The following is a 72,089-nucleotide window of genomic DNA, read 5'->3' on the forward strand; positions in this document are numbered from 1 at the left end:
CTCAGTTGTCCCGTCCTCGACCTCCATTGCCAACAATGGATCAAACCCAGTTGAGCTAATGGGACTCAAAAAACACCTTGTAGACACCTAATTTCGTCCGGCTACTATAATTATATAATTTGTATATATTATATATATATATATATATATATATATTATCATTACATATTGCATCTCATTCTTTTTTTTTTATTTTATTTTTGCAGACTCAAAGCCACTACAACACTAGCCCACGGTGGACCCAGATCAGACCAAACAGTGGTCCAGCCCGAACCATTACGCGTAACCCTAACCCCAATTTCCTCCAACGCCACATGCTTCATCCCAACTCAGTCAACTGTCGCTTTTCACGGCAACACGCACCATTCCCGGATTTCTCGGCAACTCGAAACCAATTATCAACAAACAACAACGTTAGCCGAGTGTTTCACTTGAAATCAAATACCTAAAAATAGGTTAAATTATAAATAAGGGGGTTCTCGAAAGCATAGGGGGACAGAGAGGAGAGAGGTTACATACGAAATACGGGGGAACCAAACACCGACAAAAAAAACCAGATTCATTCGAAGAAAAATATAAGCATTTCAGGGGGAGCAAACCGAGGCAAAAAAAGACAGAGATATTCGAGGGAAAAAAATACGAAAAAATCGAGAACCAATGAAAAAGAGAGGAGAATAAGCCATACCTTGTTTCTATTTTGGAAGCCCGACGGTCACCATTTTTTGAAGGTACAGTTTGGAAAGTGAAGACGACGGTCACTATTTTTTTCGAAGCTACAGTTTGGAAAGTGAAGAGCCCCGAAGAACTGTGTTTTTTAAGGAGAGTATCGTAGGTGTTTGAGTGAATGAGAAGGTGAAAGGAAATGAGTAATGCACTTGGGGTTGGATTTGAGATATAATGACTGATTGGTCATTGGGGTCTACGTACATAGAATAATGGATCATTACCAAACATCAACGATGTTATTACTGAAGGTGGAAAATTGTTGCACTTTAAATATTTGGTCATGATATTTTTGAGTTTTTTATTTTAGTCATTACATTTGGTTTAATCATTATTTCAATCCTTCAAATATTTTTTCCTCTGTTCTATTACTTTAATTTTCTGTTTTTGATATTTTAGTCCTTTAACCTTTTGTTTTTGTTATTTTGATCCTTTATTTATTTGTTTTATATATGTATATATACATATTTATTTATCTTTTTTATTTTTAATTCTAATATTTTTCCTTATTTTTTAACATTGTTTTTGTACACTCTTTTATTTTTAGAGACTGAATATTTTTCTTCATTTTTATTTTTTCTTAACATTTTTATTGTTATTTTATCAATTTATTTATTTATTTTTTTCTTCTCTTCAATTTATTTAATATTTTATTTTTCAGCATAACCTTTTTTGACCTTCTTAAGGATAATTTCAATCGATCAAAGGTAATTATTTCGAATTGAAATTTTAAGTTTTAATTTAAATTTTAATTTTCGCAATTAAAGACAACCGACAAATTAATTGGTACCGAAAGGGCAGTTCAAGGGTGCTAATCCTTCATTGACTGTAACCGACTCCCGAACCCGACGTATTTCTGGTAACACGCAGATTAGGTAAGACGGTGTCCGATCTACCTAAATATCATTTTAAAATGATCGGTGACGACCCTAACCCATTTAATCCAAGTTGAAGCCCAATTTCGGTCCCAATCCGAAAGACGGTCGCGACAGCTTGGCGACTCTGCTGGGGACAGGTAAGTGAGTCAGGTCGAAATTAATTTTTGGTTGTCTTTTTTTAGATAAAAATTACAAGTTTAAATTTTAATATATTTATTCGATTCTAATTATTTATCTTTGATTATTTTTTTCAAGTAAATAGTTGTATTGACGTTTTTCAATGATTTCAGATTTTTGAAAAAGTTTCCATCTCTGGCTCTATACCCGGGCTCCGAACCCTTTTAAGTGGGGGTCAAAGCGACACATTCGTGTGAATTTATTCACCGTATGGGCCTAGCAAGTAACCTTCAGGATTCATATACCTTATGTCTTCGTGTGAATTTATTCTCCGTATGGGCATAAGGGAATGTTTCCTCTCGAGTTTAACTTAGTCCATATAAGCTTGTAATGGGCTTAGGACTAAGGGTTTGGTAAGCTTAAGGGGGCACCCGGCAAGGAGAACTCGGGTACCGTTTTTAGAACCAAAACTGGGAGGCTATGGAGAATTAGAGCCCACTCCAAAACCTCATTCCAAACTCTAGGCTGTTTTGTTTCATGCTTTACTTTCTGTTCAAAGCATGCGAACTAGACAAATATGCGATTAGGATTTGTGTGGAATTAGCATGCGGGATAGAGATCATGTCCGGGTAGGAATTAAAGCATGTGGGGGTAGATATCATGTGGGGTATGACTTTTATTTTTCATGATTATTTTTTATTATTTTTACCTCACTAACTTTTTTTTCTCTTTCATTTTATTTTCATCACTTGCATCATTTAAAATAAATGTTGATCCACCAAAAACGTGTTTGTTAAACATGAATAATCTGCATTAATAGACAAAGGGGTTGTAATACAAGAGATGAAAATGCAGAGGACAATCTACAAAGAGACTATGTGTCACATTTAATACAAAAGACGTGGTGCCCATAATTGAAGAATATATCACTATACTGCATTATAAAGGACTCAATGAACTGGGTCTACATCAAGCATAATGAAAGTCTATCTTTGAAGAACTGACTGGCAGAAGTTGCAGGGGCAAGATGAAGGCCACTGATCTTAGGAGTCACTTCAAAGACGACAATGGCAAAACGATAACTGAAATTGGAGACCATTGCTGACGAATTCAAGAAACAGACAAATGGACTTCACATAGTTTTCTATCAATTAAGGGCTCCAATGACGTATTCGTTGGGAACAGGCTCAACAAAAGATAAATGCCGGAGGTGCAGTCTTTCGAGATTTTTTTTGGGGCAAACAACTCGTCATTTTCACGGTTCATCCAGAGAAGCCAGAGCGGTTCGACAGGTTATTCAACCGGTTACGGATGAAGGCAGAAGACTATTCAACATGTCAGAAGCTGTCAGAATATTTTTTGCCTCTTAAAAGATAAAACACTTTTGTCCCCAATAAGGATTATTTCTAATAACAAACACATTTTTGGATTAATGCCTCGAACATTGTATGCATTATGCATCTAGACATATTTTGCATTTTGTTATTTTTCTTTACATTCACATTAACTAACATATGCATGTCTCATCAAAAGGGAACACATACTGGATACACCACCTCAAGCATTGGATACACCCCATCCGCATAACACCCGCCTGAAAAAGAAGAAGATGGAAGCAAGAATCGAGAAAATCGAGGAGAATATGGCCAAATTGCATAAAGAGCTAGAAGACAAGATAAACCAGAGCAGTCGAAATACTCTGGAAATAATCACAAAGAACCAAGAGTCCTTGATTCATCAGATCGTTGCCAAGTTAGTTGGCCTACAACAGACCAGTGCGCCTGGGGCAGGTTCACCGGAAGGGGTAACTATACAACCTACCCCACAAGTGGTTATCTCACCTGAAATCTTACCAGAACTTCGAGGGGACTCATCTGCTTCAAAAGCGAATCCCTCGTTCTCTGTGTTTAACCCTAAGGACAATCCGTGTTATTATCATATACCGGATTTGGATGAAGATGACAAAGCGAAAAAGATGGAGGAAAAAATCAAGCAGTTGGAGGAGAAAATGAAGGTAGTTAAAGGAGACTATGACTACCATGGAGTTGATGCCGCAGAACTCAGTCTAGTCCCAGACTTAGTTCTTCCTCCAAAATTCAAGTCCCCTGAATTTGAGAAGTTTGACGAGAACAGTTGCCCATCTGTTTACATCACCATGTTCTGTCAAAAGATGATAGGATATGGAGGAAACGATTAACTCTTGATTCACTGCTTCCAGGAGAGTCTATCGGGCTCAGCCATCCGGTAGTACAACCAGCTAAGCCGGTCAAATATCAAGACCTGGAAGGACATGGCCAAGTCATTTCTGGAACAATACAAGCATGTCAATGACATAAGGCCAGATCGAGTTATGCTACAAAGCATGGAAAAGAAGCATAACGATAGTTTCAGGCAATACGCACAAAAATGGAGGGACTTGGTTGTGCAAGTTCATCCACCGTTGGATGAAAAGGAAACCCGAAAACTTTTCGTACAGACCCTGAATACTCCATACTTCGGGCAACTGGTTGCAATTACATCAGGAAGTTTTTTAGACTTGGTTATGGCCGGAGAAATGGTCGAGTCGGCCATAAAGCAGGGCAAGATTAAGGATAGGGAAGCTAGTAAGAAACCTCTTACGAGAGAGAGTGATGGAGAGATTAACAACATCAAACACGTCAATAAAAGTGTTACAATCTCCGGCCCAAAATCAAATGCAGCTGTACCGTCAGGTACTTCTAAACAAGATTCCAGAGAACCCAGGAAAGAAAGGGAATATTTCGACCCTATTCCGATGACATACAAGGAAATGTATCAACAACTTCTTGACACCCACGTAGTTTCATCATATCCGGTGGAACCCATGAAGCCCCCATACCCCAAGTGGTATGATGAGAGTGCTCATTGTGAATATCACGGCGGTGTCCCAGGGCACACTATTGAGAACTGTTACGCATTCAAGAGTGTCGTACAGAAGACACGTAACCAGAACTGGATCGACTTCAAAAACTTGGGGGCATCCAAGTGAGGAATATCATTACATCATTTGAGGCATTCTGTTTGAACTTTTTTTTTCACTTTTTCTCAAGTTTTTTTAAAAACATTTGAATCAATTTATGTTACTTTAAAGATATTAAGCAATGAATCACATTTGCAAATTTGTAATTCTTTGAATATCATTTGAATTAAGAAACTCTGTAAATGGTTCAAAGTTACAGATCTTTGACGAAGTAACATGATTTAAAACAAGAACTTTGACCTTATCCAGAAAATACCCTCAAACACCGTACTCTGCTCTTGCAATTAACTAATATAACCTTTTCCTTTCATAAGGTGCGGACAACATGGGGCATCATTTGCATTTGACAATTATTATGCTTTTCGTTTAAGACGTTCAATGATGATCATTGTCTTTACAGATGGAATAGTCGAGTAAATGAATCTAGTTTAGGTCAGTTGCTTGAAAATTGAACTCTAAAGATAAAATTTTTGACTTTCAACAACACCCAGACTATAACAGGTTCTTCTTGACAATCTTAAGAAATTAAATCCGTAAAGCTGAGCTATTCCACTAAGGCAATTGGTTATAGAGGAAACTTGAAAGCCCTGGCCTTATGAGTAGATTACGTTCAAACCATGACATTGCTTGAACACTTGGCAATTCGGTGTTTACTCAACTGCTATTGTCCGGCCGAAGACTTTGTGATGCGATGAACCTTCAGTTAACTTGATAAAACTGATTATAATGTTAAGTTGTCCCTCTAAAGCAATTGGTTAAACGCCCCAGCTTTATGGATTCAGCTAGCCAGATAACGACAAATTAAATCAAATTTATCTAAGCAAGAAATTTTTGGTAATGATGGACTACGGGAGTTAAGGAACACCTGTTATAGTCAACTACACATGAGCACTCAAGAATTTCATTTTTAGATCAATATTTTTGCACTACCTTTGTTAGAAGAACTTACAAAACTTGAACAAATGGAAGATTTCAGAGGACCGAAATAGAAGGTCTAGTAATTAATCATGCTAGCTGCGTCATTTTGTCCGCATCCAATTAAAATTCCAAGTCAATCAATGATCGAAAAGTGAAATTTTTTAGAAGGCCAACCCAAAGCCAACTCATCCTTTCGAACATTTGTCAAAGAGCTGTAACTCTGAAAGCATTAAAAGAGCTCTTGATTCCTTTGATGTTCTTTGAACTCATGTTTACAATTTGATTCAACTGCGAACAATATTTTACATCATTTTTATCATTTTCCCTCCTAAAACAAGAAAAATGAGAAAAACATTTTCAAACAGCACAGTCTCAAATATAAAAGGTCGGTAAAGCCAAAGCTCGAGAAGCAAATAGGGCACGATCGATTCCATGGATCAGATTGGCAGACAAAACACGAGACTCCAATCCAAGAGATAAAACACAACTCCTTCATGTTGCATGCATCTTGGACATACTTAAGAGCATCACATTTATCATTTTTAGCACACATAATTTTTTTTTTACAGCTTTTAGAGCCAAATTCAACTTCGCAGTGAATGAGATTGGACTCGAAACTATACAATTTTCTCGAGAGTAGATTTCAACTTCACGACGAAAGATATCTAGCTCGAAGTCAAACTTCAAAATAAAGGGGTCATCCACGGTTTCAACTTCACGACGAAGGGAATCGTGTCCACCCGTAACATACAATACTTGGATTTCAACTTCACGACGAAGGATATTCAAGTCAAGGCTCAACTTCACGATGAAGGGGTCATACGCGATTTCAACTCCACGACGAAGGATATCGTACCCACACATCCATGATTTCAACTCCACGATGGAGGATATCGTGTCATTTGAGGCTCAACTTCACGACGAAGGGGCTTCCCAATTTCAGTTGAATTTAAACTTCACAGCGAAGGATATTGAACCCAAGACAACACAAGCTCAACTTCAAGACGAAGGGGCGGCTGATTGTCAACAAAATTTCATTCAGAGTCAATTTCAACTTCACAACGAAGGATATTAGACTCGAGACAACACAAGCTCAACTTCACAGCGAAAGGGTGGCTAACTATCAACAAATAATTTCCCAGTTCCAGAACCAATTTCAACTTCACGACGGAGGATATTGGACTCGGAACAATACTTGGATTTCAACTTCAAGATGAAGGATATCCAATTCTCAGGCTCAATTTCACGACGAAGGGGCCACCTGGCTGACTGTCAACAAATAATTTCCCAGTTCCAGAACCAATTTCAACTTCACGACGGAGGATATTGGACTCGGAACAATACTTGGATTTCAACTTCACGACGAAGGATATCCAATTCTCAGGCTCAACTTCATGACGAAGGGGCCACCTGCGGTTTCAACTTCACGACGAAGGGGCCACCTGCGGTTTCAACTTCACAACGAAGAGAATCGTGCACACGAGCAACATCCATATTTAGATTGGATTTCAACTTCACGACGATGGATAACCAACTCAAAGAAGGAGCATCTGTCAACAAACTTTCTAGTTTCAGAGTCAATTTCAACTTCACATCGAAGGATATTGGAACAAAGCAACTTACATTGGATTTCAACTTCACGACGAAGGATATCCAATTCAAGGCTCAACTTCACAACGAATGGGCCATCCACGGTTTCAACTTCACGACGAAGGGAATCGTGCTCACCAGCAACTTGGATTTCAACTTCACAGCAAAGGATATTCAAGTCAAGGCTCAACTTCATGACTTAGGGGCCATCCACGGTTTCAATTTCACGACGAAGGGAATCGTGCTCACCAGCAATATTCATCTTCAGGAACATGCAAATTATCGATCGCCTATGAGATTGTTTCTCTCGAAACAAGGGGTCATCTCTCTTGAGACAGTTTTCCTTGAAACAAAATCTTTGAATATTTTTTCCTTGAAACAAATTTCGTCTCCCTTGAGACAGTTTCTTTTGAAACAAATTTTGTCCCTCTTGAGACAGTTTCTCTTGAAACACAAAAAAACCCTCGAAATTGTTTCTCTTGAAACACACACACAAAAAAGCCTTTGAAATTTTTTCTCTTGAAACCCAAATACTGTCGAGTTCGATTTCATTCAGCTCGATGAAACATCAATTACACTACTGTCCGATTGCAGTCGAGGTTTTCAAGTCAAGAAGAAGACCTGGGTTAGTCGTGCCCTAGTGACAAGAAACCATTTTCTGGCAGCATAGTTTAAGTCGAGAAAAGCTATCTGTCAACAAAGTCCTTCGAGTTCGATTACACTCAGCTCGAGGGCCTGTCAACCACATGGTGGAGTCAAAGAACTATTTTCCAGTCAAATTTTCCAACCAAGGTCTTTAAACCGAGAAGAAGACCGAGGTTGACTACAATTTGGCAACGAGAAATCGCATCCCGATTCAAATCCCGAATTACAACTTCAACTCCATATAATTTCAAGATGGACTCGACTTCGCAACGAAGGAACCATCCGCAATTCAAATCGACAGAGAGTTATTCTTAAATATCAGAATCAATTTTCAACTCCACCGAACGAAATTTGTGTCCTTTTGTCTTTGTCATATTTTTCGTTCAACGAAAAAGGACAAAGAGGGGCAGCTGTAGACACCTAATTTCGTCCGGCTGCTATAATTATATAATTTGTATATATATTATATATATATATATATTATATCATTACATATTGCATCTCATTCTTTTTTTTTATTTTATTTTTGCAGACTCAAAGCCACTACAACACTGGCCCACGGTGGACCCAGATCAGACCAAACAATGGTCCAGCCCGAACCATTACGCGTAACCCTAACCCCAGTTTCCTCCAGCTCCGCGTGCTTCATCCCAACTCAGTCAACTGTCGCTTTTCACGGCAACACGCACCATTCCCGGATTTCTCGGCAACTCGAAACCAATTATCAACAAACAACAACGTTAGCCGAGTGTTTCACTCAAAATCAGACACCTAAAACTAGGTTGTTATTAAATTATAAATAAGGGGTTCTCGAAAGCATAGGGGGAACAGAGAGGAGAGAGGTTACATACGAAATACGGGGGAACCAACACCGACAAAAAAACCAGATTCATTCGAAGAAAATATAAGCATTTCAGGATGCGCAAACCGAGGAAAAAAAAGACAGAGATATTCGAGGGAAAAAAATACGAAAAATCGAGAACCAATGAAAAAGAGAGGAGAATAAGCCATACCTTGTTTCTATTTTGGAAGTCCGACGGTCACCATTTTTTGAAGGTACAGTTTAGAAAGTGAAGACGACGGTCACTATTTTTTTCGAAGCTACATTTTGGAAAGTGAAGAGCCCCGAAGAACTGTGTTTTTTTAAGGAGAGTATCGTAGGTGTTTGAGTGAATGAGAATGTGAAAGGAAATGAGTAATGTACTTGGGGTTGGATTTGAGATATAATGACTGACTGGTCATTGGGGTCCACGTACATGGAATAATGGATCATTTCCGAACATCAACGGTGTTATTACTGAAGGTGGAAAATTGTTGCACTTTAAATATTTGGTCATATTATTTTTGAGTTTTTTATTTTAGTCATTACATTTGGTTTAATCATTATTTCAATCCTTCAAATATTTTTTCCTCTGTTCTATTACTTTAATTTTCTGTTTTTGATATTTTAGTCCTTTAACATTTTGTTTTTGTTATTTTGATCCTTTATTTATTTGTTATATATATATATATACATATTTATTTATCTTTTTATTTTTAATTCTAATATTTTTACTTATTTTTAACATTGTTTTTGTACAATCTTTTATTTTTAGAGACTGGATATTTTTCTTCATTTTTATTTTTTCTTAACATTTTTATTGTTATTTTATCAATTTATTTATTTATTTTTTTCTTCTCTTCAATTTATTTAATATTTATTTTTCAGTCTAACCTTTTTTGACATTCTTAAGGGTAATTTCAATCGATCAAAGGTAATTATTTCGAATTGAATTTTTAAGTTTTAATTTAAATTTAAATTTTCGCAATTAAAGACAACCGACAAATTAATTGGTACTGAAAGGGCCGTTCAAGGGTGCTAATCCTTCCTTGACTGTAACCGACTCCCGAACCCGACGTATTTCTGGTAACACGCAGATCAGGTAAGACGGTGTCCGATCTACCTAAATATCATTTTAAAATAATCGGTGGCGACCCTAACCCATTTAATCTAAGTCGAAGCCCAATTCCGATCCCAATCCGAAAGACGACCGCGACACACCTAAGTGAGAAATTGGGTTAGAACTTCAAAGGTTGAGTAAAGTTGCCATCTTTGGGGGATTTGGGATTGAGGGAATCTGGTTTGGGTAATGAAAAATAGAGTGGCTGTTGGGGAATAAGTGAAGGAGTGAGAGTTTAGGGAGTTGGTGATGATGATGTGGGGATTTGAAAGAGATGAAGAGTCTTTGAGTGGGTTTGTTTTTGAAGAGTTTATGTATGAGATTTGCCATGTTTTGAATACAAGAAAGGTGAATGACGAGGGTTTTAAGGAAGAGGGCTTTCCAAGGTTTAACGAAGCTCAAAAACTATGTCGTAAAATATGTAAAAAATTGGCAAAATAATTTATAACACAATCTCGAAAATGCCCTCACGCAGGATCGAACTACGGACCTTCAGTTTACAAGACTGACGCTCTACCACTGAGCTATAAGGGCCAGTTGGCCCAAATTTTTATATAATTTATATGTTCTTTTAGGAAAGCAATAATTTTTTTTTATCTAAATATCACCGTGATAAAAATTATTTTCGAGATTAACATCTATTTTATATTATTTTTTGAACCGAAACCTTTTTGTGATATATAGGATAAAGAAGCGTCACGCTGGGCGCATCTTCTACCTACATAGTGATACAATTGTAAGAACAAATTACAATGAAAGAAATGAAAAAAAGATAAGAATTTTATCCAAAAAAAATACATATGTACAAAGTGCGCTGAAGACACATATTTGCATAAATCAGTTTGAGCAACAACAAGGACACTTATGTATGAACTTTGCCTTTAGTCACTGAGAGAGTGAATATATAAAATGTTATATTTAAATGATGTAAGATTTAAAAATTCCATGAATGATTTTATTATCATACTAATTTTCTTAACTATTACATTAATTTTCCATCTAAAAATTAACGAACAGTGATTATTTTATAATTCTCGATAATTTAAGTGATCATTATATAATATTTTAAAATTAGGTTACCCATTTTAAATCATACTAATACTTGAGTGACTATATGAATAATTTACCCTTGTATTAAATATAGCAAGTGGGGAACTTCCTTGAACGGGCCATTATGGCCCTCTCAGTAGTGTAAAAAACCAGATACATTGATATTTACTATAAGCTTTATGGACAATGAAATTACAAACAACAATATTCAACAAAAAAAAAGAACATAAAACCACAATCTTGATCGTGAATCAGATATTAATATGATATACTTTTGGAGCAAGCAACCTTCCATGAAAGCCATTGATGAACCCTACAATGGATTGTTGCCAGTTTTGAAAGGAGAGTGATACGGTTGCAGAACCAGGAAATTGCCACCAAACAAATCGTTCATGTGAGACTGCCCATTCTTCAGCCTTTTCAAAGCCTTCCTCCATGAAAGCTTAAGCCTCAAGAAAACTCTGCTTCTCCTTCTAAGGAACCTTCTTAGCGCTGGAATTCTGAGCTTCGGTCGCTTTTTAATGGCGCTCCTCGACCATTTCCTTGCGTTCTTGAATCGGATTGATGTTTCTTCTCCTCCTTCGTTGGTCAGCCTCTGATAAGAGAACTTGGGAATTGAAGCCATCTTAGTGGCAATGATTTCACAATATGTAAATATAGGGTAGGTTTAGGATGAACTTGTGAAGGAGAAAGTGGTGGGTTTACTTTTTCTCTTCTTTTTCTTCACGGGATTTAATGCTCCTTTTCATTTATCTCATTTGATATTCAACCTGAATTAAACAGCCTTCCTGTTAATGGATTATTGTTTTTTTTAGGTTATAGGTTCGAGCATCACTTATGCATTGTATGAGGGTTTAATCTCAAAATCATATATTCACTTTAGATTAATAAAAAAATTGATACTTATATCATATACTAACTTAGCCACTCTTACATTTTCGTTTTGGTAAACCAACTGTTTTTAAAAAAATATATATATTTAAGTTACGTTTTGGTCACTCATCGTTAAAAAATGAACAGTGATACTGACGTGTCAACATATCCCTTCTCACTAGAAATTTGGACTTAAAATATTATTAGGCTATAAATTTTAAGAAGATCAATAGTACTTTTCGGTCTCTATTTGTATTTGTCTATGTTTATTATATTGACAAGAAGTCCTCAGTAATTTTAGTCGAGTTTCCCATGATTTACTCAAACAAAACCAAAAATTACTAGAATTTAAATAAAATATTAAATTTGAATAAAATTATTAGATCCATTAAAATAATTTGTCCGAACCCGGTCGAACCGTAAACCAACCCCTCTAGTCTAGGGTTTATAATGAAAAGGACGAGGGTATGAAGGAGTTGAGTGCAATAAAGGCAAAGAGGGAAGCTGGAATATTTTGGTGAAGTGGTGGTTGGATGATGAATGATAATACAACAAAAAGGATACTACTACTTTACTTTGACGTTAATTATAATGTTGGTAGCCGCTGCCAGCATGTTAGTTTCCATCTACCTATTTATTTATTTAATTTTACGATTTTTTAACGGTCAATTAGTGGTATAATCACTTTCGTTTCACTTTTATTTACTCTTAATTATTCATTTTAGAAAAGTTATGTTATCGACTTTGTTAAATTTTGACCATGTACCTTTTTTATTGATACATTTTTTATCATTGAGTTGTTAATTCATGTTGGTCTGATAACGTGACACACTATTAAAAATAAATTAATTTTTAATTTGATCCCTAAACTTTATATGAAATATCATCCTAATCTTTAAACTCTAGATAAAATTTCAACTTGAACTCTGAATTTGACCAAGATCTTATGTCATTGGCCGCCACACATCATTGTCATCTTCGGCTGCCATTAATCGTCATCATCGACGATCGTTGTAACCCAAAATTTTAATTCATTCCCTTTTGGCATCATGAATATGAATATGATGTTCGTTTCCCCCAAAAAATATTATAGACTCAACAAATCTAACCTAAAATCCTTCTTTAAAAAAAATTAAACTATAATAATATTTTTTTGTTTAGCATTAATAATATGATGCAGCTTCATCATGATTTCACAACGGACGTCCCAATATGTAGGATGAATAGAATGGACAATTGTGATTTGAATATGACGAGATTGACTGAAAAAGGATATCACATTAAGGAGGTGATGTATATTAATCTGACATGAAGTTTAATAATATTGACACTATCTATTTTATTAAACATATCTTTTGACAAGATGATAAAGATTGTGCTAATAAATATAAGAACCTATTTAATAATTAAAAATTTTAATTTATTATATCAAATCAACATTTAATGATGAAATTGAAAAATAAAAATAAAGGAAAAGATCAATTTACGAAATATTAATTCTATAAAAAAAATTCCTTACTTGTTCAACACATGAACTAACATACAATCTGTCAACTCATATAGCTAGCTACTCCTATCACATACTCCAAATTGCAAATTATCCACTGGGTTTGACCAACTGATTCAATGGTTTATTTTCACTATTTAGGCATGGAACACCACCTCTCCAGTCCCATAAATGCAATCTTTGTCCACAAGAATTGACAAGCGGCAATTATTGTTGAAATTGGACCTAAGTAACATGTTCAATATTTATGGAACGTGTTCATGCAAATATATATATATATATATATATTGGAGGTGTCACTTCAAAAAAAATCTATATAGGTGTATAAATCAAACGATTTGTTGGCCAAAAGATTGTTGTTATTTCTTAAAATGTGAGGTTCAAACACGACATCTACATAAACGTATAAACATTCATTATTAAATAGTTAAAATTATTTTAAATATACATTATCTTATATTCATCCCTAATTACTAAAAAAATCCTTCATGTAAAGTATTTGTCCACTAGAGTTAAATTGTTTGCAAAATGTTGAACGGTTGGGACAAACCCCATCAATCATGTAAAGGAGAATTGAATTGTTTACAATTATTCAAAATCTGATTCTTTATAAGTAAGATATATATAACCATACATATTTTTAATATTTTATAAATATATTTAATTTTCAATAATTTATTATATATATATATATATATATATTATATTCTGAATATTTTAAATTTTTTTATTAAATATTGAATAAATTCTTAAACTTTCTATAAGAATTAATTAATCCCCTTAGTCATATCATTATTCACGCGTGAACTGTTACATCAATATCCTGATGGTCAACGATGATTTTCATTAATCAAATGATTAAATTGATCAATTTTTTGAATTTAAAAACTTAAGTGAGTTTTAGGCTTAGTTTGTTTTCACTGTGCAACCTCTTCAAACCTCTTATGTCTGCACCGCGCAGACCACGCGCAGACATTAGGCTTTACAGACCGTTTATTTTTTAGAAGACAAAAGTTTTTCTAATGTCTGCACGAGCTCTTCTTGGTCCAGACATGGTTTTATGTCTTCAAACCTCTTCAAGAACAATTATAAAATATGGTTATTTATTAAAATAATTTTGAATAATTTAATAAGGTTATTTATTTTAAATAATTTATTATAAAATATGATTGATTATTTAAATAATTTATTAGTATGGATTGATTATTTTAAATATGGATGAATTATTTAAATAATTTATTAGTATGAATTGATTTATTTTAAAATATTGATTGATTTATTATTGTAGTTGTATGAATTGATTTATTTTAAATAATTTATTAGTATGGATTGATTTATTTTAAAATATGGATTGATTTATTATTGTATTTGTATGGATTGATTTATTTTAAATAATTTATTAGTATGGATTGATTTATTTTAAAATACGGATTGATTATTTTAAATAATTTATTATGAATTGATTTATTTTAAAATATAGATTGATTATTTTAATAATTTATTAGTATGAATTGATTTTTTAAATAACTTATTAGTATGGATTGATTTATTTTAAAATATGGATTGATTTATTATTGTATTTGTATGGATTGATTTATTTTAAATAATTTATTAGTATGAATTGATTTATTTTAAATAATTTATTAGTATGAATTGATTTATTTTAAAATATGGATTGATTTATTATTGTAGTTGTATGGATTGATTTATTTTAAATAATTTATTAGTATGTATTGATTTATTTTAAATAATTTATTATTGTAGTTATATTGATTATTTAAATTTCAGTATTGTAAAACTAAAATTATTTAAATCTCATATTGCAAAACTCTTTTAAGTTTAAAAAATCAGTTTATTTATATTTCAGTTCATTTTAGCAGTCTGCAGACGTTAAAAAACAAATAGTCTTATTCTTGCAGACTGCAGACTTTTGGTCCACCTCTTATGCTGCAGATGCCTGCAGATGTGGTCCGCAGACTGCAGACCTTTTACCTCTGCAAAAACAAACACCACCTTAAAGTAGTTTAAGGACTGAATTTATTAATTTCAAAAGCTCGAGGATCTCAAAATTCATTAAGCCTTTTTCGTTTTATCTTTTTTTAATTGATTATATTTTTTATACTGATCACATGTTAGCTAAAGTTTACAAATAAAATACCAACAATCACTTGATTTAATAGGAGGAGTCATTAGATTCTTTAAATAAGGTCACAAGTTCGAATTTTAATGATTGCAAATTGAATTAATTGAGTTAGGAGGGTCACCTTCCATAATGAACCTATACCAAACTTGATTTGAATTAATCAATTATTTATATATTTAAAATAGATGGTTTGAGATAATTTCTCATTTAATTTTATATTTTGTAAATTAAATATAATCTATTTTGTTTTTTGGTTTCTCTCTTGGTTCCTCTAGGTTTTGTTATGACTAATATGGACCAATTTGTGGCACACACTTGACTTTGATAGGTGAATCTCCTCCGCTTAAGTGATAATACAGACCAATCCAAACCACACACCTGAATTTGGTAGGTAAGTCTCTTAGCGATGATTTTTTGCATACAAAGGGACTTCAATTCAAGACATGCTTAAACGATAGAGAAAATAACCTCAGTGACCAAAAATTCCTTATAATATACGAATATAACCAACTTTTTTGGATTTGCCAAAATGACCAACAAATTCGCAACGCGATCTCAAATTCGCAATGCGAATTCCAATTTCGCAACCCAGTTTCCAATTTCGCAACGCGAATATGTAAATCGCATTGCGATTTTCCAAATTCGCAACTCGAAAGTCAAATTCGCAACGTGAATTTAATTTTGCAACATGTTTTAGTTTCGCAACACATGTTTTGGGTATATAACAACGCAACAACATCAACTCATAACCTAAATCCCTAAATCGCAAATCATTCCATCTCCATCTATCACTCTCTCTGGCGACATCCGTTCCTATATCCAACGACATCCTTCCCCATATTTATTTTTTTTACATAAGGGTCAGTAGCGGGTAGTAATCGACTAAGTTCTTCAACCCAAAATTTATGGTTCCACCAATTTCATCACCAAGCAAATTTGTTTCACCACATTTCCAATACCAACTTTCAGCACCAAATTTCGGTTTTCGTATTAACCAGTTAGACGATTATGAGCCAACAGAAAAATTTGTGAGTACTAGTCAGTATTCAAAATTTGATCTTGGTCAATACCCGAACTTTGATCTTGGTCAATACTCGGATTTTGATGATGCGACGGAAGAAGAAACAGACCCTGCATGTAATGATTTTGATATTGGTCAATACCCAAATTTTGATGATGAAAAGCCGCTGCGAGGAAGATGTTGTTTGAAATGAGGAGAAAATTATGACTGTGAATGAACATGTTGAACATAAATTATGTAATTCATATAACCCTGAAGAAGAAAAAGAAGAAGAAAAAGAAGAAGAATGAGTCCCCGAAGAAAGGAAAAAGAATAAAATGCCACGGGAGATAACTGGAATATGCCAGAATTACTTTAGATACCGGAAGAAGAGTTGGTAAAGATATCAGTTGATTGTTACACAAAAGTTATTCGTATCAAGAAAGATGATTGTTTTGATACAAATGAAGACTTGAAGATAGCTTTGTATACGAAATGTGGAAGATGACTATCAACTAAGAGTTAACAAATCAAGCAAAGATCGTTTTCGAAACAAGGTGTATGATTGACAAAAACGTATGTGGCGTATGATTGCAAAGAGGATAAAGATGCGAAATGTTTCAGTTAGGACTTTTATTGATAAACATACATGTTCAAGAACCCAAGTTTTTCCTCACTATAGACAGGCAAACAAAAAGGTTTTGGGTGGTTTTCTGGCTGAGTTAATGTTTTTGAATGGAAGGGTATATCGGGGACATGAAATTATGACTGACATGAATGCTCGGTTCAAGATTAGTATCTCATATTCTCAAGCTTGGAGAGCCAAATGTTATGCCTTGGAATTGTTGAGGGGGTCGCCAGAAGCATCGTTTGCCTAACTGCCGGGTTATTGTCACAATTTAAAGCTGAAAAATCCTGGGTCGGTAACTCATATCAAAACAGATAGAGATGGACGCTTTGAGTTGCTGTTTATCTCCATTGGTACTACGGTTAGTAAATAATTATAATTTTTTTGACTCATTTTTGTTAGTTGCATGCATTTCACATTTAAATGATTATATTTCTTGTGTATATGATTTTGTAGATTCGTTCGTTTATTACTTGTATGTGCCCAATTATTATAGTTGATGGAACACATTTGAAAGGTTGATACCTTAGAGTAAACTTATTAGCAGTAGCCATGGATGCTAACAATGGGATACTGCCAATAGCTTACGGGGTTGGCAAATCTGAAACCTCTGATTCATGGACATAGTTTATGGGGCATCTTAGGGATTGTATAGGTCCTATTAGCAATCTGTCAATCATATCCGATAGGGTAAACTCAAATGACAACGCTGTTAGAAGGTGTTTCCCAGATGTTTTTCATAGACTTTGTGGTGTTCATTTGTACAGAAATCTAAAATCAAGGTCTGCTGGTATAAAAATCACAAATGGACATACTGGAAGGCTGTAAAAGCTTATCAGGAATTGGATTTTAATAAGCATATAAATTGTTTAAGACGTGTTTTGCCTTAATGTGCTCAAACACTAGAAGATGTCGGGTTTGAAAGATGTTCAAGAGTACATCAACTTGGAGCAAGATATAGTTTCATAACGTCTAATAGTGCAGAATCAATCAACGCTCTAAGTTTTCATTCTCAAAAATTACCCATTACTATGTTAATGGAGTTTTTTCGAGCCTCTATTCAACAATGATACTACAAGAAAAGAAACCATGCAAGTATTAATTTCTTTAAATTCGTAACTTATCATATATTTTACTAAGTATTATTTATTTAAATTTACAAGAACATTGGAATGTCGTGTTACACCATGGACTGAAAAAAAGATAACGAAACGTGTTGTGAAGTCAACGTCCTGGAGAGTTAAACCATGTTCAAACACTTTGTTTGAAGTATTGATAATAACTTAAATGGGCTTGTCGATCTAAATGCAAAGACGTGTAGTTGTAAGAAATGGCAAACATCTGGTTATCCATGTGGCCATGTTATAAAAGTTGCTCTTCATCTAAACCAAGATGATTCAAGCGTATACGCTATGGATTGCTACACTACAGAAGTATATCGACAGACTTATGCCGAGATTGTCTACCCATGTCCACATCCTTCTGAGTGGGACATACCAGATGACTTACAAACAGTTTTGCCACCAGTCATGGACAACAAGCAGGCTACCTGGATGACAAAAAAATCACGATCGTATACCGTCTAAGGGTGAAGAGAAGATGATATCGACATGTAGTCGGTGCAAGGAAAGTGGTCATATAAGGTTGACCTGTGAATCACCAGTGCCATTGCAATCATCTTTTCCTCTACCAAAAAATGGATCCTCATCAAAATCCAAAGCTCATATGGTGCCAAGCAAAAGGAAATCAAAATCGCAATCAAAATCAAAATCAAAATCCCAATCACAACCGGCTTCACCTTTTGGGACTTATTAACTTAGGTGATTTTTAAATGCAAACGTTGTATTATGTGTATTTTATGTGTGAATGCATACATTTTCAGTTAGACATTCATTAGTAACTTGAGTTTGAACATTGCTATGATCTGTTCAGTTGTTATCATGTTGGGATTTTCTCTTGTGTTTGATTGCTTGGATAGTTGTTCTCTTGCTTCTTCAAGTGTCCTTAGCTTGTATTTATAGCTTGGAATGTGTTTGATGTTGTATATACCTTGATGTTGTATGTTGCGATCAACGCGAAAGTCAAATTCGCAACACGAAAGTCAAATTCGCAACGTCAAAGTCAAATTTGCAACGCGAAATAAGCCTTGCGAATTTGACTATCGCGTAGAGAATTTGACTTTCGCGTTGTGAATTTGACTTTCGCATTGCGAATTTGACTTTCGCGTTGCGAATTTACCTTCAACAGGTCTTTTTTACCTTCAACATAATACATATTGAAAATTAAACAACAAATCAATTAAACATTGTTGTGGGTACATTATTTGAACATTGTTATGGGTACATTATTTGAAAAAATAATGTTCCGGACTTCGTTAGAAATAACCCGTTTTCATCGGATTAATTCGTTTTTGTGGGTACATTATTTGAACATTGTTATGTATAAATTTGTTATGTATATTTTGGTTTGATTATATTGTATATATTTTCATTCAGATGAGATGGGTTGTGTATAACAAAACAATCTATCTCTTCCATGTGAGTACTTTATTCCAACCATGTGACAAGTGTAACAACCCCATAAACTCACAACTCAGCTTTGAACTCAATCAATATTTTCTTTTAGCTTGATGGTTCATAAAGCATATTACTTGAACAGTATGAATCAATTATGCAATTTCCATGTTCAATTTAACACTGCATTTAAATTCATTTAATATGAAATTGGAGTTTGAATTTAAATTTCAATTTGAGTTTGAATTTCAATATAAATTTCGGCTCCACTATAAATATTAGCCCAAGCCAATATGCATGTTATCATTGATTATTCCTAATTTCCATTGTTTTTTTTCAACTTTAAACGCGAGGGAAATCCCGACCATCGTATTTTTCGGTAAACTTTAAAGCGTCAGAAACATTTCGGGCATATGATCTGGGTGGTATACGAGAAATACAACAAATGAAAACTAAAAATCCTGATAATTGAGGGCTACAACTTGTAATAATAACAAAAATAATAAGTCCGAAATGCTTCTGAGTACCACCCAAATCATAAGTCTAAAATGCTTCCGATGCTCATCAAAATCCAAAGCTCATATGGTGCCAAGCAAAAGGAAATCAAAATCCAAATCTCATATAGTGCCAAGCAAAAGGAAATCAAAATCTACAACTTGAGTTTGAACATTGATATGATCTGTTCAGTTGTTATCATGTTGGGATTTTCTCTTGTGTTTGATTTTTTGGATAGTTGTTCTCTTGCTTCTTCAAGTGTTCTTAGCTTGTATTTATAGCTTGGAATGTGTTTGATGTTGTATATACATTGATGTTGTATGTTGCGATCAACGCGAAAGTCAAATTCGCAACGCGAAATAAGCGTTGCGATAGTCAAATTCGCAACACGAAAGTCAAATTCGCAAACCAAAAATCGCGTTGCGAATTCGACTATCTCAACGCTTATTTCGCGTTGCAAATTTGACTTTTGCGTTGCGAATTTGTACCTTCAACAAGTATTTTTTGCCTTTAAACATAATGCAGATTGAATTTTTTAGAAACAACAAATCAACTTTTACAAATCAATTAAACAAGCAAAAAAATAATTCTTATTTACAAATCAAATTAAACAAATCAACTTTTACAAGTCAATTAATCAAAAAATAAATCTTATTTCCTCATCAATTAAACAAAATCAACTTTCAATGTAAAATTCAATTAAACAAAGAAAAAAAGTGTACCCCAGACTGTTGTTTATGAACAAATACATTTCACGCAGCTCACTTCAGGATTAACCTGCAGAAACCAAACATTTGCTCAAACAACACTTTCTACACATCTAAAACCAACAAACAACAAATTACTGAATTCTAGGTACTTAACCAAATATTTTCAAACCAATTAAAGAGTATATATGTTAACAACACTTGATCAAACTTACCAATTGTTTATGTACAACTTTCGGCACGCGAATGCAGGTAGGCAGCGTCTCGTATATATCGATCTGGCCATATAATGCCAAAACCACAAGCCTACTGCAGCTCTATATCTATCTGTGGGAGGTAGATATTGTATACTTCCTGTCGTCAAACGTTCCAAGCACAAGCATACGAGAGGACCACAATCCCCTCTGGCTCCCTGCGTTTGTTGTGGCGCAGTCTCGTCTCTGATCATTGTAATTTTGAACTTCTTTGGCTTATTGTTTCCAGATTTTGTCCAATAATCAATCACATTCAAGTATTTAGCCAAATGATCGCTCCATCTCTTTGTAATAATATTTCTCAAATCAGACAATGGTATGTAATTCAACATGTTGTCATATACCATTGTCTTTAGTGATGGGAGCTGAAGCTCGACGAGAAGCCAATGACGATGTTCCAAAACAGGATAAACATCTGCAATCATAAATAATTGCGCACATCAAATAAAATTTATGAAAACCTTTAAAATATTCAAAAAATAAATACTAACCTTATCGACCTCCCACCACGCAGGATAAAGTTTAGCTTTTCCATTAGCCAATTTATATGAAGCATCTCTCTGATCCTTCAAGTGAGCTGCGTGAAAAGACGTCGACATAATAGTCCATCGAGTACCTTTTTTCTTCAATTTCCTTATTATTAGAAGACGTGACACCCATGCATCAATATGTTGTTTTATAAAAAAATAAATATATTAGTGAATTTATTAATAATTTTAAAAAAAATAATCAAAATGCAATATAAGAAGAATATAATACTTACCCCCTTCGAGGTAGTCATTATCTTCAACCCTAATAAAATACCCCACCAAGATGATCAAGAAACAAATGAATAGCATCATCGATTTGGCATAGGTCAGAATAACACCCCTTGCTCCGCTCATGTACATAAAAATCAACTGCGGTCTTAGCCCAAAGGGTATTATCCGTAATTGTCCGGTAGTGTTTCCATCTCCTACTGAGGAATGGTACTGGTCGGTAACTCATACGAAAGCCAACACGCATCCATCATATCGGGCACGGGAGGGGGTTTATCAATATGTCAACATATGACGCCAAATGAATCGGCTTTTGAACGGCGGACGAGACCACTTGAATGATGACAGGGGCCTCTTCAACGGTGGGAGGGGCTTCTTCGATGATGAGAGGGGCCTCTTGAATGATAGGAGGCACCTCTTGAATGATGATAGGTGCATCAAGCTTATTCTTACGGAGTCTTGGCACTAGTGAGGTGAACGGAGACGCAATGGCACGTGCACGACGTCTCATGCGTGAACCCCGTCGTGCAAGAAAATCTCGACGTAAAGCATCTACCTTATCGGGCCGCTGAAAATAAATTAATATATAAATAAATAAATAAATAAATAAATAATGCTGAAAAAAAGTTATTTGCATTTTTAGTATACTATTAAACAAATTTACCTCTTTGCGTAGAGTATTAACCTCATTCTGCAACAATGAAACAATCTCGCGTAGAGCGGCAACCTTATTACGTAAGGTAGATACCTCACCGCGTAGCGCACCATTGTCATCGCGTAAAAAATCCACCTCACCACGTAAAGATCGAACCTCATCACGCCATGCACCATTATCTTCACGTAAAGTACCGACCTCATGACGCAAAGCACCGACCTCATCATGTAATTCCCCTAACTCATCCCGTGGAGGTGGAGAACAAGGAGATAAATGTCGTGGCCTCTTTGCCGGTCGCCTATCATGAGGTGATGGTGGAGAAGAGGCTCGATGATGTGATGGAATAAGTGATGATGGAGGTGGAGAAGAGGCTCGATCAGGTGATGGCTCCAGGTGTCGAGCTGTAGAATCAGCTCGATCAGGTGATGGCTCTCGAGGTGGGGGGTGCTCATCATCCGTCCCATCAAAAAACCGCTTACTAGCTTGCTACCAATCAGTGGCAAGCTCAGCCTCTGTGGGTGTCAACCTCTGTAATGGATAGTTGGCCACCTAACAATATAAAAGCTCAAACAAAATTAAACTTGTACTAGTAATAACTTATTTATATGGTATTATTTGTGTGTTAACTTACATCATTCATCGTCGTATATGGGAGTAACTCTTCCCAATCCAACATGCGGATCCTCTTCTAGGTAATAGCCCTAGGAATATCATTTGATCTTTTTATCGCATATGTCTGCATGCTGGGGAAAGCCTTAAATATCCAAATCAACAAACAATATAATACACAAAGATTAGTAATTGTTAAATAATTAATTATAATTTTGGAAACATTATAATATAGAAATTCTTACCTTAAAGGCCCAAGTAAAGCCTGTCAAAGTGTATTTAGAACCATCGACCCACAAACTTTTTTGGTCCTCAAAGGCAGACGACAACTTCATCCAGGTAGCTTTCATAGATATGAACCCCACGGAAACAGGTTTCATGCATTTAGGTCCTCTACCAATAATATTAGGTCCTCGGAGATTGGTTGTCTGCCCTCTTTGCCTAAAAAGCCGACATGCAAAAGTAATAAATGGCATACTCGGACAACATCAAGGTCATCCAATGAGTAAAACCATTTTTATCAAATAATCTCTTCAAGTCATCGACGTGTATACTCGGCTTCGACTTTGCCAGCTCAGGAAAAACTCGATATAACCATGATGGGCGGGCGATATGACTAGTGTACCGACCTACATCATCGTGTCCGAAGCGTAGACCGGTGATTAAGCAAAACTCCCCCCTCCCAAAACAAGTATACGCTGGTGCCGGAGGAAAATGAAACCATATCTCCTCATCACCACGTTGTACCCCCTTGGGTAGATCGTTAGTCATGGTCTGAAGAAACAAATGTGTCAACATAGCATCTCCACCTGTATGTTGCACTTTCAGCCATGGCCCGAAGCAAGTATCCTCAAACAATTTTCTTTGTAGAGGTGTAAGCGTCGACGCAATTTTAGTGGCTAGGCTTAATTTATTCCTTAAGGTCAATGCATCCGAAAAAATTTATACAAAAACAATAAACATACCAAGTTAGATATACCAAAAACTACAAATTATACACTATAAACAGACATGATATATTAAACAGTGAAAACAAAGACAAATATGTTTCAAACTAGCACGATATTCACCTAAGTCATTATTCCATCATAGTTCACAAAATGCATCAGATAACATTCCAGAAGTAAGCACTTATATAAACATTTAACAGGATAACATATAGGTTTAGTGCAGGTTTAAGGACAACATAAAGAGTATTAGTTTATTCTTGAAACTTAAATTAGCAACACTGTGAAGTTAGTATTTGTCTTTGTTTTTTGGTTGAAGTAATACAATTCATTCAAGTTTCAATTTGGCGAATAAAAGAAGTTTTTGAAACTTAAATTCGCAACGCGAAACTAAAATCGCGCGTTGCGAATTTGGTGTTGCAATTTAGGGTTTCTTCAACAAAAAGACAAAAAAAAAGATAAAACAAAGACAAATACTAACTTCACAGGGTTAAAGACTAAACAATTTAGCAGTATTGGCAGCAACCGAATGAATTTAGCAATCTCAGTGAAATGGTTAATCTAATAATAATACAAAAATTTCAAAATAAAAATAAGAGATTAAAAAAACTAACCCTCGGTGGTTGATTTTCCATTTCTGATCGTGAATGGTTGTGAGGGTTGATCTGAGAGATGGAGATAGATGGATTTCGTCGAAAATGGGGACGGATTTCGTCGGAGATGGGGACGGATGTCGCCGTAGAGAGTGAGAGATAGAGATGTGACTGAGTTGTGCTTTAGGGTTTTAGGTTAGAGATGATTTGCGATAATACTGTTTACATTTGTGTTGTGAAATTAATATTGTGTTTCGCATAAAAACATTTGACTTTCGCGTTGCGAATTTGACTATCGCGTTGCGAATTTGACTTCTGTGTTGCGATTTACAAATCCGCGTTGCGAATTTGACTTTCGCGTTGCGAATTTGACTTTCATGTTGCGAATTTGACTTTCCCGTTGCGAATTTGGAAAATCGCAATGCGATTTACATATTCGCGTTGCGAAATTGGAAACTGGGGTTGCGAAATTTGAATTCGCGTTGCGAATTTATTGGTCATTTTGGCAAATCCAAAAAAAGTTGGTTACATTCGTATATTATAAGGCATTTTTGGTCACTGGGGTTATTTTCTCTAAACGATATCAAATTACTTACCACTTGAACTAACCTCGTTGGTATTATACAATTCTCTTTCTATATACAAATTAGTTTTATATCATGGCTGCCAGCGTCTTTAGAGATAGATATGAATTTTTTTGTTGAAAAAGTGAATTATAAAGTTTTAGAAAATAAAATTAGATTATTGATAGAATTATATATACAAATTTAGTATATTTATATATTAAATGACCTAAACTAGGTAATATAGTTTCGCCTAACATATATATATCTGAAATGACCTAAACTAATATAAGATAGACAATGCTGAATTGGCGCTAAAGCCATTGTTCGAAATTTCTAGTTCTAACAGTACATTTTCATATGAGTTGGTCAAATTAGTTATAATACAGTGATAAAAAATTAAATAATAATTTAATTTTAGGTTAATAATTTTATATATTTAAGGCACATTTAGGTGTATTTGGTTTTTATTATATATACAAATTTAAAATTTTTAATGACGATAAATCTACATCTAAATGTCGCCTTTGAATTACGAGTATATACTTTATCGTAAAAATGATGGGAATCTATTATTGAATTTGTGTATTTAGAATGTTAGAATAATGATAGAATGAAATTTGAAAATGATAAAGAGCAACTTGGAGGTGGCTGGAACCTATCATTAATTGAGCTTTCCATCGACTAGCAATGGTGGGGGACAAATCAACAAGCCACTTGTGTGTTTACACAACCCTAGTAGCTACCAAACAAAGAGGAGTTTTCTTGAACATTGTCAACCCTGTATCTTCTTCCATATTCACATCTTCCACCCTCATCCCATCAGGTAGTTTCCAGTCGAATCGATTCAAAAAATTTGCAATAACAAGTTGAACAAGTACGATAGCAAAATTCAATCCCGGACAACCCCTTCTTCCGACTCCAAAAGGAAGAAACTCAAAATGTTTCCCTTTGAAATCAACTATGTTGTTTATGAATCTTTCAGGTCTAAACTCATTAGGATTTTTCCAATATTTTGGATCAAGTCCTATCGACCTCACGTCCATAATGATCCTTGTTTTTGCAGAGATTTCGTAATCTCCTATGATACAATCCTCCGTTGTTTCTCGGGGGACCGATAACGGAACAGGTGGGTGGAGCCTAAGTGCTTCTTTTATAATTAATTGTAAGTAATTTAATATGGGAAGGTCACTTTCTTCGATCATGTTTCTTCCATTGGCAACCTCTCGTACCTCATCTTGCACCTTTTGCATACATGGTGGATTTCTTATGATCTCGGTGAAGGTCCAAACGAGAGTTGATGCTGTTGTATCGGTCTCCGCTATGAACATGTCCTAAAGTCATTTCAATTTGGTTCAATTGATTAAATCAAAATGACTTAACAAACATACAAATGTATATATATATACACACACAAAAGATATTGATGACTACATTCTTTGTTGACAGAGAGAAAGAAGAAAAAGATAAACCATCTCTCTCTATCTTGAACGAGTTCTATACTAATTCTTAGTGTTGGACGGTTGGTACGTATTAAATCTAATGTCATGATATAAGTCACATATTGAATGAATATGACTACTAACAATAAATTTATCATATTTATTTAACCTACCAACATACAAATAATTATCATGACATTAAATCTCACTCTAATATAAAAAGTTAATATAAAATCTATCAGGTAAGACAAATAATTTCGCTTCTTCTTCCTCTCTTCTTTTATGAGGAAGGAACACATTTTATTATTTAAAAATCAATCTTTTATCATATATTATTAATTATGATTCTCTACTCAAATAAGATATCATATATTATTAATTATGGTTTTCTAAGAAAGGATAAATTATTTTTTATCGTTCTAACTCAAATATTATCTCATCAACAAAAGATAAGATTGTTTATAGCATACCGTGAGGATACCCTTGATTTGTTGATTGTTAAGGGAAACTTGAGATGGATCCTTCTGGAATCGAAGAAGAACATCAACAATGTCTTCGTGTACAACGGTAGATCTTGTCGGAACAAGATGGTCCTCAATTACTTCATCGTACAGCTTGTCTAGTTCATTGAAGCATTTTTCAACTCTAGCTTCAACGCCATTAAACTTATTGAGCCACCCCATCCATGGAAAGTAATCCGACAAAAGAAATGCCCCAAGGAGGACCTGAGTTTCATGCATCACGGAGTTAAATCTGCACTTACCGCCGCCGCCGCCGTCTCTGCCACCGTATTTCTTACCAAAAGCGACCCGACACACGACGTTGTTTGCTAACAACATCGACAGTTTGCTGAGATTCACGGTGCTCGACGTGGAACCTATATGATCCACCATTGCTGCAACTTCTTCTTCTCTGACAGTACGGAACGAGTTGACCCTCTTTGAACTCAGAAGTTCCACCATCGCTATCTTCCTCATCTCCCTCCATAAATCACCATACGGAGCGAAAGATATGCTGTTTAAGTTATAACTAAACTTCTTGGCAACATATAAATCAATAGGTCTACCGGAAAACACAACATCATGGCCGGTGCCGCCGCCTTTGAAGATCGCCATCGCAGCATCGGCAGAAGAGATAACCAGCGTCGGAACGGCGCCGAGTTGCAAGAACATCATCGACCCGTGTTTTCGGGACAGTAGTTGAATCGATTTATGGGGTGAGTCACCGAGTTGGTGTTGGTTCCCTATAATAGGGAGCTTCCATGGACCAGGAGGAAGCCTTTTTGTTCGAGCTTTGTTCTTTAACACCACCAAAAGTGTCAACACAATCAACGAAAGCGTTAGGATGAAATGAAAATCCATGGAATAGTGATGAAGAGAAGAAAATTTTTCTAGGGAAAGTGATGGAAATGTATGGGTGAACGTGTGTATTTAAAATGATAGAACGATGATTGAATTTGCAGTAGAAAAGTATAAATTGGATACGCCTAGCTGAGCATTTAATCTGTAAGCAACGTGACGCAAACCGACCTCATTTTCATCATGCAAATTTAAACTTTTTCCCGAAGCTATCTATTTTAAACATGTGCTCGTCTATGGCTGGGGCACATAAATCTTCCAATGGATAGCTAGTGACGTATTCTGTGGACTGGATGGACCGAGGATAAAAAAGATGGTGGTTTATAATTTAAATATTTTTATTTTTTAAAATATTTTCGTTTTTATCAGAAGCCTACTCCATCATATACATTAAAAATTGCTAAAATTCCTTCAGTAAATTACAGTGCGTAGACATAGTCTCCAACATACTCACAAGAACAAAATTCAAAGTATGATTACAAAATTTGTTTAGCTCGTCAACCTACTAATAATTATGATGATCATATGATTTTTAACACGACTGAAATAGAGCAAGCATTCCTTATAACCGCTTTTCTTCTTCCTCATGATCAACCCTTTGTAAGACAAAAATACCGATTAACAATATTTTTTCACTAGTAATAAAATTTCACCTGAATTAAGAAAAAAGAACTGCTTACGATTAACAAAATTATTTTATTCTCATCAACCATTGATATAATTAGCGTGGACTAACAACCTGATTAACATGAACAATCAAAACAACCATCCTCACATTTTCCAAAAACTAAAATAACCACCGACATAACATGATGATGCGAATTGATGTGTGAACAGTCTCAACTTTAGCCGTTTGTCCGAATCCATATATTTTAAGCGTTTAATAGTCTATGGGTGGGGCATCGAAATCTTCTATATGGATAGTTAGACAGTGATGGATAGTGTGAATTATTTGGAGTTACAAGCTATAAAAAGTAAATTATACTAATTTAGTATCTTTTTATGTACAAAAGTAAAAGGTACTTTTTTTACCTAAGGTGTCTTCTGACAATATGATAAAATACATTATAACTCTAAAAATTGGACTAAAATGAAAAAAAAATTGTCCAAATTTCCCGAGTCGAGCAGCAACAACATCACACGCGATTAGTATTATATTCAATCATACAATAAATGCATATTTAAACAATCATATTCAAACACTTGAAAATTTACATGTATAAATAATATAAGATTTGATAAGCTCATAGAGATTTTCAAAACCCACATTGTTTATATTTTTGAATCTTCAAATATTTAAATATAACATTTTAAACATATATTTAATTGATGATTGTACATGAAGTTAGTACACATGTGCTATTGTTGTCGCTTGTGCTTGTATAATTATGTGTGTTTGGCACATATTGTTTGCATTTTTTGAAAAAAATATGATTTTCTTTCATGTTTTAATTTTTTTTTCTTTCATTTCAGTCTAACATGTGTCCGTGTTGCTGTCACGTACTCTAAAATGCACTTTCAAAGACACTTTCCATATAACATATTTTTATCGTACATGACAAAAAAAAAGAGAGATTAAAAAATAATCTACGATGGATGTTAGAATAAAAAATATTTTTAAAAGAGATATACTTGAATAAAAAATCCCCATCATTAGAAAATATTAACGATAGAAGTCATCAAAAAAAAAGAAAAAAAATAATGATAGAAGAAATATGAGAGTGTGTGTATATATTTATATACATCGACTTCATTAAAATATGCAAAGTATTATTAATATAATATTATTATTTAATGATGTTATTTTAAATGAACTATTATTTCATCAATAATGGAAAATTTTATTCTACGGATATATTTATTTGAATGTTATTTAAATATTTTAAAATGAATTAAGTGGTTGAAGGGAAAATTATTTTTCTTTGAGATCTTTGGTTCAAATTATTGAGTCTGCATGTTGTTTGTGTCTTATCAATAACTAAAAAAAATTATGAATAAATACTATCTTATAATCATTTTAAACTATTAAAAACCATTCTTAAATCCTCGACCCTCATCTATAAAATGTGAATCATAAATCATAAATTCTAAAGTCTAACATATTTTATCGACGATGATATTCTAAAGCTTAAACGCCGCCTGTTCTCTTATTCCCCATGCATTACAGTTGTATTCAAACACCAGGGGTCGAAGAAAAATCTCATTGGTCAGGCTAAGTTAAGGAGTGATCAAAGCAGGGTTCGCGTAGTTCCACTGCCCGTGTATGAAAGAGTTCGATAACGCCCGGTGAACGTTTTCTTTCCTTGTAGCCAAAGGTCAACTAGGAGTTTTCCAAAGCCAATGAGTATAGCTGGGGATGTTCACTACCAAGTGACAATAATCCAAAATCAAGTGCATGAACGACCAATTGTCCGACCACGAGAAAATGCAATTTTTTTTATTTGTGAGAACTTGAGTGACATCAAAGTTAGATCTATGGAGTTTGAAGTATTTTTCAGTTAAACGAAAATCAGATGAAACACATTTGATGATTTTTTTTGAGAATCATTGACTTCTGACGACGATGATCGACGTAATGGCCGAAATATGAAGTTTTTCAAGTTGAGGAGAGAAATGAGGAGGAAGAAATAGAAAAACAAGAAAAGGGAAAAATAAAGAAAAAGAAGAAAAATATTTTTTTATTCATATCAAAATTACGTCATTTTAGTCTAAATTTAATTTTTTATAAGGATCCAAAACTACTTCGTTTTGGTTTTGGTTGACATGTCATGACGTATTTAATTATTTAACAGAGAAGTGAGAGAAAAAAATTCAATCTTCAAAGTTTTGTGAGTAAATTGAAAAGTTTAAAAATGAAGTGACCCAAATAAGATAAAATAAAGTTAAATGATGAATTATGTAATTTACCCATAATAATTTTAAAAGGACCACACATTCACACTAGCTATATTCGGTTACACCAACGGTGGAGGAGTTGACACGTGTACGTCCAGATATCATTACAACCGTCGCCGGTCCATTAGTTGTTAGGTTAAAAGCTTGGGTGAGGTAACCAAACCTTATCAGGAAAACAAGGAATTTTTCTTTTTCGATTTTCTGTAATTTTCTCGGGAGAAAATAATTTTCTTTCCAGATATAGGATTTACGCTCATGGAGATGGAGCGCGTGACGGAGTTTCCTCGTACGCATATGGATCGGCGACCTAGAAAACGTCCGCGATTGGGCTGGGACGTAACTCAGTTGCCGCCGCAGGTATCGCTTTTGTTCTTTGATTTTCCTTTTCCCGATCTAGTTAATATTATCCTCTATGCTTAGGGTTTTTTAAGTTATGATTCCGTTCTACAAAGATCAGCATTTATTTTTACGCCTTTTGGCTCAGATCTGCTATTATTTCATGTCGTCTTTTTCGTTGTTAATTTAGATTTTTTAATAATTCACTCCAACCATAAATTTATCTTATTTATAAGAAGAAATCCGTGTTATATGGATTTATTGGTCGATTTGCAAGGTTTCATGATATTTATGAAGATAGAAAAATTCCTCAAGATCTTATATTTGATTTTGTGCGGCCTTTACTATTGATGGATGGTTTTGTTCGTCTCTTTTGTTTTTTTTCTTGCTTGTGATGTATATATTTTACTTATGGTAATTTATGGTGGGTAAGGAGGAGTTATAAGGTAATTGTTGATGGTAAATGAGAATTGATTTTTAATCTTTTAGTGGTACAATGAATGGATGGCTATGTGTAGGCTCAGGTAGGAATGTTTTGTGCACAAGAGATTGGAAATATGACAACCGTTGCTTCTTCTACCGCAAAAGCACTCTCAGATTGTTCTAGTACTGTTACTACTAGTTCTTCTGTAGTTCTAAAGGGTGGGGTGGCTCGAAATGGTTCTCCCCCGTGGCGAGAAGATGACAAGGATGGACATTACATGTTTGAGCTTGGAGATAATTTAACCTCTCGCTGTAATTTCACTTTTACCATCACAAATTTATGTTATGACTAGTTGCCTTGAAAATCTTAAAGTGAATTGCTAGAATAGATTTTAGATTAACTTTGGTATTGTGGTTAGCTAGATCTTTTTTAAAATTCAAAGGGCTCTAATGTTTTCTTTCAAATTCAGAATTTGTTTATTAGCTTTATTTTCTCGTTGAAGCTTTTTTCGAAACATGTCTCAGTTGACCAGTACTATCATTTCTTATTCTTTTTTCTTCATGGCTGCAGATAAGATACAGAGTAAAATGGGTGAAGGTAATACCTTATTGAATTTATTGAGCCTTTGGTTCACCTCTAGCTTGCTTCAATTATCTAGGTGCTAATGCTATTCCATCTTTAGCAGGCATCTCATTCCTGGCCTACTTTTTTCTACAGGTACTTTTGGTCAGGTTTTAGAATGCTGGGATAGAGAGAGGAAGGAAATGGTTGCCATCAAAATTGTTCGTGGTATTAAGAAGTATCATGAAGCAGCCATGATAGAAATTGAGATGCTGCAACAGCTTGGGAAACATGATAAAGGTGGCAATCGGTAAGTAATCTTTAATATTGTTATTATATTTTACTGGAGTTATTCACTTTCTAACCAACTTTTTCAAGTTTCTTGCAATGGTTAAATGGGTTCATTCCTTTGCAGTTGTGTGCAAATACGGAACTGGTTCGACTATCGTAACCATATCTGTATTGTAAGTATATAAGTATATGATTGATTTGTAATGGATTGCTTTCCCCACTCACCAATAATTTGGGGGTTAAAACTTGTGGATGAATTTAAATGGTTTTATCAGGTTTTTGAGAAGCTTGGGCCAAGCTTATATGATTTTCTACGGAATAACAATTATCTCTCATTTCCCATGGATCTTGTCCGTGAGATTGGCAGACAACTATTGGAATGTGTAGCATGTGTGTAATAACTACTAAACTAGTATCTCTGCTTATTTTTCTCTTGTTGCCATTTTTAAGTATTAGGGTGTCTAAAGTCTTTCCCTTAGAATGTGGTTGCATTGAAGTTTATTAGAATAATACCTAGAATAATTCCAGTCGATCTCATTCTGGCACTGGTTTTTTATACTTTCCTCTTTGATATTTGTAGTCATGCACAATTTGCATCTGATACATACAGACTTAAAGCCAGAAAACATTCTTCTCGTCTCTCCGGAGTGTGTCAAAGTTCCTGATTACAAGGTACTTTTTCTTTATTTGATGCCCTAATCTTTCCTTGGAGCACAAATACCGTGTAAATTTCATTATAGCCTGTTTATGTTTTTATTTTGTTGGTGATTTATCATCATCATTGCTTGGCTTAATTGTTTTTTCATTTTTATGCTATCAGAGTACATCAAGATCTTCCAAAGGTAGTTCTTACTTTAAAAGATTGCCAACATCAAGTGCTATTAAGGTAATAGATTTTGGTAGCACAACTTATGAGCGTCAAGATCAGACTTACATTGTGTCTACGCGTCATTATCGTGCTCCAGAGGTGGTTCTTGGTATGTATTTTTCAGTTTGTTATGGTCAAGTATTAATGCTTTTAGAAACTGGTCACATGATTCATAAGTTTCTGATATCTTGTTTTGAAGGGCTGGGATGGAGTTATCCTTGTGACATATGGAGTGTTGGTTGCATCTTGGTTGAATTATGCACGGTAAATTCAGAATAATGTTTTCTTTGTATTTTCCCTTCTGTAAGATCTGCAAATGATTTCGACGATTAATAATTTGACAGGGTGAGGCATTGTTTCAAACTCATGAGAATCTAGAGCACCTTGCCATGATGGAACGAGTGTTAGGTCCACTACCTCAGCACATGTTGAAGAGAGTAGAGTGCGTATTTTGATGATGTATTCTTTAGGTTTGTTTTTCAGAGTCTTTGGATGGGGTAATTAACATAAAATTTGTCTGTTTCAGTCGACATGCGGAGAAGTATGTTAGAAGGGGTAGATTGGATTGGCCAGATGGTGCTAACTCGAGGGAGAGTATCAAAGCTGTTGTTAAGCTACCTCGTCTTCAGGTACTTAATTCTGATGCAACATGGCAAATATGACACGGTAGTGGATTGCTGCTTGGTCTTGTCCTTATGATTTGTTTCCAATGAATGCAGAACCTGATAATGCAGCATGTGGACCACTCAGCTGGAGATCTGATTCATTTGTTGCAAGGGTTGCTTAAGTATGACCCTACCGACAGACTCACAGCTTGGGAAGCGCTAAGGCATCCATTTTTTAGAGGGGATAAGTTTAGGCGATGAATGGTTGAAAAGGCATCGCTTTTGTTTTGTTTGCCCTGTAAATTTCATAACATGAGATGCTTCTCATCTAGCACCATCTGTGTTATCAACTTTCTGTGGTGCTATGCTTAGCTACAACAGATTAGGCATTGATGTCATGTTTTTATTTAAATTTGTGGTTAAATGGTACATATGTTCTACTTGGATTTGATAAGGTTATGTTTTAACGTTAATAGAGTGCATGATGTTGTTTGGTATTTCAATAAAAGAGTATATTCAATTAAGTATAGATAAAAATCATTAGTTGGACAAACTATGACATGCAGTAAACTTTCCAACACATATTTATATCTCAACCCGGTCTATATACACGCTTCTAAATTAGATTATAAGAAACATACAATGACAATAGAATGAATCGACTCTATCGGAGTGAAAAATGAAAATTCCACCAACTATATGCATCAAGATCCTAGCTTGAAAAGAACACTAGCAAGGTTTGTACCCAAAGCAAAGCCTATGACAGTACATGAGTACAGCACAGTCAGTCTTGTCGTCATTGATTATATCATCGATCGGGCAAACAAACTGTAACAGTGCATCGCAACATTCTTTTTTCGGGAGTCTGGTCCTTTGCACTTGCTTGTTATGATCGTGTAGTTCATGTTTCGGAAATCATGTTTGTAAGCTACAGTTAAAATAATGACGGATTCAGAAATATTTTTGAAAATAGATTTTTAGTGCGAGATGAATACCATAAATAAAAAGAATAACTAACCGAAAAAATTTCGATACATAGCAAAAAAGGTAACGTACGAACTGAAAACTGGGGGACGCCACGCATATCAGTTTTCTGAGCTTGAAGGACACGATCTGCATGCAAATTAAACTAAATGTAAGTTAAATACTTGATGTATAGATAATATAATTATAGTTATGATAATGTATCATTATTTGATTCGATAACGATTCATATTATTATCAGTTTTCGATGCATTAAAATAACGAGAAACAAAGATAGAAAGGAAAGGAAGGATTACGTGAAATATGGGTGAAGGAAGAGGCAAACCCAGTTACAAGGAACAAGAAAACAAGAAAGGAAAAGCTTAGATTAATTAAATTTGAACCCATAATTCCTTTCTCTGGGTTTATTGGAGACCTATAATGTTTATGATCTCCTCACAACTAAAGGCAAGTCTCTCTCTCTCTCTCTCTCTCTATTATTTGCCTTTCGGCTCTCTTATCTTCTCTTTCTTTGTTGTTTTGTTTTCATGGTTAGGGTTTTTGCTAAATAAAGCAAACGTAGAGAAGCAGAAGGGAGGATAATGTTGCAAAAATTGTTGGAACAATATTTAACCTTTGGATAAAAAAATTGGTCTAATTCTATGATTAATACGTGTATTTTGTATAAATTGTGGATTCAATTTGTATACTCCAATTTGATTAAATTCTATCACTATACTTTAATTTGATCGAATTCAATCCTTGCATATATAACTTAAATTATCAATTTCTCATGCTGTCTTATTTTAGAGAGCATAATATATACCACGGATGGATCTATGAGAAGGTGGGCAGTCATCTCATACAATTTTCAAATTATCTTATATTTTATATTTTTTTTATTTGTATTTTTTTATAATAAAGGGGTTAATAGATTTGATAGTAAGGGGATTTTTGGAGTTGTTTTTTTGATTCAATTAAGGTGTGGATCTTGTATGGATTTTTTTGGAGATAATTTTATATTTAATGTATGCAAATTTTTAAATAAAATAAAATATTTTCTATGAGAAAAAAAGATAATCCATTTTCGTCCTACGAAAACTAATCAGTTAGAAATATCTCGAAGCAATAGTGTCGTCTTTCAATTGCTTTGTTTTATCATTCTACAAGTCGAACATCAATGATAGCCCAGCTGCTCGACACCTTCATCAACAGCCTTAATTGCCTCCATTGCCAACTTTGCCAAACACAAACTTTGCCATCATTGTGGATTCACCTTAACTGAGAACCAGAATGAACATATGTCCGTCTTAAAATCTGAATTTTCTTTGGAGAATACAACCAAACTGGTTCAAAACCCCCACCTGCGTACCAAACAATTTTAATATGACAATTTCCATCAACTGATTCACTAAGTTAGCCTCAGAGGAGGACTTCCCCTGGAACTGCCTTGTATTCCGTTCACGCCAAATTAACGCAACGTAACAATTCCAGGTATAGTAGACTTACCTCTCAACCTACAGCATGCCCAGCACAGGTCTCGATAGGTGACAAGCAGCCAGGACACCTGTCCACGCCTGCTTAGAGAATGTATAACTAAAGAAAAATGATCACGTGATTCTAATTCTCCTACACACAAATTACACATGCCATCAATATTCAGACCATTGGAGATTAGCTTATCCTTGGTGGGAAGCCTATCTAAAATCACCATTCAAGCAATAATCGAGTTTATCGGTATATGACCTAAGTGCCAAATCAGTCTATTGTTGGATATATGAACTGCAAAACTACACCGTTAGCACTGACTGGAAATATAAACAGTAATTAAAAGGAATAAATTCGTAAACCGTGTCGTGGCAAAAACTACTGTCTTAGAAACGAATTCGCTCCGATGTGTGTAATCGCTGCAGTAGGCGGACCGTCCCTCGAGGTTAACACGGTCGCTCCAAATTCCGTACACCCGAAACCGGAGTGGACTGATGGTGGTATTGTTCTTCTGATTGGAAAGCACTCAGAGAGAACTGTAGAAAACACTTTTGTAAGTGTCGAAGACACGCATTACCACGACCACGACCACGAGCCGAGCCGAGTCGAGACGGACGGCGGCGGCGGTGCGCGAGAGTCCCCTTGTTCTCTATCACTCAACAATGAAGTGGGAAAGGCTTACCATTCCCAATAGTATTTTTAATACTATGTGGGATTGAACATTACCAACATTCAAAAAAAAAAAATCTTGTCATTCTTCACTCTAATCGCATTCCAAGTAGAAACCACAGACCACTCCGAATCAGCAATCATCCCATGGAGCGAAGGATCAAAAGGTTTCTCCAAACCTAACCACAGGAGCTCGAAATGCCCACCTGCCAGAAGGAACGACCCCTCAGGACATATAAGCTTCAATCCAAATAGAGCCTTCCTTAAACAACAACCTTCGAATCAAATGAATGAGACTCGCATGATTCCAGCTTCCAACATCCTTAAGACCCAGCCCTCCTTCAGACTTAGGACGGCAAACAACGGCCCAACAAACCCGAGCACCCCACACTTCGGAGAACCAACTGCCTACTCTAATAGTGTTGAATGCTATAAATCACCGACTAGATGAGCAGAAGTCTATCCACATAAGAGAGCTGCCTACCCTTCCAACTCTGTAACCTTTGAGCAATCTTCTCAATAAGCAGGGCACAATCTAATTATGAAACAACTGAAAGTCTGAATAAGCATTTGGGTCACCTCGATAATTAAGTAATTGTCATAATTTGACCTTAATGTCTGGGCTAAATTTAAACTGTTACATCAAATATAACATCTAAAATTATAATTTATAATCAAGTATCTAAATATTTGAAAATCTGATGTCATAGAATTATCTTGAGGTTGGTGCAAACGTCCTAGGAAGTCTTTAGATTGTTTTAGGCATATTATGTATTGATGTTTCGCTTGATAAAACAAATCTCAGATTAGAATATATGTAGAGTTACCATTTAGATAAAATATTTTGGGAAATCATGTATATTATTACAATGAAGGTAGAATGATTCTTATTAAATGGCATAAGTTTGTCTTTGACTGTAAATTCTTTCTCTGGAGGACACACCGATGGTCGTTTAGAATGGGTTCCAGGCGCATGTATTCAGATTTCAGGACAATTAAGAGCATGTGTCCCGTTTCTACACATGTTGAAGAACATACTTGGTGGGTAATCCCCATGCTGTCTTATGCTACAGAACATGAGTACAGCACAGTCAGTCTTGTCGTCATTGATTATATCAGCGATCGGGCAAACAAAATCTAACAGTGCATTGCAGCAGTCCCTTTTTGGGGAATCCGGTCCTTTGCACTTGCTTGTTATGATCGTGTAGTTCATGGTTTGGAAATCATGTTGGCATGCTGCAGTTTCGATAATAATTGTCATTACTTAAGTTCAATACTTAACACTTATAATCATTACAGTTAGAATGTCGACCACCATTTTTGTCTGAAGCACTTCTAACACACACATCACCATGTAAAGCAAGATTAATAGGAAGAGCGTTTTTTTAAAATTAATCACCAATGTCCGACCTATTGATCTCAAATCGAATTTTGCATAAACATATTATATAACAAAATCAGTGCGAATATTATAAAGTAAAAATATCTAATATACATGCATCGTAAACTCTAATTTATGCAAAATTATTTATTTTAATGCTGCATGTCTTATTTAGAATTATTCAGTATTTATATATAAATTATAAAATTTAAAATTAAAATAACCAAATTATCTAAAATAAATTATATACAATTTTTATATTAAATAATAAAGTAAAATATACAAATGATCCACCGATTATAAGGTATTGTTTTGTTGAGTAATTAAACTATTAAAAGTTATAAAATAGTTCCCTAACTAAAGGGTGATGTTTTGTTGAGTCCCCCGATTATTAAAAGTTACAGACTGGTCATTCGACTATTCATATGCTTCAAACACATCCTTTTTTCGTTAAAACATTTACGGACGTCTAAGCTAGACGTTAATTTGCTGACTAGGATATAATAAAATCTAATCTCAGAATCTCAAGCGACTATACAATTGAAACGGTTCTATGACAAAATTTTATTATATCTCAGTCAGTAGTTTAACATTAAGCTTAGACGACCGTCAATTTTTAAACGAAAAAGGACGAGTTTGGAACATATGAATAGTCGAGTGATCATTTTATAACTTTTAAGAATCGATGGACTCAACAGAGTAGTACCCTATAGTTAGAATACCATTTTATAATTTTTAATAATCGGAGAACTCAAAAAAAGAAGTAACATACGAATATAAAATAAAATAACTAAATTCTTGGGGGAGGGGGGAAAGGTAACGTACGAATTGAATGCTTGGGGACGCGATGACCTTTGCTCTCTCGAAGGACACGATCTGCATGCAAATTATACTAAATGTCAAAGTTGAATTCAAATATATAATTTATAATTTAGTAATTTTTAATAATCGGATGACTCAATAAAGTAACGTTCTATAGTCAGATAACTCAACAAAACGACACCCTATAATTAGGGATCATTTGTGTACTTTATCCTAAAGAAAATAATGAAAATTTAATAAAGAAAATAGAAAGGAAAGGAAGAATTACGTAAAATATGGGTGGAGGAAGTGGCAAACCCGGTTATAAGGAAAAAGAAAACAAGAAAGAAAAAGCTTAGATTAATAGAATTAAAACTCATAATTATTTTCTCTGGGTTTATTGGAGATCTATAATGTTTATGATCTCCTCACAACTAAAGGCAAGTCTCTCCTTTATTCTTCGCCTTTTGGCTTTCTTTAACTTGACTTGGTTTGTTTTTTTTTTTTTATAGTTAGGGTTTTTGCCAAATAAAGCATACGTAGAGAAGAGGAGGGGAGTAAAAAGATGCAAAATTGTTGCAACAATATTTATCTTTTTGGTGAAAAAAATTTGGACACTAAAAATTTGAAAAGTATAGACACTAAAAATGACAAAATTAAAGGTACTCGGACTATATGCACAATACTATATATATATTAATTGATATGCTTAGGAAAGAGAATATAGTTCTCATCTTGTGCAACTTCTAGAGAGCCATTGATAAACACTGAAGTTTAGATTTTATTTAAGTTTATTGAGTGAAATAGAAATCTAGTATCATTTTTGGAGAGATTGAAACTTAAGCTATACTTTTGGTGGAGATATATATATTTTATTCCAATATAGGTAATCAAAACCCTAATGTTCAAATGAATTCATTGATTCATGCACATAACCATGTATAATATTCATTTGGAGAACTATCAGCAAGCTCCCCACTCTCCTAAAGGTGAAGATATTCGGATGGAGATGTTAATGTTAAACCAAGAAAACAAGCTTGAAACCAAAAAGGAGAGGAGGGGCAGAAAAATAAAAGAGAAAAGAATGCAAATGGTCTAAAACAAGGATGGAGAGGTTTGGACTACATTCTCATCATTCTAACAATTTCATTTAATAAGATTACAAAACATAATAATCTAAAATGTGTAGCTGTCAAACATTAATGTAAAAGAAACACTTAACTTAAAACAAACTCAAAAACAACTAATAGACATCATTACAACTGACATATAAGACAAAACTGGTTGCAACCTAAATTCTCAATTCCGGTTGCAACCTAATATATGATTTCCAGTTGCAACCTAATATTTAATTTCCAATATCAAACTCAATTCATCAACACTCCACCTTGAGGTTGATAATGGTCGTACCAAGCTCATGTTTGAGAAAGGAAATTCTATTCCTTAAAAGATTCTTTGTCATCAAATCAACAACCTGCATTTCAGAAGAACAAAATGTTACAGTTGGAGGAGATGAGCGGGATGAGAACGATGATTGTGAAGAAAGCGAAGGAATTGGGGAAAGAAGAAGCCTAGGGTTAGGGATTGAGGATGGAGAATTGGGAATCGAGGCGAGAGAAGGAATGGAAAGAAGGGAATTAGGGATTGAAACTGAAGAAGAGGAAATGATGCATTTACCCTCTAAAGTAGAGTGTGCTGTTGAACCGACTCAGAAGAAATTAGATATAGTGGAGTTTCAGACCCAAGTCGAGTTGAAGCAGCCCAAGATTGGTGGCCCAGTTACCTGAAAGAGGCAGATAAGATCATTTTGTTATAACTGTTATAGATGTAATGCCAGCTGGCATGTTTTACAATTTACTTTTCTAGCCCTGTAACTAAATAAGATTGGCTGAGAGGTATTTGATTCCTCAGATTATGAATGAAGTGTTTTCTTATTCTCTAAAATCCTTTCTTTTCTATTTCCTCATTCTCGCATTCTTCTCTAATTCTCTTGAACTATAACAATTTGGTATCGAGAGCGTCGGTTTTTGGCAAGCCCAAGAAAAATCAGAACATGGCAGAAGATTTAGCTGGGTTGCAGAAATAGATGGAAGAATTGACAGCACTGGTGAAACAAGGACAATATGAGTCTAATCCACCTAAATGGTGGGAGACTCAAGAAGAGAGGATTTCTACACTGGAGTCTAGATTAGCTACGAATCACAGATATGTGGAGGAAATCTTGAAGATTCTGACTGGTAGAAAGGAGGACCAAAACCAGTCTGCTGGGGATCAGGTACAGACTCCTAACTTATCCAATATGAGTAGTAAAAAGCCTATTAAGGTGACAATGATTAATGATAAGACTAGGTTTACTTATAAACCTGAGGAGCATGGAATTCTTAAGTCTAAATCAGGGGATTTGCCTGTTCATGTGGATAGCTGTAAAAATGACAATCTAATGGGGGGAACTGTGCTGTTAGAAATCAGTTATTGGTAGTAGAGGTGGATAGAAGAGGTACTGGGGGGTCTTCTAACATGTCAGGGGTAATGTGGCATAGACAAAAAATTGAGCTGCCAATTTTTGAAGGATTTAATCCAAGGGGATGGTTACAAAAATGTCTGAAATATTTTTCTCTTTGTAATATTGTTGATGAGCAAAGAGTTGGGGTGGCTACAATGTATTTAGCAGGTAAGGCTGAAATCTGGTTTGATGGTTACATTATACAAAAACATCATGTTACTTGGCATGAGTTTGAGGCAGACCTATGTCATAGATTCAGTGATAGATTTTTTGCTGATATAGTAGAGGAGTTTACAAAGTTAGTTTAAAACGGGACTGTGGAAGAATATCAGGATAGATTTGAGGAATTACAACCACATATGTTACTTCAAAACCCTACATTAGGGGAATAATTTTTGTTTCTCTGTTTATTAGTGGGTTAACGGAGGATATTAAAAACAGAGTCAAGGTCTTGGAACCTAAGTCACTTTCTGAGGCATGTAGGCAAGCTAAGTTATATGAGTTGTCTATGGAGTTTGAAAGCAAAAGATTGAGATCATCCTTCAGAAGTTTACCATATCCAAATCCTATATCTACTCCAAAGATAAATCATCTACCAGTTCAGTAGAAAAATTCAGCTAATCCATCACCAAAGCAGAATTTAATAGATTACAGTAGACAAAACAATTTATGCTTTAAATGTGGGGATAAATTTGTTCCAGGTCATCAATGCAAAATGAAGCAATTGGACATTATGATGGAGGATGACACTGTTTTACCCTCAGAAAATTCACCAGCAGATTCTGAGCAAACAATTATACAAGAAGAAGAGAGCCTATAAATATCAATGAATGTTATTAATGTATATATTGGTCATAATACATTGAGGATACAAGGAACAATTCAAGGGAGACCACTTAGTATATTGATTGACAGTGGTAGTACCCACAGTTTTTTAACACCTCAGTGGGCTGATGCTGGTAAACAAGTTAATACTCCCTATCCTTTGGCCATTACAGTAGCTAATAAACATCAACTTTACAGTTCAGCAAGGTGTAATGAGGTGGAATGGAAGATGCAAGGGCACTCTTTTATACATGATTTTAGACTACTTCAGTTGGGGGGCAATGATATGGTATTGGGTGTGGATTGGATGAAACTGTTCAGTCCAATTTTGATGGACTTCAATAACATGACATTGAGTTTTGTGCATAAAGGGGAGCAGATTATTATACAAGGTCAGCAACAATCTAATTTTCTGCAGCATATTTCAGGAGCTACCCTATTGAAGATGACAGTTTCTGACTCATCTATTTTGGGACATGTAATCCTATTTACTATGTCTAATGGTTCCAAGACTGTTCCTACAACTATTCAATCTCTATTGTACCAATATCATTTTGTTTTTACTGAGCCTACAGGTCTGCCACCTACAAGGAATCATGATCATGCTATTACTCTTAAACCTGAAGCTGCTCCTATTAATTTAAGACCTTATAGATTTCCACATAATCAGAAAGTTGAAGTGGAAAGGCAGATTGCTAATATGCTATCATCCTCTATTATTGAGCCAAACAAAAGTCCATTTTCTTCTCCATGTCTTTTATAAAAAAGAAGGATGGTACTTGGAGGTTTTGTGTAGACTACAGGAAGTTAAACAACATGACAATGAAAGATAAATTCCCAATTCCTGTGGTGGAGGATTTATTGGATGAATTACATGGAGCAGTATATTTTTTCAAAATTGATTTGAGGTCTGGTTATTGGCAAATCAGAATTAAAACTGAGGATATCTATAAGACATCATTCATAACTCATCAAGGCCACTATAAATTTAAGGTAATGCCCCTGCTACATTCCAAGCTCTAATGAATAAATAATTTAGTTCATTTCTTAGAAAATTTGTCTTGGTTTTTTTTATTATATCCTAGTTTACAGTACCTCTATGGCAGATCATGTTGTTCATCTTGAATTAGTTTTGAAAATCTTGAAAACTAATCAACTATTTGCCAAGAGATCAAAATACTTCTTTGGACAGACTCAAGTGGAATACTTGGGCCATATTATCTCAACTTCTAAAGTATCTACTGATCCTTCTAAAGTTGCAGCTATGAAGGATTGGCCTGTGCCAAAATCTCTAAAATCTTGGCGTGGATTTTTGGGATTAACATGCTATTACAGACGATTTATAAAGGGTTATGGTACAATTAGTAAACCCTTGACATAATTGCTCAAGAAGGACAGTTTTAAGTGGACTGAGGAGGCTTTACTGGCTTTTGAGAAATTAAAGTATGCTATGTGTGAGGCCTCCGTTTTAGTATTACCAGACTTTGGTAAATGTTTTTATTTGGAGATAGATACAAGTTCAGGGGGAATTGGGGCTGTATTATCTCAGGATGGAAGACCTATTGCTTACCTTAGCAAGGCCCTTAGTCTTAGACATGCTGCTCTCTCTATATATGAAAGGGAGTACCTTACTATTTTTATTGGCAACTTCTAAATGGAGACATTACTTAGAAGGCAGTCCTTTTGTTATCAAAACAGACCATGAACCTCTCAAGTATTTATTGGAGCAGAAATTAACTACTGCTATTCAAAAGAAGGGCCTGACTAAACTGTTGGGATTGGATTACACTATTCAGTACAGAAAGGGAAAATCTAATGTAGTTACTGATGCCCTTTCTAGACAGTGGGAAGATCAAGGTCAATGCTTAGATATCAGTACTACTTTGATTATTCCTAGTTAGGTGCAAGAGGTAGAATAATCTTATAAAGAGGATAAAATGGCTGCTGACTGGATCTCTATTTTAACAGTTAATCCTAGTGTTGATCATAGGTAGAAATATTCTAAGGGTATCCTTAGATTTCAACATAGAGTTTATATTAGGGCTAATGGAACTCTAAGGTTACAGTTTATTCAAATCTTACATGATTCACCCCATGGTGGTCATTCTGGTATACATGCCACTTATCAGAGGATTAAGGCTTATTTTTACTGGCCTAGGTTGAAAGCTATGGTAGCAGCTCATAACAGGGCTTGTACAGTGTGTCAACAAATAAAGGTGGAGCATATTGCTAAGCCAGGACTCCTACAACCAATCCCTATTCCTCATCAAGCTTGGGAGGTAATTACTATGGATTTTATAGAGGGTTTACCTACATCTTTAAGGAAAAACTACATTTTGGTGGTAGTTGTCAAGTTTATAAAATATAGTCATTTCCTAGTATTGTCACATCCCTATTCTGCTGTTGATGTAGCCAAATTATATTTGGATACTGTCCATAAACTTCATGGCCAGCCTAAAATGGCCATTTCTGACAAGGATAAAACATTCACTAGTCTCTTCTGGAGAGAACTAATGAAACAGTTAGGGACTAAAACATTATCTAGCATTGCTTACCATCCAGAGACTGATGGTCAAACAGAAAGGGTGAATCAGTGTTTAGAACAATATTTAAGGGGCCTATGTTTTTTTTCCAACCAAAGCAGTGGGCAAAATGGTTGCCACATGCAAAATGGTGGTATAACACTACCTATCACACTGCCCTAAAGCTTACACCATTTCAGGCTTTGTATGGTTATAAACCTCCTACTATGGTTTGGCAGACAGAAACTACAGTGCAGTCTGTTAGTGATTTAATGAATAGCAGAGAGAATATTAGACAGTTGGTAAAGTTGCAGTTAGAGCAAGCAAGCAACAAAATGAAACAACAATCAGACAAAAAGAGTACAGAGAGGGTATTTGCAGTAGGAGATAGTGTTTACCTGAAGCTGTAACCATATCACCAAACTTCACTAGCTCTGCGAAAGAATTTAAAATTAGCAGCAAAGTATTACTATCCTTATAAAATTATTGAGAAAATTGGTGAAGTTGCGTATAAATTGGACTTACCAGATTCTTCTAGAATGCATCCAGTTTTTCATGCCAGTCTCCTGAAGAAACATGTGGGTGACTCAGTCATTTCTTCAACGGAACCTCCTGCAATGAATAATGATGGTCAGATTCACGTTGAACCGTATAAGGTTATGGGTAGAAGAATAATAAATAGACAAAACAAACATGTAACTCAGTTGCTGGTGCGATGGAGAAACCTTGATGAAACCAATGATTCGTGGGAAAACTATATTATTCTCAGAAGACAGTTTCCAGAGTTTGATCCTTGGGGACAAGGATCGATTCTAGCGGCGGGTATTGTTACAGTTGAAAGAGATGAGCAGTGTGAGAATGATGATTATGAAGAAAGCGAAGGAATTGGGGAAAGAAGAAGCCTAGGGTTAGGGATTGAGGATGGAGAATTAAGAATCGAGCGAGAGAAGGAATGAAAAGAAGGGAATTAGGGATTAAAACTGAAGAAGAGGAAATGATGCATTTACCCTCTGAAGTGGAGCGTGTTGTTGAACCGACTCATAAGAAATTGGATCTAGTGGAGTTTCAGACCCAAGTTGAGTTGAAGCAGCCCAAGATTGGTGGCCCAGTAACCTGAAAGAGGCAGATAAGATCAGTTTGTTATAACTGTTATAGATGGAATGCCAGCTGGCATGTTTCTATAATTTACTTTTCTATCCCTGTAACTAAATAAGATTGGCTGAGAGGCATTTGATTCCTCAGATTATGAATGAAGTGTTTTCTTATTCTCTAAAATCCTTTCTTTTCTATTTCCTCATTCTCGCATTCTTCTCTAATTCTCTTGAACTATAACACAAAATCTTTTCAGTTTCACAAATAGCATGAAACTTCACATTGATATGTTTTGTTCTACCATGTTGAACTGGATTTTCAACAATAGCAATAGTAGATTTGTTGTCACAAAGTAGAATAATAGCACCTTCTTGCTCAAATCCAAGATTAGAAAGTAAATTTCGCAACCAAATTGCTTGATTTGTTGCAGCTGCAGTAGCAATATATTTAGCTTCAGCAGTTGATTGAGCCACAACTTGTTGATTCTTTGAACTCCAGCAGATTGAACTCAAGCCAAGGTCAAAAACATATCTAGATGTACTTTTCATATCATCCAAACTTCCAGCCCAGTCACTGTCAGAGTATCCATTCAACAATACACTACCAATCTTCAAATAATTTAACCCCTCACACATTGTGCTTGTCACATACCTAAGAACTTTTTTAGCAACACCCAAATGAACATCAGTTGGTGAACTCAGGAATCTAGATAACAATGTTGAAGGGAACATTAAATATGGTCTTGTTGCAATCAAATAAAGTATGCTTCCAACTATGCTTCTGAAAATAAAAGAATCACAAAGTTTCTCATCGTCGTTTGTTGATAGCATTAAGTTTAAAGGTGACAGTGAATCAACACCCTTCCAAGATTCCAGTTTAAATTTCCTTAGAATATCTAAGGTATATTTTTGATGTGAAATGAAAATACATGCCTTGCTTTCATTAATTTCCATCCCAAGAAAGTAGCTCATCAAACCAAGATTAGACATCTCGAATTCCTTTTGTATACTCAATTTGAATTCTGAAACAACTTTGTCATTGCTTCCCATCACCAACAAATCATCAACATAAAGAGAAAAAACAAGTAAATCAACATTCTCATCTTTCTTAAGATACAAAGTAGCTTTATTAGCGCTCCATTGAAAACCCAACTTCCACAAATAAGAATAAATTCGATAATACCAAGCCCTTGGTGCTTGTTTTAGGCCATAACGAGCTTTCTTGAGCTTGTACACTTGATGCTCATTTCTAGTAACTACAAAACCTTCAGGTTGACTCACATATATGTCTTCTTCAAGCTCTCCATTCAAGAAGGCAGACTTTACATCCGAATGAAACACATTTCAGCCCAATTGACCTGCAATGGCAATGAGTAATCTTATGGTATCGATTCTAGCAACAAGTGCAAATGTGTCACCGTAGTCAACTCCATCTATCTGTGCATACCCCTTTACAACCAACCTTGCCTTATGCTTGAACACAGTGCCATCCAGATTGTACTTAGTCTTATACACCCACTTTACACCTATAACATTATTGTCGTTAGCTCGATCAGTCAAGAACCATGTACCATTCTTCTCAATTATAGAAAATTTTGCCTTCATTGCATTAATTCATTCAGGTACCTTTGAAGCTTCAATAAAACTTGTTGGTTCAACAAAGATAAAATTGCACCTTTTATACACATCAACTAAGGATTTAGTTTTGATAGCCTCAGCGTCAGTCATATATGTTGTATCGAAATCATCATTAGTTTCATCATTCTCAATATATCAGTTGTAACAACTTCTTCAGTCATAGGTGTATCATGTTTCTGCACATCATTCTTCTCCCAATTCCAATAAGAACCTTCATCAAAAGTGACATCTCTAGTTACTATAACTTTCTTGCTTTCCAAATTGAAGACTCTATACTCCTTGGATTGAGAAGAATAACCAATAAAAATTCCTTTCCAAGCCCTCTCATCTAACTTGGACCTCATATTGGTAGGTATATGGCTAAAGCATATTGAACCAAACACTTTAAGGTGTTCTACAGATGGTTTAGACCCAAACCATGCTTCAAAAGGAGTTTTCTCATTCACAGCCTTGGTTGCTAACCTGTTCAACAAATACATAGAAGTACCAAACAACCTCTGTCCAAAAAGATTTGGGAAGATGTTTTTCAAACAACATGCATCTTAACATATTCAAAACAATTCTATTCATCCTTTCACAAACTCCATTATATTGAGGAGTGTGAGGAACAGTGAGATGATAATGAATCCCAGTTTTTGCAAAAAATTTTGAACTCCTTAGACACATATTCTCCACCATTATCTGTTCTTAAGACCTTCAACCTGCAATCATTTTGATTTTCAACAAATTTCTTGAATTCTTTGAACGTTTACAATACATTAAACTTAGACTTCAAGAAATAAACCCAGCATATTCTTGTCAAATCATTTATAAACAACACAAAATACTTGCTGCCATTTAAATAAGAAGTCTTCATTGGACCACACAAATCAAAGTGAATTCTCTAATTTCATACTTGCTCTCTGCACACCATCATGAGAAAATGACAGCCTATGTGACTTTCCAAATTGACAAGTTTCACATTTATCATCATCAATATTCATCTTAAGCAAGTTAGTTATAAAGCCATTCGACTGCATGTACTTCAAGGTTCTTAGATTAAAATGGCCCATCCTTTTATACCAAAGAGGACTAACTTCATCCTTTGCTAAGTAAACATGTTCACAAACAACATCAAGCTTCAAATAGAAACTATTATTCTTCATTTTCAACTCAGCAAACTTCGAACTAAAACCATCAAATATGTTGCAGACATCACCCTTAAACTGAACACTACATCCATTTTTAATCATTTGAGGAATACTCGACAAGCTTTGATCTAAATTAGGAATAAAAAGAACATTGTGAATAGTTTGTTTACCTTGAGGAGTATTGACACAAATTGAACCCTTGCCTTGAACTTGAACCGTAACACCATTTCCCAACTTCACACTTGTCTTGAAAGACTGATAAAGTGAATTGAAGTATGCTGCCATAGGTGCCGTATGACTAGTGCATCCACTATCCACAAGCCAAATGGAATTGTGAGCTGGTTCATCAACATGAGAAACCATGAATAAGTGCTCGCCTTGCTCTTGGTTCTCTTCAGTGACATATGCTTTCTGTTAAGGCTGCTTCTTTATAGTCCATCAAAATTTTTCAGTGTGGTCAAGCCTATCATAAAAGGTACACTGAAATTTGGTCTTGCCCTTATCCTTGAATCGGCAATCCTTTTCAGCATGATTTGTCTTCTTACAAATAGGACATGGCGGAAATTTTCCATTCTGACCGGCAGAGGAAACAAAGGCCTTACCCTTGTTCGAACTTTAAGATTTCTTCCCAGAATTGTTAAACTTTACTCCTTTATGAGCGGCAAGAAAAGCACCTTCACTTGACTCATGAGCTCGCATAAACTCTTTGTTCTTGTGCTTCTAACTTACTAACAAGATCAACAATGGTCAATTTTGACATGTCAAAAGATTCCTCAATAGCTGAAATTTTTGCTTCGAACCTTTGAGGAACACTGATCATGACTTTCTCCACCACCTTTTCATTCGGTAAATCTTCACCATAAAGACGGATTTAATTTATAATGTCCATCAACTTCATTGAAAAATCTTTGATTAACTCATCCTCCTTCATTTGCAGCATAGAAAATTCTCTCTTTAGAGTCAAGAACTTTGTTTTCATTACTCTATCACCTCCTTCATAAGTTTTCTTAAGTTTATCCCAAACACTCTTGGGTGTTTCAAGATCCATAATGCTAGTGAAAATGTGGTCTGCTAGCCCGAAGTGAATACACATTAAAGCTTTATCCTTTTTCAACATTTCTTCATCATAAGCTTTGAGTTGAGCAAGAGTGGGATTTGGTCTCAATGCTGGTGGATCTTCATTAGTTTCTACAACCTTCCACAAGCCAAGAGATCTTAAATAGACTTTTATCTTAACTTCCCAAACATGGTAATGAGTTCCTGTAAAAATAGGAACATGGTAATGAGTGTTTTAAAACACTAAAAAAACACAAACTCTCGAAGTGTTTTAATGACCCACAAATAGCAATAGAACCTCACAACCCTTAAGAAATAACTCTGATTACCACTGTTAATGTTAAACCAAGAAAACAAGCTTGAAAGCAAAAAGGAGAGGAGCAGAAAAACAAAATAGAAGAAAATGCAAATAGTCTAAAACAAGGATGGAGAGGTTTGGACTATACTCTTATCATTCTAACAATTTCATTTAATAAGATTACAAAACATAATAATCTGAAATGTGCAGCTGTCAAACATTAGTGTAAAAGAAACACTTAAAACAGACTCAAAAACAGCTAATAGACATCATTACAACTGACATACAAGACAAAACCGGTTGCAACCTAAATTCTCAATTGCAACCTAATTTCTCATTTCCGGTTGCAACCTAAATTCTCAATTGCAACCTAATTTCTCATTTCCGGTTGCAACCTAATATCTTATTTCCAGTTGCAACCTACTATTTTATTTCCAATATCAAACTCAATTCATTAACAGGAGAACTTGTTACAGTGCTTTGCCAACGGGGACAAAGCTTGCTGCAGCTTCTCTGGGAGCTGATACTTGTCCCATGTGTAACCTTGAAGTAGAAACCAACATCCACGCTCTTAAGAATTGTCCCAAGGCTCGCTCCATTCTCTCTCTTTCTGGCCTGAACGCTTCTTCAATTGACTACCAAACTATTTAAATCCTTGATGTCTAGCATTTTAACACTACCAAGCAGAATCAACCACCCCTTCAGCGTGGTGTTCCGCGACGGCAAAAGAACGAGGACTAAAGAGTTTCCAAAATAAGGAAATTCCATGGCTGATGTGTTGAAGTGTTTGTATTTCAAACTGAGAATTTTTTTAAGTCAGGAAGGAAGGGATGAGTGTACCATTCTAGGAAAAATTGAGATTTCTTATAAGAAAGATGATTGTGTATAGCAGTGTAGTATGTAATCCAAGAAAAACGTAGCAAATGAACCAAGTAGTAAGTAGTGAAGCACCTATAATGGCCTATGTCGTAATCTGATGTGAGAAGATAAGACAATGATTCATCCATGATAGTTTAAGACACGCCCGAAGCTAATGCAAAGAACTGAATATGCAATTGCAATGGTTGTTTGACCGAGATTTTATATGCTCTAATATATCACCTTGGGGAATGTCGGCCTTGATAAAGAAATATGAATTGACGAGGTGGTGTATTGACTACTCGTAGATCAACAAAATACAACGAAAAATAAGTACCCACTTTCAAAGATTGATGACTCGTTTGATCAGTTAAAGAGTGTTCGAGTGTTCTCAAAGATTAACTTGAGATCGAAGTACTACTAGCTTAAGATTAAGGAAGTAAATATCCCTAAAACGGCTTTCAGGATGAGGTACAACCATTTTGAATTCTTGGTTATGTTGTTTGAGCTAACGAATGTGTCAACAGCGTTTATGGATTTCATGAACTGAATCTTCTAATTATATTTAGATTAATTTGTTGTAGTTTCCATCGATGACATATTGGTGTAATATAAATCAGAAAATAAGTTCTGGCTAGAAAATGAAACAAAAGAAAAAGGTAATCATGAAAATCTTGAGAGAGCCTTTATAACATTATCCATGGTGGGTCTATGATGAGGATCCGATTCAACACAAGCCTTTGCCAAGAACGCCAAACACAAAGCATCAGCCAATGGATTATTCGGATCCATAAACTTCTCCAACTTTTCCGAACAACCTTCAATCCCATGATCCGCAAATATATTCACAAATTCCTTCAAAACTTCCCCACCACCTTCACCCTGTTTACCTGATAACAACTCGATCAAAACAACCCCGAATCCGAATACATCGACGTCGAAGCTCGTTTCTCCGTCTTCTTTACTGCAAATTGATGGCTTTGCCGATGTAAAACCTGTGATTTTAGCCCTCCAATCCTTCGTTATTAGCACGTTCTTACAATTTATGTTTCCATGGATAAAACATGGCTTCGTGCAATAATGTATGTAATGGAGTGCCACTGCTACGTCGAAAGCAATTGTTGTTCTTTTCCCCCATGTAAGCTGCCTTGCGACACTAGCATCCGATAAGCAGTCCCTTAAACTGCCGTATTCCGCGAACTCGTACACCAGATACGGATCGGTACCGTAGCAGCAACCTTCGATCTTTACTATGTTTAGGTGGTTAATTTTGGTCAATATGTAAACAACACGGCGAGTGGCTTCATCCGTGTTCATCCGCTCGATCGCCACCTTGTAACTACCGATTTTGCCTCTATATACAGCTTTCCCTGCCTTATATCCCTCGTTGAAATCCTCAGTTGCATCCCTGAGTTCCTCCAAGGTGAAATTCGTTAAGGACTGCTTTAACTCGGACATTCTTTCTAGAAAATCTGGTGAGACATTTGACGACACCGAACTTCTACCGGATAAAAGCTGAAAACTGGTTTGGTTACGCCTTTTCCGAACGTGATGGAATGCGACGATGGATGCAATCAGCAGGATAACCACTGCAAAAAGGCCGAGTCCAAGAATTGCATATGAACTCAAGTGCTTTGATTTCTTGCTCGGTTCAATTTTCTCAATCGGACTTGCCACTCTAGGACCAGAGGGTAAATCTTCATGGACATCCAAATTCAGTACCGGGACATCTTTTTTCGGAACAAGTAGTGTTGTGAGAGGGAAAATAGTCGGAAAAGATTGCATCTTATTGGCATTCCATATGATTTCTTCTGGTACTCCGAATTTCCGAGCAATTATTTCGGTATGATCGTTCTCTAACACTGGATATGTTACAAGATGTTGAACCCCATTTCTGCTTTGATTTGCATCAGGACAAGCACATCGAATCGGTACCTTGATCATCAAGTCACCGGCAAGATTTAGTTCGAAGTCTGGATTCTCTTCTTGGAGACTTTGCACTTTCGTCAGCCCTTCAAAAACTCCACAAGCAAATGAAGCTAACGAACTGGTACTGCTAGAAATACGGTACTCGAAGATAGACCGAGAGATCGTTCGAAAACACGAGCATTCAACCGGTACGATGATTTCTTTTCTTAGCTTTAGACCGGTTGAATCAGCTTCAGTCATATGATTGGTTTCAAGGAGATCAGACATGGACAAATTGAAAAGAGATGCAATAGATGACATTGATTGAAAATCCTTTTGAACCCTATAAACTACGTAAGTATGGCATGGGGAATCTTTTGGGGTGCAAAGGTAGTTTGGTTCATGAACTTGTGAAGTTGCACTGCAATTCGACTCGTCATAAGATTGCAGCGAAGATATCGGATTGATTAGGAACACGAGTATGCATAAACCGATGAATTCGTGAAGAAAAACCATGGTGAGAGATCGAAATTCGAAGCTGAGTAAAGGAATGTAGCAGGTTATAAGGGAGTTCTGCAGAGATTGTTGACAATGGAACTCAGTATATGAAATAAACCAACAAGTCGGCCGGCCGGCCTTTGGAGCACTGTTGCAAGTGCAATGGTCATTGGACTGCAGCATTTGGAGCACTAAAATTTAATAATTCAGTAACTCACAATTGACAGACAAATGTTCGGATGTCTCTGAAGTTAGTTAAACAAATCTCAAAATTATGATGATAACAATGAAAATTTAGTAATTATCATATAATAGAATTAATAATTCATATATTTTATTTTTTAAGAAATTAAGACTAGTTACTAGAATCCTTTAACATAATTACCTTTAATATATTTTCACATTTATATTTATTGATATACAACGGATAATCGGTGGTTTTGGATGCTGGTGACGGTTCATCTCTTTGACGTAGACGGAAAACTATTAATAATGTTGGGAGAAGAGTCTCTCTATGCTATTAGTGGTAGAATATCTCAACATTTTGACGAAAGATTTTGCGTTGAAGAACCTCAACATCAAGACCGGTAGAATGTTTCAATCATTTTAGAGAAATATTCAGACTTGGGGAGCATCTCATACTTTATAGAACTATAAAAACGAAAGAGTATACAACCCTGGAAAGATATTAGGGAGTCATCTCACACGTCAAAGGCATAATATTGAGCAGAGTAGGTTACAATGTTGTATTTAACAAAGTCATCTCACGCTTTATGAGAAATAGATAAGTGAAGGAAGATATGACCCTAGAAAGACGTCAATGGAGCATTTCACGCTTTGAAGACATGATGCAGGTAGGAATCTACAAACCTAAGAGGACTTCAGAAAAGCCATCTTATGCTCTGAAGATATGATAGGAATAGAGGAACTTATGACCATTAAAAAAGACATTGAGGGAGTTATCTCATGCTTTGAAGACGACATGATGTAAGTGGAGAATACATTGGAAAGATATCGATAGAGTCGCCTCACGCTTTTAAGACATAATGTAAGCAAATGAATCTATGACCCTAAAAAGATATCATGAAAGTCATCTCACATTTTGAAAACATGATACAAGTGGAGGAATCTGACCCTAAGAAGATATCAAGGAAGTCATCTCATGCTTTGAAAGAATATATGAGTAGAAAAATCTATAATCCTAAAAAGATGTGGGAAGAGTTATCTCAGGTTTTGAACGAATATGTGAGTGGAGGAATCTATAACCCCGGGATGACATTTGGGGATTCATATCATGCTCTGAAGACATAATATAACTTTTGATTGTTCATCTTTTCTGATTTGGGTAGAGAATCACAGATTTTTTATTGACCTCATGTTATACAAGAAGAGATTTCCAGATTGTACAGACAGAGATGTCTCAATAAGTTTACAACAACACTACATTTAATGAGAGAAAAAAAGCTACAGAAAAATCTCACATTGTTCGGGTAGACATCTTACTAAGTGGCATTATAACAGGGGTATCTCAACAAAATCATCTCACGTTATAATAAGTGGAGAGATATTGTAAGATGTCTCTGTGATCAGCGATTCATATTCAAAGAGATCTACTATGCTACCATTAGTAGTCATCTCATGTTATAAAAGTTGCTATCAATAGAGGATATCATAAATGTATCTCATGTTACAAAAGTGGATGCATTTTACAAAGAGGCATCTCTCGATGGATTGGCGAGGGCACCTCACTTGAGACATTTTGATAAATTTACTCCAACATTGTGTTTAAAGTGGAGGTATTCTACGGAGACATCCACCATTGTATATGTGGGGTCTTTTAGCAGAGGGATTTATTACATTGTTATCAAAGTTTCATCTTTGGAAGAGTTTATCACGTAGTTGTCATCTTCGAAGCGATATGTGACATTATGTCCATTAATATATGAGAAAATAACTTCAATGATCGAAAATGCCTTATAATATACGATTGTAACCAATTTTTTTTGGATTTCCGAAAATGACCAACAAATTCGTAACGCGAACTCCAATTTCGCAACTCAGTTTTGAAATTCGCAACTCGAATTTCTTTTCCGCAACGCGATTTTCCAAATTCGCAACACAGAAGTCAAATTCGCAAAACGCGTTTATTTATGCAACACGAATTTTATTTTCGAATTCGAAACACAATATTAATTTCGCAACACAAATGTAAACAATATAATCGCAACTCATAACCTAAAACCCTAAATCACAACTCAGTCTCATCTCCATCTCTCACTCTCTACGGCGATATCCGTCCCCATCTCCGGCAAAATCTGTTCCCATATCCGGCAACCCCCCTCTATCTCCATCTCTCAGAGCCACCCTCACAACCATTCACGGCCACAAATGGAAAATCAACCACCGAGTGTTAGTTTTTTAATTATTTTTATTTTGAAATTTTTGTATTATTATTAGATTTTTCATATTTAAATTGATGGTAAATTTACTGGTAATTTCAATATATAGATTAACCATTTCACTTAGATTGCTTAGTAAATTCATTCGGTTGCTGCCAATACTGCTAAACCGTTTAGTCTTTAACCCTGTGAAGTTAGTATTTGTCTTTGTTTTGTCTTTTGGTTGAAGTAATGCAATTCATTCAAGTTTCAATTTGCAGAAGAATAGTTTTTGAAACTTAAATTCGCAACACGAAAATCGCAACGCGAAATTTTCATTTTCGCGTTGCGAATTTAAGTTTCAGAAACGACTATTCTTCTGCAAATTGAAACTTGAATGAATTGCATTACTTCAACCAAAAAACAAAGACAAATACTAACTTTACAGAGTTGTGAATTTAAATTTCAAGAATAAACTACTACTCTTTATGTTGTCCTTGAACTTGCACTAAACCTATATGTTGTCCTTTTAAATGTTTATATAAGTTCTTACTTCTGGAATGTTATCTAATGCATTTTATGAACTATGATAGAATAATGACTTGGGTGAATACCATGCTAATTTGAAACATATTTGGCTTTGTTTTCACTGTTTAATATCATGTCTATTTATAGTGTATGTTTTTGGTATATCTAACTTGGTATGTTATTATTGTTTTTTGTTAGGAATTTTTTTCGGCTTCATTAACTTTAAGGAATAAATTAAGCCTAGCCACTACAATTGCGTCGACACTTACACCTGTACAAAGAAAATTGTTTGAGGATACTTGCTTCGGGCCATGGCTGAAAGTACAACATCCAGGTGGAGATGCTATGTTAACCCATTTATTTCTTCAGACCATGACTAACGATCTACCCGAGAGGATACAACGTGGTGATGAAGAGATATGGTTTCATTTTCCACAGGCGTATACTTGTTTTGGGCGGGAGGAGTTTTGCTTAATAACTGGTCTATGTTTCGGACACGATGAAGTAGGTCGGTACACTAGTCATATCGCCAGCCCATCATGGTTATTTCGGGTTTTTCCTGAGCTGGCAAAGGCGAAGCCTAGTTTAACGTCGACAACTTGAAAAGATTACTTCTTAAAGATGGTTTTACTCGGATGGATGACCTTGATGTTGTCCGAGTATGCCTTTTATTACTTTTGAATGCCGACGTTTTAGGCAAAGAGGCCAGATAACCTATTTCTGAGGACTTAATATTATTGGTAGAGGACCTAAATGCATGGAATGTGTTTCCGTGGGGTTTATATCTATGGAAAGCTACCTGGAAAAAGTTGTCATCTGCCTTTGAGGATCGTCGTAGTTTACATGGCCATGGTTCCAAATACACTTTGGTAGGCTTTATTTGGGCCTTTAAGGTAAGAATTTCTATATAATATTTCCAAAATTATAATTAAATTTAACAATTACTAAAAAAATTAATGTTTGTGTATTATATTGTTTGTAGATTTGGATATTTGAGGCTTTTCCCAGTATACGAACATATGCGATCAAAAAATCAAATGATATTCCTAGGGCTATTACCTGGAGGAGGATCCGGCTGCTGGATTGGGAAGATTTACTACCATATACGACGATGAATGATGTAAGTTAACACAAATACTACCATATATAAATTTGGTTATTACTAGTAGACGTTTGACTTTTTTTGAGCTTTTATATTGTTAGGAGGCAAACTATCCATTACAGAGGCTGAGCTTGCCACTGATTGGTGGCAAGCTAGTAAGCGTTCTTTTGATGGGACGGATGATGAGCACCCCCCACTTCGAGAGCCATCACCTGATTGAGCCGATTATGCACCTCCACACCGAGAGCCATCACCTATTCCATCGCATCATCGAGCCTCTTCTCCACCATCATCTCATGATAGGCGGTCGCAAAGATGCCACGACATTTATCTCCCCGTTCTCTACCTCCACGGGATGAGTTAGGGGAGTTACGTGATGAGGTCAGTGCTTTGTGTGATGAGTTCAGTACTTTACGTGACGACAATGGTGCATGGTGTAATGAGGTACAGTCTTTACATGGTGAGATAGATGTTTTACGCGATGACAATGATGCTTTACGTGGTGAGGTATCTACTTTACGTGATGAGGTAGTCGCTCTACATGAGGTTTCATCGTTGCAGAATGAGATTCATACTCTACGCAATGAGGTAAGTTTGTTTAATACTATACTAAAAATGCAAATAACCTTTTTCGGCATTATTTATATATTTATTTATTGATTTATGTGTTAATTTATTTTTAGCGGCCCGATTAGGTAAATGCTTTACGTCGGGTTTTTCTTGCATGACGGGGTTCACACATCAGACGTCGTGCACATGCCATTACGTCTCCTTTCACCCCGATAGTTCCAAGACTCCGTAAGAAGAAGCCCGATTCACCTGTCATCGTTCAAGATGCCTCTCCTATCATTCAAGAGGCCCCTTTCATCGTTCAAGAGGCCCATCCCACAGTTCAAAAGGCCCCTCTCATCGTTCAAGAGGTCCCTCCCACCGTTCAAGAGCCCGATTCACATGGCATACTATGTCGTCATATTGATAAACCCCCTTACGTGCCCAATATGATGGATGAGATTTGGCTTTCGCATGAGTTACCGGCTAGTACCATTTCTCAGCAGGAGAGGAGAACACTACCGGACACAATTATGGATAATACCCTTTGGGCTAAGACCGCAGTTGATTTTTATCTACATGAGCGGAGCCAGGGGTGTTACGCTGACATATGCAAAATCGACGATAGTATGCATTTGTTTCTTGATCGGTCTTGGTGGGGTGTTTTATTAGGGGTTGAAGAGAATGACTATTTCGAATGAGGGGTAAGTTTTATATTCTTCTTATATTGCATTTTGATTATTTTTTTTCTTTAAAATTTATTAAATTCACTAATATATGTATTTTTGTATAAAACAACATATTGATGCATGGGTGTCACGTCTTCTGATTATAAGGAAATTGAAGAAAATAAAAAAGACACGATGGACTATTATGCCTTCGTCTTTTCACGTAGCTCACTTGAAGGATCAAAGAGACGCTTCATATGCGTTGGGTAATGGAAACGTTATCCTTTATCCTACGTGGTGGGAGGTCGATAAGGTTAGTATTTATTTTTGAATATTTTAAAGGTGTTCATAATTTTATTTGATGGGCGTAATTGAATTATTATTTATGATTGCAGGTGTTTATCCCTGTTATGGAACGTCGACATTGGCTTATCATCGAGCTTCAACTCCCATTCTTTGAAGACGATAGTATATGACAACATGTTGAATTACATACCATTGTCTGATTTGAAATATATTATTTGTAAGGGATGGAGCGCTCATTTGGCTAAATACTTGGATTCGATTGATTATTGGACTAATTCTGGAAACAAGAAGCCAAAAAAGTTCAAAGTTACAATGATGTGAGACAAGACAACGCCACAACAAACGGCGAGAGCCAGAGGGGATTGTGATCCTCTTGTATGCATATGCTTGGAACGTTTGACGACAGGAGGTAAACAGTTTCTACCTCTCACAGATAGAGATAGAGGTGCAGTAGGGTTGTGGTTTCGGCATTTTATGGCTAGAGCGATATATTCGAGACGTTGCCTACCTGCATCCGCGTGCTAAAAGTGTGCATAAACAACCATTTGTTATTGGTAAGTTTGAGCAAGTTTTGTTAACATATATACTCTTTGTTGGTTTGAAAAAGTTTGGTTAAGTACCTAGAATTCAATAATTTGTTGTTTGTTGGTTTTATATGTGTAGAAAATCTCATGGCCATAACGTTTCTGCATGTTACTGAAGTGAGCTGCGTGAACAAATTGATGTATTTGGATGTAAGCTCCCTATTGTTAGAAGCATTTGGATATACTGTGAACATTGTTTGTAAGTCATCTGGTATGTCCCACTCAGAAGGATGTGGAATATGGTAGACAATCTCAACATATGTCTGCCGATATACTTCTGTAGTGTAGCAATCCATAGCGTATGCGCTTGAATCATCTTGGTTTAGATGGAGAGCAACTTTTATAACATGGCCACACAGATAATCAGATGTTTGTCATTTCATACAACTACACGTCTTTGCATTTAGATCGACAAGCCCATTTAAGTTATTATCCAATACTTCAAACAAAGTTTTTTGAACATGGTTCAACTCTCCATGACGTTGACTTCACAACACGTTTCGTTATCTTTTTTTCAGTCCATGGTGTAACACGACGATCCAATGTTCCTGTAAATTTAAATAAATAATACTTAGTAAAATATATTAAATATGATAAGTTACGAATTTAAAGAAATAATATCTGCATGGTTTCTTTTCTTGTAGTACCACTGTTGAATAGAGGCTCGAAAAAACTCCATTAACATAGTAATGAGTAATTTTCGGGAATGACGACTTAGAGCGTTTGATTGATTCTGCACTATTAGACGTCATGAAACCATATCTTGCTCTAATTTGATGTACTCTTGATCATCTTTCAAACCCGACATCTTCTAGTATTTGAGCACATTGAGGCAAAACACGTCTTAAACAATTTATATGCTTATTAAAATCCACTTCCCGATAAGCTTTTACAGCCTTCCAGTATGTCCATTTGTGATTTTTTATACCAACAAACCTTGATTTTAGATTTCTGTACAAATGAACACCACAAAGTCCATGAAAAGCATCTAGTAAACACCTTCTAACACCGTTATCAATTAAGTCTGCCTTAACGGATATGATTGTCAGATTGCTAATAGGACTTATGCAATCCCTAAGATGCCCCATAAACCATGTCCATGAATCAGATGTTTCAGATTTGCCAACCCCGTAAGCTATTGGCAGTATCCCATTGTTAGCATCCATGGCTACTGCTAATAAGTTTACTCCAAGGTATCGACCTTTCAAATGTGCTCCGTCAACTATAATAAATGGGCGCATGCAAGTAATAAACGAACGAATCTACAAAATAATATACACAAGAAATATAATCATTTAAATGTGAAATGCATGTAACTAACAAAAATGAGTCAACAAAATTATATTAATTTACTAACCGCAGCACCAATGGCGATAAACAGCAACTCAAAGCGTCTATCTCTATCTGTTTTGACATGAGTTACCGACCCAGGATTATTCAACTTTAAATTATGACAATAAGCCAGCAGTTGGGCAAACAATGCTTCTGGCGACCCCCTCAACAATTCCAAGGCATAACGTTTTGCTCTCCAAGCTTGAGAATATGAGATACTAATCTTGAACCGAGCATTCATGTCAGTCATAATTTCATGTCCTCGATATATTCTGTCATTCAAAAACATTAACTCAGCCAGAAAACCACCTAACACCTTTTTGTTTGCATATCTATGGTGAGGGAAAACTTGGGTTCTTGAACATGTATGTTTATCAATAAAAGTCCTAACTTGAAATATTTCGTAATCTTTTATCCTCTTTGCAATCATACGTCACGTATAATTTTTGTCAATCATACTCCTTGTTTCGAAATGATCTTTGCTTGATTTGTTAACTTTTAATTGATAGCCATCTTCCACACATTTCGTATACAAAGCTATCTTCAAGTCTTCATTTGTATCAAAACAATCATCTTTATTGATACGAATAAATTTTGTGTAACAATCAACTGCTATCTTTACCAACTCTTCTTCCGGTATCTGAAGTAATTCTGGCATATTCCAGTTATACTCCCATGGCATTTTCTACTTTTTCTTTTCTTCGGGGTCTTCTTCTTCTTCTTCAAGGTTATATGAATTACATAATTGATGTTCAACATGTTCATTCACAGTCGTAACTTCCTCCTCATTATCATCAACAACATCTTCCTTGGCAGCGGCTGTTTCATCATCAAAATTTGGGTATTGATCAATATCAAAATCATTACACGCAGGGTCTGTTTCTTCTTCTGAAACATCATCAAAATCCGAGTATTGACCAAGATCAAAGTCCGGGTATTGACCAAGATCAAATTTCGAATACTAATTAGTACTCACAATTTTTTCTGTTTGTTCATCATCGTCTAACTAGTCAATACAAAAACCGAAATTTGGTGCTGAAAGTTGATTGGGATTTGGATTAGGGAAAGGTTGTGGGGTTTGATATTGTGTTTGGTAATGGAAATATGGTGGAACAAAATTTTCTTGGTGATGAAATTGTGGTGGAACCATTAAATTTTGAGGTTGATAACAACGTTGTACATTGTGAGCACCATAAACTGGGGTTGAAGAACTTAGTTGATTACTACCCGCTACTGACCCAACTTCACTACTTCTAGGTTCAACAACATACAATGTAACATCATCTTCTTGCGAAACACTAATGTAAGCAATGAATCGTTCAACATATTCATTGTCGGTTAACAAATAAACTTTACATTTTCTTTGATAAGATAGCCTAAATCCACTTAGGGGCTCTAAATTGAATTTCTTTGCAACACGTAACATTAGAGTTTCATAAGTTAACTTTTTTAATGACAGTTTTAGTTGAATATTCATGGGTAAAGGCATATATTGTAAAACACCATGAACATTCTATCATAATCCTCCAAAACACAAATCTATCCAAACATGATCAACATTATATGATTTCATTCTACAAATTGTAAATTAATTTACTAAACAATCGAGCTATAAACTAGATATCATCCCTACTTAGAGACAAACATACCTTTACTAAGTTGATAGTTGATAATTTGGGAGAGAAATCATTGAAAAATTATATAAAAATAAAATTATGTAAAAAAAATTAGAGATGGGGAAGGATGTCGTTGGATATAGGAACGGATGTCGCCAGAGAGAGTGATAGATGGAGATGGAATGAGTTGTGATTTAGGGATTTAGGTTATGAGTTGTTGCTGCTGCGTAGTTTATATACCCAAAACATTTGTGTTGCGAAAATAAAAGCTGTTGCGAAATTAAAATTCGTGTTGCGAATTCGAAAATCGAGTTACGAAAACAAAATTCGTGTTGTGATTTAGAAAATCTTGTTGCGAAAAGGAAACTTGTGTTGTTAAAAAGAAATTCACGTTGCGAATTCAGAAATCGAGTTACGAATTGAAATTTCGTGTTGTGAATTTGGAAATCGCATTGCAAATTTGGAAATCGCGTTGTGAATTTGAAAATTGCGTTGCGAATTTGGAAAATCACGTTGCGAGAAAGAAATTTGCGTTGCGATTACAGAAACTAAGTTACGAATTTGGAAATTTGTGTTGCGAAATTGGAGTTCGCATTGCGAATTTGTTGGTTATTTTCGCAAATCCAAAAAAAGTTGGTTAAAATCGTATATTATAAGGCATTTTCAGTCACTGAAGTTATTTTCTCTTAATATATATATCATGTTTTGTGAAAATATATGAGCGTAAGAACCTGTTATCTTGAGAAGACATCAAAAGAATCGTCTCACGTTATAAACACATGATATAAATGAAGGAATCTACGATTTTGAAAAGACATCAGGATATCCATCTCGCGCTTTAAACAAACATGTAAGGGGTTAACTCTTAATATGAATCAAATATTAGTGTATTTTAAAATAAAAGAGAGATATGGGAGAGAAAATAGAGATAGATGTATCTATATTTTTATATATTTTGATGAGTACATGAACCCCATATATATAGTGGTAAAAGAATGATATCTAATAAATATAATACATGTGAAGAGTCAAGTCCTTTGACATTTCATCTTCTCAATTCATTGAAGAATGCTAAAAGTCACATTAACTAATAGGAGTAATAATAACATCCGCATAATATATTTATAACACTCCCCCTTGGATGCCCATTATCTAATTTTGCCTCCTTAAAACTTTACTAGGAAAAACCCAGTGGGATAAAAACCTAGTGAAAGAAAAGAGTACGTAATTATATGCTTGACATGCTGCCTCATTAAAATCCTTACCTGGAAACCCAGAGGGAAAAACCAAGGTTAAGGGAAAAAAGAGTACAATGCGTATTTACTCCCCCTAATGGCTACATCACTTGAGATCTCTAAGGTGACACATTCCAATGTAGTTTACTAACTTCTGAAACATAGATGTAGGAAGTGCCTTAATGAATAAATCTTTCAAACTCTCACTTGAATTGATCTGATTAACTTTTATCTCTTTAAGTTTCTGAAGGTCATGAATGAAGAAGAATTTAGGTATAATGTGTTTTGTTCTATCACCTTTGATGTACTCACTCTTTAGTTGTTCAATGCATGTTGTATTATCTTCAAACAAGACAGTAGCAATTTCTTTTTCAGATGATAAACCACAGTTATTTTGTATGTGTTGAATCATAGATCTTAGCCATACACATTCACGACTAGGTTCATGGATTGCTAAGATTTTTGCATGATTAGAAGAAGTTACTGAAATCGTTTGCTTCATGGAGCGTCAAGAGATTGTTGTACCACCATATGTAAAAACATATCCAGTCTGTGATTTATCATTATGAGGATCTGACATAAATCATGCATTTGCAAAACCAATCAACTATGTTTTGGATTTATTATGGAAAAACATACCCATATCTTTTGTGTCTTGGAGATAACGAAATACTTGTTTAACTTTAGTCCAATGTCTTCGAGTTGGGCATGAGCTAAATCTTGCCAGAAAATTTACAGAAAATGATATATCAGGTCGGGTATGACTAGCAAGATACATCAATTCCCCAATTACACTGAGGTATGATACTTCGGGACCAAGAAAAACTTCATCATCTTCATGAGGACGGAAATGATCTTTACTCAGTTCAAGAGCTCTTACAACCATTGAGGTAGTCACTGGATGCACCTTATCCATATAAAATTTCTTTAGCACTTTTTCTATATATGTTGATTGATGCACAAGGATTTCATCTTTTAGGTGCTCAATTTGTAACCCCAAACAAAATTTTATTTTTCCAAGGTCTTTCATCTTGAATTCTTTCTTTAAACAATCAACTGCAGTTTGAATCTCTTCAGAAGTTACAATAATATTTAAATCATCAACATATACTGCAATAATAAAAATGCATGGGCAAACTAGATCATTCTTATAACCATTTTTAACAAAAACTTGCTTAAGCGATTATACCACATGTGTCTGGATTATTTTAGTCCATAAAGGGATTAATTCAATTTGATTGAATAATGTTCTCGAGAAACTAAATTCATTGCTTCTGGTAGTTTAAATTCCTCAGGGAGTTTCATGTAATGTTAGTGTCCAATAGGCCATACAAATAAGTTGTTACTATATCCATTAGGCGTAAATCGAGCCATTCTCTTATAGCCAAACTTATCAAAAATCTAAATATAGTTGCATCCACCATAGGAGAATATGTCTCCTCATAATCAATTTCAGGTCTTTGTGAGAATCCTCGTGCAACCAAAAGTACTTTATATCTTACAATTTATTTTTTTTTCATTTCTTTTACACACAAAGACCCATATGTATCCCACTGGTTTCATACGTGCAAGTGTACGAATTACTGGTCCAAACAATTCTCTTTTCGCTAGTAATTTCAATTCAGCTTCAATTGCTCCTTTCCATTTTTGCCAATCATCTCTTTTTCTAAATTCCTCAATTGATTTTTGGTTTATGATCATCTTTTTCATTCGTAACATCTAGTGCTACATTGCATGTAAATACATCATCGATGTCGATTTGATTCTGGTTCTATTTAATATCAGACATGACATAATCAATAGAGATCTTTTCATTTTCAGGTACTTGAGTTTTTTCTGAAACTATTTTCCAAGTCATGTCTAAATTATATTCTGGAGATCTTAGTAAAACCATTGTTTCCTTGATTTGACCATCATTCTTCTTTGTTCTTTTGCTTTTTCGAGGATTGTTATATTTGGAACCAATTGGTCTACCACACTTCAGACGTACATTAGACCCATTAGCAACTAGAATTTGTCCTTCTGAGATGTCAAGTGTTATTGGAGCATTTACAGTTGGTATATGTGACTTAGTCACTCTCTTTAGGTCAATAAATGCATCTGGCAATTCATTAGCTAAACTTTGTAAATAAATAATCTTTTGAACTTCTAATTCACATTGCTTAGCACGAGGATCAAGATAAGATAATGATAATTCTTTCCAATTAATTTCCTTTACCAGCTGTTTGATATCTCCCCCTAATGTTTGAAAAACTAACTCGTCAAAAAGACAATGCGCAAAACGATCAGTAAATAAATTCTCAGTAGATGGTTTTGCTATCAGAAGTTGCTTAATTAAAGATTCTGCAAGACCACTCTGTGTATGAACATGAGCTACATGATGTTCAAAACTTATTCCAATGGACATATAATAGTCATTAAAAGACTGAGAAGTAAATTCTCCAGTATTATCAAGAAAAATTGTCTTAATAGAAAAATCTGGAAAATGGGTTCGCAATCGAATCAATTGAGCAAGTAACCTCACATATGTCAGATTACGAGTTGATAACAAAGATACATGGGACTATCTAGTCGATGCATCTATTAAAACCATAAAGTGCCTAAATGGTTCCCATGAGGGATGTATAGGTCCACATATATCCCCTTGAATTCATTCTAGAAAAGTAATTGATTCATAATTTATCTTAGTAGGTGATGGCTAATTATCAACTTGCCTAGTGAATATGTGGCACATGAAAAATTATTTTGAAGAAATTATTGGCTCTTCAATGAATATCCACATGAACTTTCGATTATTTTTTGCATCATAATTGAACCAGGATGACCAAACCGGTCATGCCAAACAATAAAGTTATCAATAAACTTCTAGTTTACTATAGCATGTGTTTCTATTGAATTGATTTTTGTGTAGTACAAACAAGTAGAGAATGTAGGCAACTTCTCAATAACTTGTTTATTGCCTTGAGTAATTTTTGTAATTTGAAGAAATTAATGATTTCCTTCACTTATAGTCTCAATATGATATCCATTTTGGTGAATATCTTTAAAACTCAATAAATTTCTTTGAGACTTAAGGGAATATAACGCATCAATGATTTCAAAATTTGTTCCCCTTAGCAATATTATATTTGCTCTTCTAGATCCTTCTACAATGTTTGTACTACCAGATATAGTGCTCACACTTCCTTCTTTTAGTATTAAGTGAGAAAAATATCTTTTATCTTTGAGTATGGTGTGAGTAGTTGCACAGTATGTTAGACATAAATCTTCATCATATAATGCTAATTACCTTTTAGAGGTATTCATAATTTTCTTCAAAGAAGAAAAAAATGGTCACAAAAACAATTATAATATCCAAAATATATATCCAAATCCAAATAGTTGAAATCTGACGATAAAATGTCTTATCAAAGTAATTATAAATTAACCCTCAAAACATAAAACATAGCAATAAAATCCATAAATTATAACCTAGATAACTAAAAATAAACATAAGTTGATAGGGTTTAGTACGATCAATGAAAACTTGTGGACTTAATTATTTCCTTCATGAGTAAAATAAAAATCAGTAGTTTCCAAGTGGGTTGTATTGCTAGCATCAAAATCACCTTCTCCATTTTCATACACAAGATTTGTCTATACTTTCTTTCCCTTTGTTTTAGTGATTGCTGATAAAGATCAATTAGGTTCTTTTGAGTATGACATAGACGTGACCAATGTCCTTTTCCTCTACAACGATAGCATTTATTAGTAATATTGTTTTCAAAGTAATAATAAATTGACCCTCAAAACATAAAACATAGCAATAAAATCCATAAATTATAACCTAGATAACTAAAAATAAACATAAGTTGATAGAGTTTAGTACGATCAATGAAAACTTATGGACTTAATTATTTCCTTCATGAGTAAAATAAAAATCAATAGTTTCCAAGTGTGTTGTATTGCTAGCATCAAAATCACCTTCTCCATTTTCATACACAAGATTTGTCTATATTTTCTTTCCCTTTGTTTTAGTGATTGCTGATAAAGATCAATTAGGTGATTTTGAGTATGACATAGACGTAACCAATGGCCTTTTCCTCTACAACGATAGCATTTATTAGTAATATTGTTTTCATTTTCTTTTTATTGCTTCCTTTCATCTTTACGATCTCACTTCTGGTGGGAATATGAGTTTCTAAAATGACCACCTTGACCATATCTATATCCACTTCCACGTCCATGACTATAACCACGACCACGACAATGTCTATTACCATATTCATTGGCATGATTTGTTTCTTTCAATTCTTGCCCATTTTTAGTTGTCACATTCTCTTTAGGGAATGGAGCAGAACCAGTTGGGCGTAATTCATGATTTTTCATTAGTAGCTCATTGTTTTGCTCAGCCACTAGGAGACAAGAAATTAATTCAGAATATTTCTTGAATCCCTTTTCAAGATATTGTGTACATGACAATATTATTTGCGTGAAAAGTGGAGTATGTTTTTTCTAACATTTCTGCATCAGTAATTTTCTCTCCACATAAATTCAACTGTGAAGTGATTCTAAACATGGTCTAGTTATAATCACTAACAAATTTAAAATCTTGTAATCTTAAATTCAACCAATCATAACGAGCTTTAGGCAAAATTATAGTTTTTTAGTGGTCATACCTTTCCTTTCGATTGATCCAAAAGATTTGAGGGTCTTTAACAGACAAGTATTCAGTCTTAAGATCTTCATGAAGGTGATGGCGAATGAATACTGTGGATTTAACCTTATCTTGAGTTGTTGCTTTATTTCCTTCCTTAATGGTATCACTAAGACCCTTTGCATCTAAGTGAATTTCAGCATCTAGAACCCATGATAATTAGTTCTTTCTAGTGATGTCCAATGCCATAAATTCAAGCTTTGTAAGATTTGATATGATCACTATTATAATTAAAAAAAGAAAAAAAACAATTGAGTGAATGTCACTTACTCATATACATACAAAAATGTTATAAACATGAAAACAAAATCTAGAAAATGACTAAATTATAATTAAAATGACAAGGCATGAATAAACTCTAATCCTGATGGTCGATGATAAGAAAGTCAAACAATAAAATATGTTTTACAAGTTGAGCTAATATATATAAGATATCTAGATTAAATCACTATTACAAACAAGAGACTTGTATATTATAACAAATTCATATGAATAAAGTAATGGACAAGCCTTAAATAATATACAGAAAAGGAAAACATAAAATAAAACTATTTACACATGCCAAAACTAAAAAAATCATGCAAAGTCATAAGTCTCTTTACAATGCAAGTGTCACTTAAATAGTAAATATCAATGAAAGAAGTCATGTCACCTGTCCTTTTAACAATGATAGTAAATTATACCTCAATATATGCTAGATTATGGAGATATACATACCTGAGTGAAATTGGTAACGTTGGGTTCATTTTTATTCAGCCTTACTCAATAATATTTTTGGTATGTGCTGATAACGTATTTTAAAATAAAGAGAGATATGGGAGTGAAAATAGAGATAGATGTATCTATATTTTTTATATATTTTGATGATTACATGAACTCCATATATATAGGAGTGATGAATACTCTTTAATAAAAATAATACGAGTCAAGTTCTTTGACATGTCATCTTCTCAATTCAATAAAAAATGTTAAAAACAACATTAAATAATATGAGTAATAATAACATCCACATAATATATTCATAACAGTGTTTCTTTTTGAGTCAAAAATATTTTTTCCATTGAAAGCTTCAAAATGTGAACGAATGAAATCCCATATGAGACGACAAAAGAACTAAGATTTTAATGATTTTAATGCACTTGGATTTGGCTTCATTTTGATGTAAAATAGGATTTCAACGTCTTTGGTTCCCTCCATCCGCCGCCTTCGGTCAACTCAAATAACAGGCCAGGAAAGACGTTGTTGAAGGCTTACTAAGTAGTGTTATTAAAATATATAAAAATTTAATACTTTATATAATAACAATAATAACTAATCAAGAAATTGTATAAAGATATAGAATTAATTAAATATATAGAATTATAACATTATAAAAAGCACAAATCAAACTCACTTAATGATAAAAAAATTATTGTTATTCTTTAAATTCGAATTCAAATACCATAAATACCAAAGATTCGAGCGTTGGTCATTCTTGAAACAATGCACTTGTTTAAATTAGTGTGTACTTACCATGTCATTGAGAATTGGAGTCAAACTTTTAGATTCTATCACTCATTTTCTATATATAATAATGATTTTAAATATGTTAAGAATTCAAATTAGTTGTTGCTTCTCTCGTTCCAACGGCGGATCTATATATTTTTTAGGATGAACATATATACATTAACAATATAAATTTTTCGTATAATGTAGAAATAAATAAAATTTTATGATGATTACAATTAATAAAATAAGCAAGTAAACGAAGAAAATTCAGATTTTATAGACACATATCTACCTTGAATTAAGGATGAATCTGCCACTACTTCATCCATTATAAGTGGGGTTGTGTTTTCTCTGTAAGGATTTGTTTTTTTTTTCAAAATTAAATTGTGGATTCAGTCACATGTCAATAGCATCAAGAATTACATTATTTTTATATATTTGAGATCTTCAAGAAAAAATCAAAAAATATTAGTTTTCGACGAGGCCCAACGAGCAAGAGTGTGTGCAACCCGATTTGTGACGCGATTGGTGCAGTAAACTTTGACGGTTGATGTCCTGAAAAGAAACGAGTGTCTCTCATTGGACAAATAATCGTAATGTCTTCAATCTCGTAATTTAGAGTCGGGGGGTTTATAATATTTAGTCTCATGGTTTCTTATGATATATCTAAAATGATCATTCTATATGTTCACTCAAAATTGATTTAGATTTTTTTTTTTGTAATTTTCATTATGGATAGAGATGAAAGAATAAATTCTATAAATTTATTCTTTTAACATAAAGTTGTATGTTTGTCACTAATATACGTCTTTTTTATAATCTAATCTTAATTTATTTAGAAGAGGTGAGAAGAAGAGACTTTAAAAAAAATAGTCTAGAATCTGTCGTCTAAGAAAATATCAAAAAATAAAGATGATATACGAACCGTTCAAAAACTAAATAATGGGATTCCGTTTTAACTTCTTTTAGCTTTTCCAAAGGAATAATTATGTGGTCAATTATGATAGAAACTTTAATTTGTGACTAAGTGGTGAATATTTTTATTGTCACTTTTAGAAAGGGACCATCACACTTTTTTCTTTTTTATCATTTTCATTTAATATTTATAAGAATAAAAAATTTAGTAGTATCTTCATTATTGTATATATATATTAAATCAAAAGAATTATTATGATTTAAGTTTTGATATATTTTAATTGTCATTCTATTTAATTGAAACATTTCGTTAGATGTCAATGCCTAATGGCATGCCTTTTGTCATTTTTTTTGGCAATTTATACGTGGATCACTTCCATAAAAAGAATGGATGATTTGTATGTTAAATCATTAATTTAATTTTAATTTTAATAATAAATCTGAATTTAATTCAATAACGTCATTTAATTTTTATTAATGATAAACTTAATCATTCATATTAATATAAGGGCAAATTATATATTTAGTACATAAACTATCAGTTTTGATCTGTTTTAGTACCTAAACTTTTAATTTTTTTAAAACCATACCTAAAATTTACTTTTTGTTTCATTTTAATATATAAATATATATATATATATATTAAATCAAAAGAATTATTATGATTTAAGTTTTGATATATTTTAATTGTCATTCTATTTAATTGAAAGATTTCGTTAGATGTCAATGTCTAATGGCATGCCTTTTATCACTTTTTTTTTGCAATTTATACGTGGATCGCTTTCATAAAAAGAATGGATGATTTGTATTTTAAATCATTAATTTAATTTTAATTTTAATCATAAATCTGAATTTAATTAAATAACGTCATTTAATTTTTATTATTGATAAACTAAATCATTCATATTAATATAAGGGCAAATTATATATTTAGTACCTAAACTATCAGTTTTGATCTGTTTTAGTACCTAAAATTTTAATTTTTTTAAAACCATACCTAAAGTTTACTTTTTGTTTCATTTTAATATATATATTAAATCAAAAGAATTATTATGATTTAAGTTTTGATATATTTTAATTATCATTCTATTTAATTGAAAGATTTCGTTAGATGTCAATGCCTAATGGCATGCATTTTGTCACTTTTTTTTTGGCAATTTATACGTGGATCGTTTCCAT

The 72,089-nt window shown here is 34.5% G+C and overlaps 6 protein-coding genes and 1 non-coding gene across 9 annotated transcripts; 1 reads left to right on the forward strand and 6 right to left on the reverse strand.

Moving 5' to 3' along the window:
- Nucleotides 1-10,271: 10,271 nt before the first annotated feature.
- Nucleotides 10,272-10,343, reverse strand: TRNAT-UGU. Its single transcript has one exon. It is a non-coding gene; the product is annotated as a tRNA-Thr (tRNA).
- An 829-nt stretch (nucleotides 10,344-11,172) lies between these two features.
- Nucleotides 11,173-11,484, reverse strand: LOC120151962. The gene has a single exon (XM_039164266.1). The coding sequence runs from the start codon at nucleotides 11,482-11,484 to the stop codon at nucleotides 11,173-11,175; it is 312 nt and encodes a 103-aa protein (XP_039020197.1).
- Nucleotides 11,485-25,827: 14,343 nt separating this feature from the next.
- On the reverse strand, nucleotides 25,828-27,299 carry LOC120151949 (cytochrome P450 71A9-like). Its single transcript, XM_039164256.1, has 2 exons — nucleotides 27,017-27,299; nucleotides 25,828-26,438 (listed from the first exon to the last, which is right to left on the reverse strand). The coding sequence occupies exons 1-2, from the start codon at nucleotides 27,284-27,286 to the stop codon at nucleotides 25,830-25,832; spliced, it is 879 nt and encodes a 292-aa protein (XP_039020187.1). The 5' UTR covers nucleotides 27,287-27,299; the 3' UTR covers nucleotides 25,828-25,829.
- Nucleotides 27,286-27,907, reverse strand: LOC120151963 (cytochrome P450 71A9-like). The gene is made up of 2 exons (XM_039164267.1): nucleotides 27,424-27,907; nucleotides 27,286-27,326 (listed from the first exon to the last, which is right to left on the reverse strand). Exons 1-2 carry the CDS (start codon nucleotides 27,905-27,907, stop codon nucleotides 27,286-27,288), a joined length of 525 nt encoding a protein of 174 aa, XP_039020198.1.
- A 3,066-nt stretch (nucleotides 27,908-30,973) lies between these two features.
- LOC120151948 (serine/threonine-protein kinase AFC2-like) lies at nucleotides 30,974-34,366 on the forward strand. 3 transcript variants are annotated; one of them, XM_039164253.1, is made up of 12 exons: nucleotides 30,974-31,156; nucleotides 31,654-31,870; nucleotides 32,130-32,156; nucleotides 32,277-32,430; nucleotides 32,536-32,584; nucleotides 32,687-32,801; nucleotides 32,992-33,083; nucleotides 33,232-33,388; nucleotides 33,479-33,543; nucleotides 33,624-33,721; nucleotides 33,806-33,908; nucleotides 33,999-34,366. In XM_039164253.1, the coding sequence occupies exons 1-12, from the start codon at nucleotides 31,055-31,057 to the stop codon at nucleotides 34,143-34,145; spliced, it is 1,326 nt and encodes a 441-aa protein (XP_039020184.1). In that variant the 5' UTR covers nucleotides 30,974-31,054; the 3' UTR covers nucleotides 34,146-34,366. The 3 variants fall into 3 exon arrangements, with proteins under 3 accessions (XP_039020184.1, XP_039020185.1, XP_039020186.1); XM_039164254.1 differs by lacking the exon at nucleotides 31,654-31,870 and having other exon boundaries at nucleotides 31,019-31,156; XM_039164255.1 differs by lacking the exons at nucleotides 30,974-31,156; nucleotides 31,654-31,870; nucleotides 32,130-32,156; nucleotides 32,536-32,584; nucleotides 32,687-32,801.
- A 3,532-nt stretch (nucleotides 34,367-37,898) lies between these two features.
- On the reverse strand, nucleotides 37,899-39,643 carry LOC120151969 (GPI-anchored protein LLG3-like). The gene is made up of 3 exons (XM_039164272.1): nucleotides 39,476-39,643; nucleotides 39,211-39,261; nucleotides 37,899-38,240 (listed from the first exon to the last, which is right to left on the reverse strand). Exons 1-3 carry the CDS (start codon nucleotides 39,564-39,566, stop codon nucleotides 37,984-37,986), a joined length of 399 nt encoding a protein of 132 aa, XP_039020203.1. The 5' UTR covers nucleotides 39,567-39,643; the 3' UTR covers nucleotides 37,899-37,983.
- A 12,127-nt stretch (nucleotides 39,644-51,770) lies between these two features.
- LOC120151964 (serine/threonine receptor-like kinase NFP) lies at nucleotides 51,771-53,696 on the reverse strand. Its single transcript, XM_039164268.1, has one exon. The coding sequence runs from the start codon at nucleotides 53,694-53,696 to the stop codon at nucleotides 51,771-51,773; it is 1,926 nt and encodes a 641-aa protein (XP_039020199.1).
- Nucleotides 53,697-72,089: the final 18,393 nt, after the last annotated feature.

The sequence above is a fragment of the Hibiscus syriacus genome, unplaced genomic scaffold (assembly GCF_006381635.1).
Source record: "Hibiscus syriacus cultivar Baekdansim isolate YM2019G1 unplaced genomic scaffold, ASM638163v2 tig00111071_pilon, whole genome shotgun sequence".
NCBI lineage: Eukaryota > Viridiplantae > Streptophyta > Magnoliopsida > Malvales > Malvaceae > Hibiscus > Hibiscus syriacus.

What these genes read in the sequence shown, in the direction of transcription:
- LOC120151962 (XM_039164266.1), bottom strand. Translation starts at nt 11,484, where the DNA reads ATGGCTTCAATTCCCAAGTTCTCTTATCAGAGGCTGACCAACGAAGGA.
- LOC120151969 (XM_039164272.1), bottom strand. Translation starts at nt 39,566, where the DNA reads ATGAGTTTTAATTCTATTAATCTAAGCTTTTTCTTTCTTGTTTTCTTT. An exon ending in TTCCTCCACCCATATTTTAC is followed by an intron (nt 39,262 to 39,475) that starts GTAATTCTTCCT and finishes ATTTGCATGCAG; the next exon opens with ATCGTGTCCTTCGAGAGAGC. An exon ending in CGTCCCCAAGCATTCAATTC is followed by an intron (nt 38,241 to 39,210) that starts GTACGTTACCTT and finishes TCGAAACTGCAG; the next exon opens with CATGCCAACATGATTTCCAA.
- LOC120151948 (XM_039164253.1), top strand. Translation starts at nt 31,055, where the DNA reads ATGGAGATGGAGCGCGTGACGGAGTTTCCTCGTACGCATATGGATCGG. An exon ending in AGATAATTTAACCTCTCGCT is followed by an intron (nt 31,871 to 32,129) that starts GTAATTTCACTT and finishes TCATGGCTGCAG; the next exon opens with ATAAGATACAGAGTAAAATG. An exon ending in TGCTCCAGAGGTGGTTCTTG is followed by an intron (nt 33,389 to 33,478) that starts GTATGTATTTTT and finishes CTTGTTTTGAAG; the next exon opens with GGCTGGGATGGAGTTATCCT.
- LOC120151964 (XM_039164268.1), bottom strand. Translation starts at nt 53,696, where the DNA reads ATGCTGCAGTCCAATGACCATTGCACTTGCAACAGTGCTCCAAAGGCC.
- LOC120151949 (XM_039164256.1), bottom strand. Translation starts at nt 27,286, where the DNA reads ATGCATGAAACTCAGGTCCTCCTTGGGGCATTTCTTTTGTCGGATTAC. An exon ending in AAATCAAGGGTATCCTCACG is followed by an intron (nt 26,439 to 27,016) that starts GTATGCTATAAA and finishes AAATGACTTTAG; the next exon opens with GACATGTTCATAGCGGAGAC.
- LOC120151963 (XM_039164267.1), bottom strand. Translation starts at nt 27,907, where the DNA reads ATGGATTTTCATTTCATCCTAACGCTTTCGTTGATTGTGTTGACACTT. An exon ending in AGCAATGGTGGATCATATAG is followed by an intron (nt 27,327 to 27,423) that starts GTTCCACGTCGA and finishes ATACGGTGGCAG; the next exon opens with AGACGGCGGCGGCGGCGGTA.